General features: G+C 32.0%; 4 protein-coding genes and 1 pseudogene across 4 annotated transcripts; 1 reads left to right on the top strand and 4 right to left on the bottom strand.

Annotated features, from left to right (window-relative positions):
• Positions 1-11,490: 11,490 nt before the first annotated feature.
• LOC137838233 (uncharacterized) lies at positions 11,491-12,018 on the bottom strand. Its single transcript, XM_068647488.1, has one exon. The coding sequence runs from the start codon at positions 12,016-12,018 to the stop codon at positions 11,491-11,493; it is 528 nt and encodes a 175-aa protein (XP_068503589.1).
• Positions 12,019-17,730: 5,712 nt separating this feature from the next.
• LOC137836407 (WUSCHEL-related homeobox 11-like) lies at positions 17,731-20,373 on the bottom strand. Its single transcript, XM_068645131.1, has 3 exons — positions 19,680-20,373; positions 18,307-18,500; positions 17,731-17,964 (listed from the first exon to the last, which is right to left on the bottom strand). Exons 1-3 carry the CDS (start codon positions 20,284-20,286, stop codon positions 17,941-17,943), a joined length of 825 nt encoding a protein of 274 aa, XP_068501232.1. The 5' UTR covers positions 20,287-20,373; the 3' UTR covers positions 17,731-17,940.
• A 15,009-nt stretch (positions 20,374-35,382) lies between these two features.
• Positions 35,383-35,751, top strand: LOC137838234 (uncharacterized mitochondrial protein AtMg00810-like). Its single transcript, XM_068647489.1, has one exon. It carries the CDS (start codon positions 35,383-35,385, stop codon positions 35,749-35,751), a length of 369 nt encoding a protein of 122 aa, XP_068503590.1.
• A 2,740-nt stretch (positions 35,752-38,491) lies between these two features.
• Positions 38,492-40,348, bottom strand: LOC137836408 (peroxidase 44-like). The gene is made up of 2 exons (XM_068645132.1): positions 40,046-40,348; positions 38,492-39,314 (listed from the first exon to the last, which is right to left on the bottom strand). Exons 1-2 carry the CDS (start codon positions 40,247-40,249, stop codon positions 38,559-38,561), a joined length of 960 nt encoding a protein of 319 aa, XP_068501233.1. The 5' UTR covers positions 40,250-40,348; the 3' UTR covers positions 38,492-38,558.
• A 7,642-nt stretch (positions 40,349-47,990) lies between these two features.
• On the bottom strand, positions 47,991-49,869 carry LOC137838235 (uncharacterized; annotated as a pseudogene).
• Between the last annotated feature and the right edge of the window lie 22,220 nt (positions 49,870-72,089).

Consider the following 72,089-nt stretch of genomic DNA (forward strand, 5'->3'; position numbering starts at 1 on the left):
ACATAACTTACTATTCAATATATAAATAAAAATAATTTACAAAAGATTTAAAAAATAAAATATATAATGTAGACAAAATCGTGTCAAATGATACGACTTCCCACCACTTTTACATATGTTTATTGGTAAAAAAAAAATTATCCCAGATGATAAAAAAACCCTGAAAAGCACGAAATTTCAAAGGCACAAATTCAATCAGTTTCACATGTGTGGGCCCCACGCAATTTACGTGCAGATTTATTCTGTCACCCAATTGAAGTCAAATCAGAATGTAGGCCCAGATGATTCAATGCATCAAAATTGAAAGGAAAGCATGGACCTTGCCAAATGAATGAAAATTTACAAGTTTCTCTCTCTTGTCAATTTTGCATTCACTAATTCACGTGGGCCCCGCAAATTTCTCCAATGCAAAATTTGAGTCACAGTTAGCTTCAACAAAACAGCACTGCATCAATAAGGCAACAAGAAATTTCAGTTACGTTGTTTAATTGCAATTTGCTTCCAAATAATCAAATTAGCTACTGCTTCTAAATTTCGAATAGTGCAAGAAAATACTGCACTGGCTTCAATTGCTAAAATCTCCAATTTTACACTAAAATTGTTGAAAAATTGAACCACTAGGTCAAATAGCCAAATTATGCTTCACTAAAAATACTCCAAAGAGAATTCAACAATGCACCAAAACTGCGTGTTTCTAATTTGGATTCATGAAATTGGATCAAAATCACCAGCTGACCCCATTCCATGTATATTTTCAAATGCAACTTCATTTGATGAACACTAAAACACTCCACAGTTTGTATTTCTAGAAGCATCGGAAGTTTGTACCTTGATGCAAGTAAAGGTTTGGTATTGGATTGTTGCAAAATCTCGATGGATTCAGGTTCCTTTTTTCAACTCGTGTTTGAAACCTCTAGAATATATGCAATTTGAAACCTCTAGAATGTATGCAATGTATGCGATTGGTTGTTTAACATAATTAGGGTTTTAGGCTGTTTGAATGGGCAGTGTATATATTTGTTGGTCTGCCGGTTACTGTAGATGTAAAGGTTGATCCACTTAATGGTTAGTATTTATATATTTTTGTTATTCAAATGTCTAGAAGCATCATTCAATTTACAAACTACACCAAAATTGTATGATGAAATGATGATTTCAGCTGCTCAACAAAAATTGCACCACTTACTGATTCTACAATTCAATCTGCTTGCACCTGCAATTTCCGAACATCAAATAAGTACAGCACCGCCGAGTGTATCAGCTCACTGAAACTGTTGTAGCAGCAACAACGCCGCAGCGAAACCGTGAACGGTGAATCACACGGCGCTGGATACGATATCGAAGGACAAGTTGCGATGGCACCGTACACCCTAGCTGGCGTCAGAGAAGAAATAATTTGGTCCAACTATGGTCAACAGCACGACGACGGTCAACGATTCGCCGAAACTACTGCTTCCGTCGCCGTACACGAAGGTATAGTGAAAGAAACAACACCTTCACCGAAATCACGATGAAATCACCAGAACGAGAAAATGACGATTCGTGTTGAAATCACCGGAAACAAATCACAGGATCGACGTTGAACAATTCCGATCAGAATCTGAATCGAACAGTGATTCACCGTTTCAAGCATCGAATGAATCCAAATCCCTAGGCCTCAGTTCGTGTTTACTCGAATTGCTTCAAGGAAAAAAAATTGAATCGCAACCGATTCATAAAACGCGACAAATTGAGTGAGGAATCAAGAAAAATTGCAACATATATTCAAACAACACGCCAACAAAAACGTTATGCAAGTTGTGAAAAACAGATAAAAATACGAAGTGCTAATTGCAACACCTGAAACCTCTATTTCCTGAACCCTAATTTTCACCTTACAATTGACAAAAGAGAAAATGCATAAGAGATAAGAGATGAAGAAACTCTAATCTATTTTGATTTTTATTGATGACACAATCAAGAAAAATTGATGAATGGAGGATTATCCACCACTTTTAATTTGAAACTGAAATATAAGAATTAGTTATTATATTGACTAAATTAGATACTAATTTAGAAACTAAAAATTTATTAGTATCTTAATATGTGTTTTCTATTATTAATAAAATATTATAATATGTGTTTGCTATTGAAGTTTTAGCTACTAATATTTTAGATTATAAATTAGTTTTTAATACGTTAGTGACTAAAATCTTAGAAATTAACAGTTAGATACCAATTTATAATCTACTTTATAAATTTTTATTAATAATAGAAAATATTTTAAATATCAATAATTTTTTAGTTTATAAAATGATCTCTAATTTTAGTCATTATAGTAACTAATTATTTTGGTCTATAAAATTAGTTTCTATTTAATTATTTTCTTGTAGTATAATGTATGTAGCGTCCAACAATTGTGAATGATCACTCGAAAACTAGTGAGCTACAACTTGCATAAAACACAAATTAGAAAGTCATAAAATACAACTCATATATCATATTCAATATTAGTTATCATCGAAACACACAGGGATGGTCTAGTGGTCCTAAACAAGTTAGACTATTGAGTCTTAAAAATCTTGAAAAAGAAATAAGTTGTTATGCCTTAAAGAAAATATGCTCAGCTATTGGTAAAAGGAGCTTACTGTTATATCTCTTTCAAATTTTAGTAAGGATTTTTGTCTTAAATGTTCATAATTGTTGATGCACTTTGATTTTTATTGTGGTCACATGATGAGGGATAGGTTTTTTCGAGACAGAGTTTAGATTAAGAGTTATAAATGTTCATCCTTATATCCTTTGTTTGCTAAACTTATTAGTGATATCAAATAAGTTTTTGGGGATCGCTAAACTTATTACTATATGTTTGAATTCGTCTACAATTGAAACTCTAACTTTACTGAATTCTATTTATAATAAACTTACAAAATCGATGAATGATTTTGTGAAAAAGAATTCTCTTAATATTCCTTCTTCTATCTTACTAAGAAGGTTGTCTTTATTACAAGAATATGTTTCCTTTCACCATATTATTACCTTGGTTATTGTTTTTTTTTTAAGACTACTAATAATGATTGTCGTTTCATTTAAAGAAACTTTCCCCATGTTTCTCCTCCTTTGTCTCAAAATTTGCATTTTTTTTTCTCTAATCTCTATCTATTCAGTTTGAAGATTGCTATTGTAGGGTGTCAATTGTCCTTTGGCGTATATTAGGTTGGTCAAGTCACAACTAAATCGTGGTATTTGGATGTTATGCTCTTAAGTAGAAAAAATTGAACTTTAACTATCCAGTTATAACTTTTGACGTAATGGTAAGCGCTTAATTCAACAATTAGTATTTAAGCAAAATCACAAGTTTGATTCTATCGTGGGACAATTGTTTAAGGGAATATTGTTGTAGGTTACATAATTGAATAATTCAGAGGCTATGATTCCTAGTGAGATAGTTGTTGAATGGAGAGTGTTATAGAGTGCATCAATTGTCCCGTGACAGGCTAGGTCGATCAAGTTAGAATCAATTTGCAATAGTTGAGCTATTACAATCTTAAGTAGAAAAACTTACATCCTAAATATCATTAACTCTTGACCTAGTGGTAGATGTTTGATTCTCATCCTCTTTGGTGGCTCAATTTTGTAAATGGTTTCAAAATATTTTATAATTACCATATTAACCAGGTCACCTTAATTATCTTTATTATCTCAGTATTCCGAAAATAAAAAAACTCTATCAACTTTTATAACTTCTTTCCCTCGTTATTTTTTTTTACATAAGATTATTGAAGTTGCTTATCATAAAGATTTATAATATATGTAGAGGAGGTTTCTATTTATGATTTTTGAATTTATATATTCTTTTCATCCATGTTGATCTCTTCTACTCTTAAGATTATTAAAATAAATTGTTTTCCCTTTTAACTATTATATTAAATCTAGTATTCACAGTGCTGCTAGTTGATGTCCTCATAGTAACTTCCTGGAGTCATTTTAAACTTTTATTGTTGTATAATAAACTCTTAGTGCAATTATATCTTTGCTATCATTGTTGCTCTTAAAAGTGGGAAAAAACAAGTTGAAAGATTTTGTGGTTTGAATGTGCAAACATAGACTTCCTAATTATGGCTTAATACAAAGAGACAACAATAGTGTTTCTAAAGTTTGGTTTGCTTGATTCCACATTCTATCATGAGTTTTGTTCTTGTCCCATCATAATTTCCTAGATGTGCCTCAACCCATCAATTTTGATATTTTTTAAAACAGAGAAGACCAAATAATTCTTGGAAAACAAAAGAAAGGTGGGTGAAGAGACAGAATCTACAAGCTTCACAATTCACACAGAATAAACAAAGTGTTCCCAGCTGGATTTCAGAGTAGAGTTGTAACAATCTGGACTTAGACCCTTGAAATTAATCATGAGCTCCATTTAACATAAAATCATACATGCATGTTGGAAATCTGAACCTGTTTCCCAGTGAACAAAATCTATAATCCTCTTGCACATTATAATAATGACCTCAAAATATTTCCTCTAGAACACAGAATCTAACATGGGATGCAAGTGCATAAATTAATTGAGATGGCAGGCAAAAGATCTTGTGTATTCTCACATGGTGTTTATAAATTAGTGTGCCTCTAATGTTGTTTCTGAGAGTTTTATAATGTTCAAAAGAATCCAATAAATTTGTTACAAACATCCGTCTGATTAGCATTGGTTATATTGGTCGGTGTGGGGACCAGACATCAGAGTTGTTCTTTGGGTTTCGTTATATCTCTCCTTTCAGGTTCAGTCAGGAATCCACGTACTGCCCATGCACTTTCATCCAAATCTTGGATTTGCTGTCACTGTTTCATAAAAAATAACAAACCTTCTTCTATTCAATAACCAAATCTATCTCTCACTATCCACCTACATTCATTTCTCTAGGTTATGCAAAATAGGAATTGAGAGTAAATCATATCCATGTGCTTTCAACAATAGAGATATTGCAATCATATTTTTGTTGTTTAATTTAGTTTATATAGAAGATATATCGACTAGAGATTAAAATATTTCATTGTATATAAGTGGGTGTAAATCTCACTATTTTTTATTGAATACTATATTTAGGAATTATTTTATATTATTATATTTTTTTAATGAGTTAATATAAACATCTTTCAGCCATGTTAGTAATATAAATATGGTGTGTATGTATAATTTTTTGTGTATGAGTTTGAGTAGTTCTAATATTTTCTATTTGATATATTTTTGGTTGTTGATAAAAAATATTCATAATAGTAGAATGATCATCCAAATAAACTTTTAATATTTGTTATTAGGTAAATACTTTTAACCAATATTAATAATGGAATGAATCATCATGAGAATAAAGATGATGTTAGTACTACCTTTTGTTGGGAGGGCAATTTATTTCATTGTTTATAAAATAGTATTGTCAGCTATCTAATTTATAATTTTATTGTTATGCTCTATCAGCTATGTACACTAGTGCAGTAGTGAACAAGTCGAAATAGGGATTTTTTATTATTATCAATTTTTAATCTAACTAGTGCAGTAGTGAACAAGTCGAAATAGGGATTTTTTATTATTATCAATTTTTAATCTATTTTTTTAATTTAATCAAATAGCTAAATTTCAAATTAAAAACTTTGAACTAAATTGAACTAACCCATTTATTTTATTTTAAATACAATGTTTAATTTTTAGAGTTAATTACTATTTAATAAATATATGTGAGCTTGTTTCTTAAAATTTTATTTTAAGGCTTGCTTGTATTTTACTTGCAATATATTTATAAATATAAAAGTTATACAGAAAGAATCACAACACTTTCGTCTATTTCAAAATTATTCATTATAAAACCTCTAATACTTTTTTTTTGAAAAATGTTTTAAAATTTATGGTAACAAAACCTTATATTGTTATGTTTGGTTGACATTTAATAAAGAATAGAATCAAATGAGAGTTTAAAATACTTCCAATGATAGAGAATCTTCTATAAAACAAGACATTGAATTCTTAATAAGGTCATGGATGGCTAGGACTATAGAGGAAGAAAAAAAATTACAACAGAATGTTGTACTATTTTGGAGTGTAAATTATTAGGATGTTATTTTTTTTTAATTGTACAAATTATATAGATGCACATTTTTTTTTATAAAATTTTGTAGAGATATAAGTACACTAGACTTGGATTTCAAATTGTGCCTTGATTGGATGACAAAACCATGGAGAAATCTAGAAGAATTTTGTAAGGTAAAGAAGAGACAAATGAAGTATGAAGTCTCACATAACCTAAAATAGACTAAATGTAAGGTATTTGGACGCTACTCTCTCCCCTTTGAACATCCTCTTTTGCTTCATGGTAGTGAAATGACCAAACTTGCTAGAGGAGGTAGGCCATCTGTATATAAAATCCTTTGGCCCATGTGACACTCACCTTGAATTGAATGGAATTGAGTTGTTCTTATGAAATATGAAAGCATTCTTTTTATTCTTTGAGGCCACACAAAAGAATAATCTTCTCTAATTTAATAAATTTTAATCATTTGGCATTAAGAGTTAGGTTGGAGGTTTTCAAGAGATAAGTTTTTTTTTTCTTTCTTGGGTTCCATCATTTGACATCAAGAAACTAGGTTGGAGGTCTTCGAGATAAGTTATTTTTCTTTCTTTCTTGTTAGTTTTATGTCTTGTTCTTATTTCTTTTGAGTTCTACTAGTTTAGTGTATTTTCCTTATATGTTCTATGTCTTTTTTGTTCTTAATTGATTCATTCTTTTGTTACATTTTTTAAATCAAATGCATGTTTTATAGGAAATCTATACATGTTTGTCTTGAGTTTTCTTACTTAGTTTAAATTAGGTCCTATACATACCTAATCTAGTTTTTATTTTTCTAATCTCCTATGTGGTTTAGAACATGTTTATTTCAATTAAATATTTATCATACCATTAAAAGTATTTTTTTTTTTTTTGCAAATTTTCTAAACACAAAATCATGAAAACCATATCATACTTTGTCTTGCTCTTTCTAATTTGAGTTCTTCTTTTGCTATTAATCATTAACAAATTTATAAAAATTTGTATGTTCCATTTCATTTTCTTTCTTTCTTGAATTGATAAAAACAAAGACATTGTTTCATAGAACAAAGAAAAGAATTATAGTGCAAAATCTGAGGCATATAAGTTGGAAAAGAAAATAACTCTAGACAAAAATTATGCTCTTTAGTAAGTGGAAAATCTATTTTTAGTTCCAAATTGAAACTTTAGGTTGTGTTTTAATTTCTCTAATTCAACTTACATCTTATTTTGATTTTGTACTCATTCTAGAATTTTTTATTGGAACTCTCTTTGTTCTGACTACTTCCAAACTTACCTTTCATTGCTCCTCGTCATTATTGTTAAAATTTGTTGAGTTTTGTCATCATCTCTTTCACTTGAAAGTTGTCCAATTCTTAATTATACTTTTCTCATTTTTACTTATTCCTAATCTTGATTGAAAATTATTTGATCTCTCTATACATTCATGAGAAACTTACCTTTTTTATGGTAGCATATTAGATGTTGTTGGAGTAATAGGTAGAAGCTACACATTTGGTGACTTCAAGTGACAAGAGTAAGGCTTAAGAGAAGTGTAAAAACTTGATATGTATCAACTTTTGAACAATTATTTGTGTTTTAATTTTCAATTACGTATCAACTTTTTAATAATTATGTGTGTTTTAATTTTCAATGCAATGAATGAATGCTTATACCTTTATATATTATTTCATTTTATTAGTATTTTATTTTTTTTATTATGAAAATATATTATGTTTAGTTTAATTGTGCTAACTAGATTATAAAAAATTGGTGGTTAAATTCTATTTATTTAGAATTAAAATTATGTTAGATGAAACCAATATATTATATTTACAATTCTATTATAATACTGACAGTTAAAAACGTCACATTATACACTATGTAATAACGCTAAAATCCTTTTCAATGAATTAAATTGCGACAGCTATGACTGACACTACCTTACATATAAAAACTGACACTTTAAACAAAGTGTTAAAGTGGCAGGTGTTGCGGCAGGTAGCATAAGACCGCCACATTAAACTTTATGGCGGCTAGTTCTATGGCGGTTTGGGAAACCGCCACACGCGTATATTGTGGCATTTATAAACACCAATTTACACAAAAATAATCGTCACCCTATACAACATTTTTTATAGTGAAAAGATAAAGTTGGATCATTGAAAACTCGCCCATGACTCGCCCACTGAGTTTTTTTTTCTCGTAAAACTTGCTTAAGCGAGTAATATCTCACTTAAGTGAGATGTCACTTAGCCCTAGCCCAAGCCCAATTAGATTAAATAGAAGGCGTGAGGCATAACCCTAGACATCATTGGGGAAACCAAAGGAAGGAGACCTTAAAGGAGACAATCGTCAAGGAGAAACGCTTTGAATTTTTTTTTTCTTGTTGTCCATGCCCGTAATAGCCACCATGGGTGGCTAGTTTATTTCTTTGGGATTGGGAGTTATATGTTCAAACACTTATGTATGGAGGTGATATTTATCTATAATGTTCGTTTTATCTGAAAGCTTAAAATTATTCATGATTTTGATCCTTAGATTTGATTGAAAAGTACTTCTAAGTCTCTGACCTAAATGATAATGCTCAACGTATTTGAATGCTAGGAATAAGTTTGAAATATTAATCTTTTTATAACATTTATTCGTAATGATAAGAAGTTTTTATAAATATGCGAGGAATTGATATTTAGGAAACTCTCTTAAATAATTTTGTATGCGAGGAATCAATATGAATGATTTTTATGTGTTGTCAATGTCAAACAAGATGGAATGTTATATGTTTAAAACTACAGATGAGTGAGAAGGATTAATCTCATTCCCAATTTTCTTAATTGAATCTTTTACTCATTTATTATTTTTATTTAATTTTCACACAAATTTATGTCAGTATCTTTCAAATCAAATTATTTTACATATTTTTATACTTAGTGAATGCTACTATTAGGATTTGAAATAATTGTTCCTTGTGAGTTCGATATTCGTACTTAGGGACGAATTATTACTTTTGACTCAGTACACTTGTCATAAAGAGTCATTACTAGTGTCTTAATCCTTGCTTAGAGGGTTCTATTATGTAGAGTTCCCACTAGAGTGATATTAATTAGAAGATAGGTTAATGTAAGAACAACTATGTGTCCTCTTTGCTAATCAAGGGAAGAACTAGTCCAACTTTTGTTTGAGGAGTGTAAGATAACAAATCTTATGCGGAATAATTGTTCTAGATGGATAAACATTTTTTTTTTGTTCAACGTAAGGATCTAATTTTTCATTTTGAAAATTTTCATTTGATTCATGCTAATAAAAAACAAAACCTGCTCTGGAAAGGTCTTTGGGTTGCAGTGATTGAAAGTATATAGGATCATAGCAATAGAGTTATCTCCAAACAAGGGAAGGTTGATATGGAAGAAGTTTTCCATATGGCTCAACTTAATACTTGGTTATGCATGAAATCTAAGTTACATATTTTAATTTTTCTCATTCTGAATGGTTTCTGAATCCTTATCTGTGTCTCAGAACTTGTACATAGGTACAATTTTGTTTACAAGGTCTGTGGTTATCATGTATATCATTTACTGTGATGCTTCCTCTGTTTTGTGGAATATTCGTGTTGAAGCTTGTTCTATGCTATTTGGCTAAGGAAGGTTTGTATGTACTTGTTTTGTAGGCGTACATTGATACAGAGTAGAAACACAACAAATTTTTATCTTCTAGTTTCTCTATCTGCAAAGAAACATCTTGTTGTATAACTTTAATTTTCTGTGAGGTATTCCTTTTCTGAAGGTTGGTTCACAATGTTGGAAGGGCTGGGTACCACTTCATTCTATTTCTCCATCTTGGGTGTAGTTATGCTTTGGAAATCTATTTTTTGGTTTCCTAAGCATATTTTCATTTTTGTTTATTAGTTGTGAAGAGACACTGTCATAATTTGTCTTGTGTAATAATGTTGCAGTATTCCTAAAATTCTCCATATTTTTTTATTGATAAAAAACATATAGTAATAATATAATTTCTTCTCAAAATTCATCCCAAATATTTATCGTTCAATGTTAGTTGCAAGCTTCATAATTTCGTTACGAAATTCATAAAAATTTATAATGAATTCAATGTCACTATAAGATTTCATTACAAATTAATTATTTTTTAACAGCAAAAAATTAATTAAATAAATAAGAGTACTCCAACCCTTATACAGAAGATGGACAAACTAACTAAACTTTCTACATGTACCCACACAACCAAAGAGTGCTCTCTGAAAACTAACAAAATAAGACAATGACATGAGCCAACCACAATACTAAGGACTCACTAACCAAACCCATACAATCCCTTGCGTTTTATAACATTAGACAACTTAAATACTAGAAAAGCATTATTGCACCCTACTACTAAGAATTAAAAGTTTCACTGCTCTTTCTGCACATCTTAACGATCATTCCTATTCCAAGATATGGCCATTACATGGCTCTCTTCCATTCACGCTTGCTTTTAAGTAGCCTATAAAGTGCTTCCCTCCTTCAAATTTAGGTTTTTAACATTGTTGTCATGCTTAGCACAAGTTTCCCGTGCATATTAGCTTCAATTTTCCCTGTACAGCTTTCACCATGCCCCAAAAAAGAGCATTCTGCATAGTCCTTGTCCTGCACCCCTAATCTACAAACAAGCCACATTTTACATTGATATTGCACTAGTCTTGAATACATTTGCACGTTTATACCTTCTCAACTAGAACTAAGACCGAGTTTACCATAACTCAAAGGATATGTGCATAGTCTAATGTGTTATCTGTAACATTGTTTCAGATAAGGAGTTCACAACATTTTTAGACATATCTTTGGGCATTGTACCCAATCAAAGTAAGAAAAATGTGGTTTAGGTATTTTCTAGAGCATATACCCTACCTTGCTTGAAAATTACCCCTTATGATTCTAGATTGTTCATACATTTGATATCCATATGATGTAGTTAACTCTAGGAGCTTAAGGTCACTCGAAGAATTTAGGATACGAAGGGAATTCCAATGGAAGAATGGATTCCGATTTGTATTGTGTTAAGAAGAAGAATTCAAGAATTACAATTGAAGTTTTTTTCTATGTTTTTTCTCTTCTCATAATAGCCTTATATAGCTATCTATAAAGCTTTCTACCAACAGGAAAACAGAAAAACAGAACACTGTAACTATCAAACTAAACATAAAAACAGAACACTCTAACTGTCAAACCAACTTTGTCATGTTACAAACCCTTTCCCTTCAAAGAATCCTTGTCCTCAAGGATGAAAATCTGGAAATCTTTGCTTGAAATCATAAAAGAATTCTCAGGTATCATCTTCAGGCAATTGGTGCTTCCATTTGACAAGGACTTTAGTCACAACTCTATTTTTTCTTTTAACTGTCATGTGATCCATAATTAATTATAGTTCTCGTATTTGCACTTCAGTTTTTTGGAATTGAAATCGCAGTCACCGCATCCCTCACATGTTGTTTGAGTTGCGAAACATGAAACACATTATGAATTTTAGATTGGGAAGGAAGTTGTAGCTTGTATGTCACTGCTCCCATCTTGTTGTCAATTGGAAAATGACCAAAGTTTTTTGGTGCGAGCTTAGCATTCTGCTGAGAAGCTACCGAAGTTTGGCGATAAGGATGCAACTTGGCATAAACCATGTCACCAATTTCAAATGTTCTATCACTCCTGTGTTTGTTCGCTTGTTGCGCCATCCTGTTTTGCGCCCTTTGCATGTGAAACTTATTCAATTTCAATGTTTCTTCTCTCTTTTGCAAGCTTCTATCAACTAATTCAATTCTTGATTCACCTGGCAAATAAGGAAGATAAAGGGGTGGTTGTTGGCCATATACCACTTCATAAGGACTGGACCTAATAGTATTGTGGTATGTAGTATTATGCCACCATTCAGCCAAGGATAACCATTTATACCACTCGTGAGGAACATCTGAACCCATGCATCGCAAAAATGTCTCTAAACATCTATTAACAATCTATGTTTGGCCATCCGTTTGTGGATGATATGCAGTAGACAATTGAACCTTCACACCTTGAAAAATTAAATTCTTCTAGAATTGACTCACAAAAATTGCATATCTATCACTAGTAATAGAGTCAGGAAATTCATGCAATTTAAACACATTATCAAGAAACGATTGGGCTACTTCAGCAGCAGAATAAGGATGACTTAAATACATAAAGTGGGTTGATTTGCTCAACCTATCCACAATCACATAAATGACATTTTTACCATTTGAAGAAGGCAGTCCTTCTATAAAATCCATTGTAATATGCTCTCAAATTCTTCCAGGTATAGGTAAAGGTTGCAACAGTCCTAGAGATGCAGCTACATCATATTTGCATTGTTGACAGATTTCACACCGCATAACAAAAGATTTGACATCTTTTGTCATTCCTTTCCAATAAAAGACAGCTTGCAGTTCTTTTAGAGTAGCATCTCTACCTGAATGGCCACCCAAAGCAAAAGAATGAAACCAAAGAAGAATATCCCTTCTCAACTCAATATCTTTGCCCACCACTAATCAACCTTTTCTACACAGAATACCTTGGTGCCATGTATAATATCTATGAGTGGCTGCCATAGATTGGATATCCTGTATAAGTTGTTGTAAGAATATGTCTTGCTGCCATGACAATATAATTTTTTCCATTAAGCCAGTGTTAGGAGTAAGGAAAGTGATAACCATGTTTTCCACTATATCCTTCCTGGATAAAGCATCTACAACTACATTTGTATGACCCTGTTTGAATTCAATAGAGAAATCAAACTCCATGAGTTTGACCAACCATTTCTGCTGGAAAGGTGTGGTGAATCGTTGACTCAATATGTACTAAAGACTTCTATGATCCGTTTTTATAATGAAGTGAGAAGAAAGCAAATAATGTCTCCACTTTTGTACTGCAAAACTAAGGCTAACAATTCTTTTTCATAAGTGGAAAGAGATTGTTGCTGTAAATTCAAGGCACGGCTAATGAAGGTTATAGGATAGTGTTCATGCATTAAAACAACCCCAATACCTGTACCTGAAGCATCCACCTCAACAAAAAATGGTTTAGAAAAAATTGGTAAAGCAAGAACATGTGCACTTACCAAACTAGCTTTTAGATCTTGAAAGGCAGCTTTAGCTTCTACCGACCAACATAAACTATTCTTCTTTAACATATTTTTCAAGGGTCTAGCAACAGTTTCATACCCTTTCACAAATCTTCTGTAATAACTTTCTAGCCCAAAGAATCCACACAATTGTTTAATTGTTTTGGGCATTGGCCATTGTTGTACAACCATAATCATTTTTGGATTAGTGACTACTCCTTGCTTAGAAATAATGTGACCCAAGTATTCTACTTGTTCCACTCCAAAATAGCATTTAGATATTTTTGCAAATAAAGATTGTTGCCGCGTAGTCATCAACACTTGTTCTAGATGAATCACATGATCTTTCAATGTGGCACTGTAAATCAAGATATCATAAAAAAATACTAACAAAAATTTTCTTAGGAATTTGCTAAATACCTCATTCATTAACCCTTGAAATGTTGTTGTAGCATTGGTGAGGCCAAATGGCATAACCAAATATTCAAAATGTCCAGCATGAGTCTTGAAGGTTGTTTTATGGACATCAGTTACCTGATTGTAACCAACTCGGAGATTAATTTTTTAAAAGAGAGTTGATCGTTGTAGCTCATATAGGAGGTCATCCACAAGAGGTATACGAAATTTTTCCTTTACAGTTTGTTTGTTAAGGTCCCTATAGTTAACACATTATCTCCATGTACCATCCTTCTTGCCCACCAAAACGACTGAACTCGCATAAGAACTACTGCTGATTTGAATAACCCCACTCTTAAGATACTCTTGAACCAATCTGTTAATAATATCTTTTTGTTGTGTAGCATATCTAGATGGTCTTTTGTTTACTGGAAGCGCATCATGGACTAAGGGAATGCGATGGTCAAGCACAACTTTGTTTGGTGGCAAGGTGGTTAGCTCTAAAAAGATATCTTGGAATTGCAGCAACAATTCAGCAATTTGTGTAATCTCTAGACTGGAAGAAGCATGAGTTGTTAAAGAACGCAACAATGTAACATCTTGTGCAACACATACATGAAGCATAGATATATGAACCCCTAAATCAATTATTCTCTCCCGTTGTTTTCTTCGTACAGTTTTTAGTCCTTCTTTAGAAGACCCACGCAGTACAAACTTCCTTCCTTTAACCAAAAGCTGCATAATCAACTTTTCCAAGTTCCAAGTAATATCACCCAAGGTGATTAACCATTATATGCCTAGGACTAGATCACAACAACCCAAAGGAAGTAATAACATATCAAAAGTAAAAGCAGTCCCTTGAATGGTCCAAGAAAGTTGTTTTACCATAGAGTTTATAGTGACCTTTGCCCCATCTGCAACCACCACGTTCAAGGGCGAAATTTCTTCAAGTAAGCAACCCATTTTTGTAGCCAATTGGGCATTACGAAAATTGTGAGTGTTGCCACTGTCAATAACGTGTGGATTGGTTGAAATACCTCGTTACTCTCATAGTTTTAAAATTTGCAACACTCGTAAGAGCATGAACAGAAATGTGAGTGTCCAGTGACTGTGCAGGATCTGTGAGAAAATTGGGAGGTGAATCCTCCTCCTCCAAATCTGATGACCAATCATCATTGACTTCTAACACATGAATTTCTAACTTTTTGTGGGTTAGAACATGTGCAGCCGTAAAAGGTTTATCACAGAAATAACAAAGACCCTTAGATCTTCTTTCACTCATAAAAGCATGTGTGAGGCTTTTGTAGGGTTGCGGATTGAGTTGGGTTCAAGTTTTGGTAGATGTAAAATCCCCTTTGTTGGAAGAAGGAAGAGATAGGAGTGGCTTGGGTACAACACTGTTCTTGGGAAACTTTAAGAATTGTTTAGGTGGAGAGGTAGAGGTTGCCGCAGATTCATATAACTTTGCCAGCAGTGCTGCTTTCAAAACAGTGGTCGGCTGGAACATTCGAACCATCATCTGAATGTCATGTTTTAACCCACTCAAGAAACAACTAATTTTATATTCTTCGGATAGGTGTAATTTAGAAACCACTAATTCAAATTTTTCTTGATATTCAACAACCAATCTGGTCTGTTGCAAGCGTATTAGATCTGCCATTGGGTCATCGTAAATACATCTGAATCGTTTTGTCAACACTGCCTTAAATTATGTCCAAACAGGGAGGTTGTCCAGGGAAAAAGATTTCACCATATATGTGTGCCATTGTAAAGCTTTGCCTTCAAGATTAACAACGACAAGCTTTGTTTTGACCTCCTCAGGCGTATCGTCAATGGCAAAGTAAGTTTTGCAACGGTAAATCCACTTCTTCATGTCATCACAATTAAAGCGGAGAAATTCGATTCGGGCCAATCTTGTTCCACACGAATAAATGGAAGAACTGAAGTGTGGTTGCGCTGACTAGAAATCTGGGCCAGCAAGATGAGTCTTGCAAACATTCTTGAACACGTTCTGCCACAACAGAGTCCAGCGTTTGTCTCATGGAGGTCATTATCTCCACGAATCTTGCTTCCAATCTTGCTTCAAGACGGTCTTCCTATTCATGTAACGCGGCTTGACACGTGTTGCTTCTGCCATACTCTTGATAGGAAGGTGCCCAACTAATACCACTGATGTGGTTAATTTTAGGAGCTTAAGGTCATTAGAAGAATTTAGGAAATGAAGGGAATTCCAATGGAAGAATGGATTCCAATTTGTATTTAGTTAAGAGGAAGAATTCAAGAATTACAATTGAAGTTTTTTTCTATGTTTTTTCTCTTCTCATAACAACCTTATATAACTATCTATACAGCTCCCTACCAACAGGAAAACAAACAAAAAAACAGAACATTGTAACTGTTAAAATAAAGAGAAAAACAAAACACTCTAATTGTCAAACCAACTTTGTTCTATAACACCATACTGCTTTCCAAATTGCATTTTGTTTTTCAGTCAAATCTATTAGGTGAAAATGTTGGAAGTTCAGGATTAGATTTTCTTGATGCATAAATTGTACACCTATCCAATTATCACACATAAGCCCAATATTATAGGATACTCTACATTCAATAAACATATGTGTTGCAGTTTCATGTTCCTCCTGACACAGTTCAAGCAGAGAATTAGGTAAATCTACCCCCTATGGATAAGGTTACTCTTAAGGTTTGTTTGCTTTTGTGGATGTACTGTCATAGACAAAGAAGTGAGGGGATATCAGCTATTTGGATCCAGGGTTTTGTGGAGAAGAGAAGAAGTGGATATACCAGTGAACAGTAAATATCATCTCCCCTCAAAATGAAGAAATATAGAGGGAAAGTCGCGTCAGCATGTGTCATTTCCGAATTTACCCTCATTTATTATACTGTTATAGTATTTTTATTTTCCATTACTGTAAGGTCTTTTAATATTAAAAATTAGTATTTTATTTATTTATATAAGATGTGGTTTATTTTCTATTTTTCTAATATATGTTTAATATTTTAAGAAATACTTAATTTTTTGTTTTTATTTAATTTGTTCTTGTGTTTATATTAATATATTTTTGTGTATAATTATTATTTTTATGAGTTATAATTTATTTAATTATAGTTTTTTATGAAATTATTTTTTATTGTTAATTACCTTATATTTTTTTGTTGTAGTATTTTTTATTTTTCATTATTACAGGGTTTTTAATATTAAAAAATAATATTTTTATTTATTTATATAAGATGTGATTTATTTTTTAATTTTATAATACATGTTTAATATTTTAAGAAATTACATGAAGTCCTGTTTTTATTTAATTTGTTGAATACATATTTTCTTTTAATTATACATATTTACATTTAATACCTATTTATTTTTTCTAATTATAATTTTTAAATTTATGAATATGTTTTGAAAAAAAAACTCATTTCATTATTAAAAATTTTAATAGGTAAGGATAAATTTGTAAATTAACATTTTACACCTCTTAAAAAAATCAAAATTCCCTCACAACCATCACGTCATTTACACAAACTCTTATAAGCTTTCTTCAAACTTTCGTTCCACATCCTCATACATCCACTCTGTCAAATCCTCACACGTTCTTTCCGTAACCCAAACACACCCTTAGTGGGAATTCTATCTCTAAACACTTTCCAACCATTTTGTTGGAATTACTTTTGATTCCCACAGTAGGTTACACCATCTGTCTCTAAGTTTTCTTCGCTCCCTCATTCCTACTCCTCTTCGTGTTCCTTATCAAGGACAATTGTTTGAATCTGCTATTTTTAGTAATGTGATTTTAGTGATGTACAAACTGAAACGTATATAGTATATAAGTGAAGAATATTTTTTTTATTCTAATCGAATTAGAGAAAAACCAATATAGCATCATTGTTAATCACTAATTCTCCAAGAAATCAATATTTTCGGTTTTATTGTTAACATTCACTTGCAAGTTTAAAAGAGTTTGTGTTAAGAAAAAATAATGTGAAGTTTAAAAAGAAAGAGATAAAAATGTCTTGAGTGAGTCACTTTTGTTCTGAATTATTTATTTATTTTTTAAAATTTCACTACATTAATCATCATTCATATTGATGTGCATTCTAAAGATTGCTTTCAACAATATATAAAATTATAGAACTATATCTGTTTGACCTAAAACCAGGAAAAGAAAGTATATATAATTGTTAAATAGATATACATATGGACTTCTCTAATCACATAGTAGATCTCTAATATTTGAACCACATATAAAAGATTACGGGAATGGTAAAAAGAAAAAAAGAAAAAAGAACACAATTTATAGGAGAAACATCTAACACAAGCTTCGATTGCTCCAATGCTATTAACTTGATCCATTCATACTTGTGTTTGCTTTGAAACCTGTAACCAAAATTCAATAGTCTTAATCACAAAAATATATGATTGATTGTGGAGAGAAAATAGCTTCCCAAAATTATATTTCACAGAGAAAACAACAATAAATATATACTAGAGGAATCACATGTTGGTCTTTATTAAAATTTTAGAAAGGATAATAATTAACCACAATTATTTACAATCAATAGAAAGGATTAAAGTCAAAATCATAGTTAAATTAAGTAGATAATGGTTGTATTTTGTTTTGTAAATAGTGGTGGTAGTGATAACATAAACATTGCATCAATAATGAAGTTTGCTCACAAAAGAAGTTGTGGGTGAGGAAAAGAATAGCAAAGTTCTAACCACAAAGTAGCTTTCACCATGCTGCAATCCCAGCATCAAGAAACCAAACTCATTGGTGGGAAGTGACATTCCAGAGGAATGAACTAACATTACATCTTCACCAAACGCTGTTTTGATGTCCATTGGCCCCCTTGGAACTTCTGTTGGAACCCCATTGATGAACACCGTGATGACTCCTGAATTTCCCCCAAATCCTATATCCCAAAAATCAACAAAACAAAAAAAATTATAACATCAAATATGCATGTTTTTTTTTCTTTTGAAAATAACCCATCCACCATTGCAATTCATCAAAGCAAAATAAGAAAGATACATATGTTTATGCCACAAAGGAAAATAGAAATGGTAGTAGTAATGTAAAGGAAGGCAAGGTTATCCCATTAAAAAATCATAATTACTTTGTGCAGTCAAGAGAAAGAAAGAAAAATAAGTAGTAAACAAAAGATACAGTGGCTACATAGATATATATAAAAAAGTACTGTTGTACATAATGTTGTATGAATTACTATATATATATAATGTAATACATTAAAGAAATATATCATAACATAATGTAGTGAGGGCGACACAACAGACTGAACATTACTCGTACATTAGCCATGATGTTTCTTTAGCAACCGCCTATTTAATGAAGGGTATATTGTATAGTAAAGAACATGAAGAACATCATTGATTCCTTTCAAGGATTATATATAGAAGAAGGAAGTGAGAGATTTAATCGATTTGGAGCAAGGTAAATCGAAATGTCTAGGGTTTGGAAATCGTTGTGAAGAAACCCAGGGGAAAAATGAGGAAGAAAGAAAGAGGGAGGAACAGAAACTGCAACACGAAAGCGACCTCATGATTTTCCGGAACGTACAATTTTCATGCAATTCAATCGAAGGAACTGTCAAATCAGGAAAAAGATGACCACTTTCTCCAATGGTCCCCCCCACAAAACCTAATCAGGGGAAAAAGAAGAATTTTTGCATACGCAAAAATGCAATAAACTAATAAAACACTTGAATAGAAGCTTTAGAATCTAGCACCCATTTTTTTTGCCTAAACCTGGCCTTAAAAAAGTGGCTTTGTCGTGACACCACCGTTGAGGACTTATGTGGAGAAAACATTGCACATAATAACGAAACAAGAGAAAAAAAAAAACAGATTTTGTTTTTCTTGAACTCAAAAACACAACACAAATCCGAAGTATTTTCATCATTGTATCGTCACACGTTTAAACAAGGTCCCTTTTAGTTCCTGTTAATGCATTTTTACCTGATCTAGCAAAAAATGAATGAAATTAATAGAATGAACCATGAACTGAACACTGAACACTAAACACTAAACACTACACAACAACAAGGAAGCAAATTAGTGATGCCATGAATTACCAGAGTGATAGTTCAAATTGGAAGGTCCAAGAGGGTACAAAACTGATGATGATGCAGCTGAAGTATGATGATCAATTCCTGGAAAACCCATTTGAGTAGACGGTGAGAAGAAATCATCCAAGCTTTCTTCACCACTACCAGTGCCGCCGGCAGCGCAGGAGGAGGAAGAACCAGGTACATAAGAGGGGTTGAGGAAAGAGGAATTAGCAGTAGCAAAAGCCATGTTTGCAACAAGAGCAGGGTTGTTTGGATGGTGGTGTTGATATGGATTAGTACTTGCACCGCCGCCTTGGCTAAGGGTGGCCTGAATCTGGCGTTGGCGGCGGCGGGAGCGAGAGCGGCGGTTCTGGAACCAATAGAAGACGTTGGCATCACCAACGGTGCCAAATTTCTCAAGCAGCTTTCTTATTCTGACGGTTTCATCTTTTGGGGGGTTAACCATGCCACTGTTGAAGATGGACTCGAGAATAAGGATTTGTTCTGGCTTGGGAGTCCATCTTGACCTCACGGGTTCACTTCTCTCGGAGGCTTGTGGGTTTGGAGTATTGGGTTCCTGTTGTTGTTGGTGGTGGTGGTGGTGCTGCTGTTGCCCCTGCTCATCTTCCATTCCAATGCAGAAGAAATAAAGAAAATGTCTGTGAAGGTGATGATGAAACCTAGGTAAAATAATATAAAGAGATATGTATAAAGTACATGGAATACAGTAACAGTGCTTTTGGAGTTTGGAAGGTTTATATAAAGAGGTGGAGAATGTTCAACACTTAAATTACCTCACTGCCCTTCGTGCCTTCCTTCATATGCCTTACCATTAAAGCCATGTCAAAACCTCCACCATATTCTAGATTCTCATCCCATTCGGTATGAACTCATAATAAACCTATTTTTCTATATTTCCAACTCACTAAACTTCTCTCTGCTGCAGTTAACATAAATCCTTCACTATGTTGATGTTCCTTTATTTCTAGAAAGAAAAATATATGGATAATCTATATTAATCAAAATATTCGTGTATGTTCCCAATTATATGTAAAAATGTCTACTTATCATATCATTCTTTTCATTTTTTATGTCCTCTAAACGAGAAGAAAAAATATACAATTTTTTTTATAACGAATATTATATATAATCATCAAATTATATAATAAAATTATATAAAAAAATATTATTTTCACAATTTCACTTACAATCCGTAATTTCTAGTGCATAAATATTAAAAAATAACGATTATTTTTACTTAAAACGACGATTTTCAACGCACTTTATATTCAACATTTAAGAAGACGACTATTGATTATTTAACTGTATTCTTAAATGTAGTTTATAAAGACGACTACGCATTTTAAATGCTTCAAAATGTTTATAAAAAGGATATATAATACATTTAAAAATATGATTATATATAATACACTTATTGATTACTTTAATTCTATAATAATTTAAGCATGATGGTGAGAACATTATACTTCCTGAGCTAGTTAACTAATAATTAAACGACTACTTAAAAATAGTAATCTTTGTTTATTTATTTAATAACACTTAGACGTTAATACAATTGTTTCAAAATCATTTTTTTTAAGGTTAGAAATGCTATTACTATAGAAAAGGTAACGAATAATTCCTCAAAGCAAAAATCCGTCACTTAATTATTAATGATAAGAAAAAAAACTATTTTAACATCTTCCATCTATTTAACGACTATATATAATAATAAAATATTAAATTAAGCTATTTAATTAAAATATTTTATTAAATTATTAAATAAAAATTAATAAAAATAGTTGTTAAATGAGAGTATAAAGTTTGAAGGGTGTAAAACTATCATTCCTGTAATGAAAATCGTCATTTTTGGTTCAAGAAAAAAAAAAGATAGTCACCATATTTGAAAAGGTTGATATATCCTTTTTAAGTTTGCTTGACATAATTTAATTATCAAGAACATGAGATTTTTTTCACACGTACAAATTGAACAAATATTAGAAGGTTTAACTTTGTTATTTCATTTTATTGAAATTTAAATCAATGCAAAAGACAATATAAAAATAAGCATCTTCAACAACCAAACAAATATTCATAAATTTGACATCTAGTTGAATTATAAAATAGAAAACATCATTTACGAGTTATTACAAGCCCTTTCACATTCTGAATTTAATGAACCTTTAATTTCTAATCTAAAACTATAATAATGTTATATGGTAAGAACATTCGTTCTATATTACCATAAAAAGATTACTATGAAAACTTTTTATGCCTAAACTTTATTTATAATCAATGAAAACAGAAAGAAGAAAGAAAGTCATACCCATAATCTCTGTAAATTCGAATATAAATTTCTGTTGGTGAATTTTTTTTTAATAAAAAACTGAATATTAATATATTAAATATCAATAACTTCAATATATAAGAGTTTTATCAAATTATTCATAATTCAAATAGTATAATACATGCATATTTTTAACAGCTTCCATTCTCTCAATTAGATTATATAATTCATTTTATCATGTTTTTCTTTCCTGTGGAAATTTTTTATTAAAAAAATATATCACAACTCTATTAAATTAAACTTGCACTGAAATAAACATGTCAATATATAAGTTTTTAAGTATAAGGTGCCATTATTTTAATATTTTGAGTGGTTAGGTGGACTATATAACTTTAGTAAAAGTGACACGGATTGAGGTAGACGTCATAACATTAATTATTGTAATATTAATTATAAAAATAAACTGAAATTGCATGTACTTTTTTTTTTCAGAAAAAAATTGCATGGACTTAAATATTCACAACAAATTAGATATCCAAACTCGTGGCATTATCATGGCGATAGGGATAAAGGTCGGTTATTCAATTATGGACACATGTTGGAACCATTTGTGTTCATGCCAAGAAATTTTTCAAGAAAGATAATGGGAATGAATCTCACTATTGAAATTCAAATATTATCAGAAATTTTATCAAGGAGACAAACAAATTTTGCTGTTCATAAATTAATCAGAATATCATTTTTCATGATAGGACCATGAGTTGTATTCCACAATGTGTATCTACTTTTGTTCTAAATGAGCTACAAGATCTTATTTTCTCTGAAAAAATTCACTTTATGGAGTAATATGTTGAGACAAAATGATGACGATGTTAATTGTATTTCTTGAAACCGATGAACTTTGCTTCAAGACTTTACTTGTTTGAGAAATCTAACATTTAATGGTTTCATGGCTCCCTAAGGCCATCATCACCAATCACTTGTATAAAGGTTATTTTAGAAAATTTATGTGAACAGAAATATTTATGAAATAATATTTTAAGCATTAACACATAAGATTTATGTACTTTCTACAACATTAAAAATCACTTTAATAATTTTAATAGAATTTTATATATTTGACTATGTGTGTGATTTATAAAATTTAAATAAAAAAATTATGAATGTTCTAACAGAATTCTGAAATTCCTATGTAAAAATATAAAATAGTGACTATCTTGGAAGAAAAATAAATAATGGAAGAAAGTAAGTTTCTATTTTATTAACATATAGGTGGTCTGCTAGTAATGAATCTCTTATATATATATATATATATATATATATATATATATATATATATATATATATATATATTAATTAGTTGGTTTTGAAATATTATATTGGATTATGCCTCCTAAGAGCTTGAGGTGTTTGGTGGAATACTTAATTATATTTTTTTTACATATATATGATAAATTTATTTATAAAGAAGCTTATATTATGTTATGTAATGCAGAAAAAAATAATATTTTAAAGACACTGATTAATTTTAAATTGGGATTTAGAGAAAAAATACACTAAAAAATTTATTAAATAAAATTAATTTTAAAAAATAATTTAAAAATAATAATTAAATATTATATTAATTAAATTAAATATTATATAATAAACTAAAAAAATATTAATATTTTAAAATATTGATTATTAATACAAAAATTAAATTAACATCTAATTCACTTTAACTACCAATTATTTTATTATTTATTTAACTGGTTTATAGACTTTAATGGATAAGTGAAAGACTAAATAGTAGACGAAGATATGAGGTTCTGAAAATTCAATCTCCTCAAGACTCACTAAGCAACTATAGATAAGAGATTTAGTGAGATTTCGATCACTTATTGCCGATAAAAAAATTGTTAACTGTTATTAGAAGTAACAAAATAACATTACGAAAGTTATTTGGTTGAAGAACAGTGTCATGAAGAAAATGAATTCTCTTCCCTTTTTTAATTTTGGAAACTTATTTTGAATTAAACTCTTATTTTTGTTATACGTGTTAGAGTATTTTGTTTGAAGGAAGTCTTGGGTATGAAGTCAAGACCAATTAGGTTGAACTGATTAGAGACCATGTTCAATGAGTGATGTTAATCATTGTGTCTCTTTTATAATTTTTATTTAAAGAAATCATTGCACTTGTAATTGTGTGCAACCAGACATAATAAAAATATAATAGTTGTCCGTGTGAATGTAGGTTGCAGTTGGCAATCGAAACACGTTAAATCTTGTGTTGTTTATTTTCTGCAGTTGATTTGTGTGTTGCTTTCGCGTGTATTTTTTCCTACAATGAAGATGGTATAGGATTAATGTTTTAATAGATTTTTTGAGAATTTTACATGTAGATGGATTTCTTAAAAACTCTTTGAATGATGAGGATTCTCTTATAAACATGAGACATAACTGAGAGGGATACACTTGAAGACTCAAACTTTTTATATGTTGATAAGATAAGTGACAGCAGGACCCCATATCAGTGGTTTTGATGGGTTTATTTTCTGGACCCCATTCCTGTTTGTCCTATGCATAACTGGGAATGAATGCATCATTGATCTCACACTCACTGCTTTGGTATTTTGATTCGATTTGATCTTTTCTAAACACCACTTGCATAGATAGAAGTTAAAATTTAGCAATCTCAAAGGTTGCAATAGTGATAATGGTAAAAGAAAAAGGCACACATGCATGGCAAGGTGGGTTAATAATCCAAATGTGGACAAAGGAAGAGGGGAAGTAGGTAGGATTTTGGCAAGCAAGTGCATGTGATGATATGCATGGAAACGCGAGTCGCAGTGAAGAAGAAAGATAAAACAATTGAATACATTCCAAAGGGCTGCTCTTCAAACCCTGCAATAATTTATTAATGGTGACGCTATCTGCCTCTGCCTCTCTGCGCACTCTTTATAATAAACCACAACTTCGCTTAAAACTCCAACGCTTTCACACCATCATCGTTTTCTTCCCTCATTTTCTCCAATGCAAACTTCTTTCTTACTGTTTCTTACTTTCTCTCTTTTTTTTTCTTCAAAACTCAAAGACAACACTGTTTCTTCCCTGCTATTTCTTCTTTCTTAATCCTCGTCAATGGCGTTGCTTACACTTTTTACTAACAACACATGCTTTTAAAATGATTAGTCTAAATCATTTTCCTCATGTAGTAAACCAAGACCTTATATTGTTTTATTCGACTTCATAAATTATTGTCATCACTAACTCATAATTATTAGATGTTAATTCATTTTAAAAAATAATAATTAATCACTGTTTATTTATAAATTATAAATTATTAGTATTTGAAATAGTTTTTATTATTTGTAAAAATTTATAATATATAATTAGATATCATATTTTTAATAACTATAAAAAATATTTGTTTTTTTTATAGATAATTATTTTAGTTTCTTATTAAGATCACTATAAGAAAATCATGCAATAGAAACTAAATGTAGACACAAAAAATAATTAGACTAAAGTAGAAACCATTGTAGGGATTAAAAAAAATTGGTTTCTAAATTAGTTTTTATTATTATTAAATGGTTATTAAATTGGTATCTAATAATCAACCAAGGTGTTTGCTACCAAATTTAGAATCTAAATAATTGGTAGTTAAGAGCTTGGTTTTGTTAGATGTCAATTTAAAAACCATTTAACAATAATAGAAACAAATTTAAAAACTATTTAACAATAATAGAAACTAAAAAGAATTTAGTATCTAAAATAGTTTCTAATTTAATTACTATAACAACTAATTATTTTTTGTTTCTAAAATTAATTTTTATTTCATAATTTTTTTTAGTTATAAAAACTAATTTTTTAGTTACTTTTAATATGCTTTAGAGACTAATTTTTAGTCAATAAAAATAATAAAATTGAAACATTTTTTTTCTAGTTATCATATTATTAGAGATTTAAAATTTCAATCACGATTATCCGGTGAAAGTGTTTTAGAGTATATTATGATATTTATTTTCTCTCGTGTTTGTCTCATTCTCTCCTTTAACTTTAATATATTTTTTCTTATTAACAGTTTATTGATTCATTGTTTACTGATCCATTGTTTTTAATTTTGCATTGGTCCAAATGGGTGAAGGAATTCCAAATTAAGAATACATTTTCTATAGGTTCATGGTGATGAAGGTGAGTTATTAAACCTCATTCTCTATGATCAGCTGAATCATTTCCAATTATATTTTGATCAAATGTGTTACACAATCTACAATCTGTTCTGATCCAGGTATTTTGGTCTGTTACAAGTCTAGAAAATCTAAAACCAAAATTTTTTAGTATATTTATTAAAGGGGAGCATAAACATATTTAGTATAAAACCAGTTCTATGGCTTTGGGTGGTGGTTCACTGTGATGAGACTGTGGCTGGTGGTTCACAGTAGGGGCAGTAATATTCCCAGCGTGTGATGAAAGAAAACAAGCTTAATAGTTCTGTAGATCATGTTCATACTGTTCGCAACAGGAGAGAAATATGTCCTCATGAGAAAAAAAAAAATAGAGATGATAGGAATATCATTCACTCCGTAAAGTTGACGTGAGGGCACACCAGGAATAGCTCTGTCGCTACGTAGACAATGGCGTGAAACTGGTCGGCATCGAAATAGATCCACACAACTCTCAGAACGTTGTCATTTGATGATTCGAGACCGTCGGAAACGCCGGTGTAAGGTCCTTTGCCGTGAGGATCGAAGGCGAAACTCTCCAGTCCAACACCACCGTCAATTAGAACAACCTTCCACGTCTGAATATGGGCTATATATTTTACATCGATTAGATGGTTTAACCGATGTAACATGAATCATTCTGAGTAAATAAAATAAAATATTACAGCGATTGTTACTAAGAACCGATGTAATATATTCTTTTTTACCCTATATATTACAACGATTGTTCTCGTTCTATTATGTCATTACACATCTGTAATGTTAAATATGTGTTACTGTGAGAAGATATCCATATATCATGAATCTTAATTGTGTAATGCTCTAGTTAATAGTAATTGTGTGCTATAACTATAACTGTATATGATTATGATGCTCTACTAATATTAATTGTATATGATTATCTCTTAAGTGGACTTAAACAAAAAAAAATGTACTGATGATATGGTATTACCATGGTGATTATTCCATGCAGCAATTATTTACTCTATTCTGAATTTTCAAATTCAAATTTATCACTGCCAATTAAGATTTTAGTTACCATTAGTTAAAATTTTGATAATTGATATTGTATATCAATTTAAAAACTATTTTATAAATTTTTATTAATAATAAAAATGATTTTAAATATTAATAGCTTTTTAGTTTATAAAATAATATTTAATTAGTACTAATTATTTTTATTTTTAAATTAATTTATTTAATAATTTCTTTTAGTATCATTCTTCACAAAATGTTTTTCTTCCTAATGACCAAAGTGGTGTTAGAGGTTCAACTGGTTATGATCCTTGGTTATACAAAGTTCTCTCATCCACCATTGCCAAGTGGCCATACAGCTCAAGAGGGAGCCACTCAAAGTGAAATAGGCTGCTTCTTCCTGCACCTCCATACCTTCTTCTCTCATCTCCATAGATTTTTGTATTTCCAAAACTATCCCTCTGTAATATTCCGAATTACATAATCCGAAAGTCATTTTTTAAATTTGTAATTAGCTTCCGGATTATATAATCCAGAAGTCTTTTTTCAAATGCATGATTAATTTACGGATTACATAATCCGGAAATCTTTTTTAACTTCTGGATTATGTAATCCAGAAATCTTTTTTTAAATACGTTTTCGGATTACATAATCCGGAAGTTATTCTATGGGGGTGGCACAAGAAGGATAAAAATGTATTTTCATGTTGTGTATGGAGGTGTCAGAAGAAGATATGGAGGTGCACGAAGAAACAGTCAGTGAAATAATGTATGGTAGCCCAAGTGAATCTGTTAAGCCCATGGGCTTCATGGTTCTCCAGCTAACTAGTCCAAGTAAGTGTGAGAAGGGAGAGAACCATTCATATTCATATGCTAACAAGTAATCTAGATTTGGGTTTATGGAGGCTAAGTCCATCTCACTCCTAATCTTTTTCCTCATTTTGTACAATCTAAACTTTATTTTATTTTTATAAAAATAATTTTTTTTTATTCTCTATGTGCAATTAAATATTTTAATTAAACTAAATAAATAACTATATTGTTTTTATTTTATGAAAAACAAACCTACATTTTTCGGCTAATTAGTTTCTAAACTCTTGTATTTACTTGTTTGCTTTAGTAACTAAAGTTAAATACTTTAGTAACGTTTGAGTGAGGATGCATATCATTAGAAAAGGGATGTTGTAATGAAGAGTTGAGAATTGTGAGAGTGATTACTTTATTATTTTACAACCTCTCTATAAGGTGTAATCAACTCTTTATATGCATAATATTTATTTATTACTACATAAGTTTATTCAAAGTAGTAAAATCAGATTTTTTTGCATGTTTAGCTGCAAAGCTCATCAATGAAAGTTTTTGGGATGCTATGAATTTATAGAGTGATGACTAATTAAATCAATAAAAATATAAATTATTATATTTGTATAAATATTGACGTTCACGAACATAACACTTAAATTTGAAGAATTAACACAAAGTGCATCTGCACAAGAATTCCTCCATCAAATGAGTTAGATGTCTAGTGTCATGTAGCTATAACTAAGAATAGGAGGATACATGGTCTTGGAATGGAATCAACTTAATGTGACTCATCTTTTTTCTTAAATGGATAGATACAAAATCAAGAGCTTAATGAACTTAGAAAATATTTGGAAGTAGCTAAGAAAGAGAAAGAGATGAGCTTCAAATCAAAATTAAAAATATTGAGATTTTTTTGAGAAAAACAATGCAATCATTTAATAATGGATGAATAACATTACATTAATCGTGTGATGCTCTAGTTTTTGCATGTTTAGCTACAAAGCTTTGTTTTCTTGATCAATATTTTGTTGGAAAAGAAAGTTTTTGGGATGGTTTGAATTTCTAAAGTAATATGTGTCTAATTTGTTCATAAACATTTAGGTAAAAGGTATTCACTAGAGTGATTATTAATAAAAATTTATAAAATACTCTCTAAATTGGTATCTAACCATTTAGCTACCAATATTTTGACTACCTACTACTTTATATTCTAAATTAGTCTCTATTAATCTTTCAGAGACCAATTCAAAATCTAAAATATTAGTCGTTAAAACTTAAGTAGCTAATTTAGAAACTATTTTATAAATTTTTATTAATAATAGAAATCATTTTAAATATAAATATTTTTTTAATATCTAATTTAATTAATATAACAACTAATTATTTTTTGTCTCAAAATTTACTTACTATTTAATGATTTTCTTATAATACTAGTCACGCACTTTTTTCCCCTCAACCATAACACTTCCCTAATAGATAAAAAAAATTACTTTCAAATTCTTATATATTAAAAAATATCTTCAAGATTAAGAAATCCAAAATATATTCTTAAAAAAATATATTACAAATTATAGAATCTTTTAAGGTATTTTCTTAATTCTATAATTCATAATATGTTTATTAAAAAATATATTCCAAATTATAAAATCTTTAAAGTATTTCTACATCCGAAAACAATTTTTAGATTCCACAACCTAAAATATATTTTTATGAAATTAAATGGTCTTTTCGTTTGATCCTGACCCATAGAGGTGACAGAAGAAATTATGAAGTTGCACCAAGAAACTCCAAAAATATAAAAGATAAAGTCTTAAATAGACAAAAAAAGAAAAGAAAAGAAAAGGCAATGAGTGATGCACCCATTGTATTATAAATGCAACAAGAATAAGCTCTCTCATCCACTCCAAATGTTCAACATCACTGAAATTGGCAAAAATAGATGAACAAACAGATCAAATCAAATTGAAAACATGTATCCACAAAATCAATTAGCTGCAACATAATCACATAGCAGAAGAGACTCCAAAACAAATGGATAAAAACAAAAAATTCTACCCACAAGCAGCTGCAACAAACATTTTGAGGGTGGCATATCCCAGGAGAATCAAAACGTGAGAGATGAGATGCTATGTAACATGAATACAAGAGAATACAACCACCAAATTCTATTACAGCGAATAATGGAAAACTAGAAAAAACAAAAAGCTGCAGGAAAAACCAATAACCTGTTCAAATGCAGTAAAAAGACAAAAAAAAGCTGCACTCACACACGTACAAAACGGAAATGCAATTGCAACAAATGGGCACGCAGTTTTTATTACAAACAATTGCATCCTTAACATAAGCAAAATTATGAAACTGTGCTGAAAAGTAGCAGCTGCAAATGGAGTAGCAGAACTCACGCCCATGCACTCATAAACTTAAAACCAAAATGAAGTAAACAAAAGAGAGAGAGAAAAACATGGTTCCGGCTTAGAAGTATTTGACTTGAGAAGAAGATGGCCTAGCTACTTTCATCAGTCGTGAAAGGTTGAGACATTCTTCTTAAATGACGTGTTTGTGTTGGACTCATACGATACTTGTTCGACACTCATAGGATATGTATCGGTGAAGAATGTACGAACCCTAATCTGGGATATTTACGGTTCTAACATAATTTTAAAAATAAAAATATATTAATTTTTTAAAAACTCAAACTTATTGTATAAATTTTTATTATGATTATAAAAAAAGAACAAATCATTTTGAACCAATCGTAAAAAATATTGTTTTGTTCCAAAAAAATATGAAACATACTTGTGCATATAAATCTTTATTATCGATTTATATAATTTATAATTATATAATATATAGATTTGTGTTCTTGTGTACTACGATTATACGTATTTTTATGTTTGTGTCCATTTCGTATCAATATCTGTGCCAATGTCTATATTACATAGGTGGTGAGACAACCCATAAAGAGATCACACTTGCTAGTGAACCAAAAAAAAAAAACAGCTCCAACACCTCCAAATGCTAAACCAAACCCCTACCGTTGCTCCTACTATACAACATGAAGTGGATATTGGCCAACCATAATATGATGCAAACTGCAGCCAAATAACAAGAGCAACAAGGGAAAAAGATCAACACATTGAAGAGCAGAGTACACATTATTAGCCAACACAACCCTTCCTTTGCGCCACTGATCCATGACAAGAAGAAACTGAACAACAGTGTCGCGTATGACAACACCTTTGTCTTCACTTCAGGGTGTCAAAACTGGGCTTTTGGGGTTTTTGGGCCTCTGTTGGGCTTTTTTCCCTTTCCAGTTTTTCTATTATGTTTCTGTTGTTTGCACCCTTGTATTTAAGATCCCTTTTAGGGTTTTCTGTAACTGATGTGGTTTTACCACTCAATAATATTTTGTCCAGTTCTCTCATCTTCCATGTTCGCTTTCTCCTCTTACGATTCTATTCTTCACCAAAGATTCAACATTCTCTATTGCTTCTGTAAATATTACAGAGCCTTGCTGGTTTTTCTAAGATGGTATCAGAGCTCTTCACCGTGAAGAGCTCTGTTGCACGCTCTGAATTCGTTCCTTCGTTCTATCAAGATTTGTTCTCTTTCGTTTTCTTTATTTTACATTTTTTTGTTTTTCCTTTTTGACAGTTTTTTCTTTTTCCGCAGTTTGTGATTTCGTGCTTTAATGGCTGCTAAAAACCCTAATCAGAGTGGAACTTCAATTTCTAATCAAAGCAAGAACGTTGCTCATGGAGAAAATCCTACCCCCAGTTTCTTGTATCTACATCCCAGTGAAAATCTCACGACTCCTCTTGTGTCTCCTGTTCTTGATTCAACCAATTATCTTTCTTGGATCCGCTCGGTCATCACTGCATTAAGAACAAAGTCGAGTTCATCAATGGTACCACTACCCGACCTCCTGAGACCGATCCTTCTTTCTCATCCTAGACGCGTTGCAACAACATGGTGGTATCCTGGCTTGTGCATTCGGTCTCTGTTCATATGCGTCAGAGCATCCTATGGATGGATAAAACACTAGACATTTGGAATGATCTCAAGACTCGTTTCTCACAAGGGGATTTATCTCGTATCTTTGATCTTCAGATGAACGTCTCCTCTCTCAATCAAGGTGATCTTTCTGTTTCTGACTTTTTCACTAAACTTAGGATAATCTGGGATGAATTGAATAATTTTAGGCCTGATCCTGTATGTTCTTGCAATGTGCCTTCTATTACTGCTCAAAGAAAAAGAGAGGATCAGACAATGCAATTTTTACGTGGCCTTAATGATCAATATAACAATATAAAAGTTCATGTTCTTCTAATGGAACCTGTCCCTGATGTTACCAAAAAATTTCTCTAGTTGTTCAACATGAACGTCGGTTTAATAGTAATGTTCTTGTTGCTAATATTAGAAATGTTTCCCCTGTCACTCACACCAATAACACTACCTATTCGTTTTGTGGTAAATTTGGTCACACAGAAAATGTTTGCTTTAAGAAAAATGGTTTTCCTAACCAAGATAACAAAGGACCAAAATTTTGCAATGGTAAAAGGTTTTGTACTTACTGCAATAGAACTGGTCATACTATTGATATTTGCTACAAGAAACATGGGTATCCTCCTGGATATAAATCCTAGTATGGTAAGACTCCTCAATTCAACAACATCACCACTGCCATACAAGAAGAAAGTTCTGAAAATCAAGATAAGGATAAACAGAATAGTGGAGGAGATTTTCGCATCACTCTACATCAATATAAGATTCTCTCAGACCTTTTGAAAAATGTAAGCAGTTCCAACAATCAAGTGCAAGTGAACTAGGTTGGTTCCATCTCTGCTAATCATCAGGATCAGATTTCAGCCATCACAGGTAATATCCAGAAACTCAAAAATTCTATTTTTAATGAATACACTTGGATACTAGATTATGGAGGCACAAACCATGTTTGCTTCTCTCTGTCTAACTTTACATCATATAATCATATTAAACCTATTACTATTAACCTTCCCAATGAGAATTGTGTTATTTCTTCTTGTTCTGGCACAGTTTTCCTTAATGAAAAATTCATTCTTAAAAATGTTTTATATGTACCAGAATTTACTTTTAATCTTATTTCCATATCCCAATTGACTGCATCTCTTAAATGTGAACTTATTTTTCCCCTACTGAGTGTTTGATACAGAACTCCATGACCAAAGACAAGATTGGAACAATTGATATTGTTGATGATTTATATGTTCTCAATAAGATTAATGGCAGTATTCTGAGTTGTACTGCAAGACACAATAATATTTGGCACCTCAGATTGGGACATCCTTTAGAAGAAAAGTTAAAAATTCTACAAAACTATTATCCTAACGTTCACATTGACAAAAGTTATATTTGTGATGCATATCATCAAGCAAAACAAAGAAAAATTCCTTTCTTTCCTAGTAATACTCAAACTGCTCATGCGTTTGAATTGCTGCATATTGATATTTGGAGGCCCTGTTTTGTTGTATCAATGCTTGGTTTTAAATACTTTCTTACTATAGTTGATGATTTTACTATATATACTTGGCTCTTTCCCATGCATAATAAATCTGAAGTCAGGGCTAGTATTATTAGTTTTGTTGCATATGCTGAAAATCATTTTTCTATTAAAGTCAAAACCATATTCGCACTGATAATGTTATTGAATTTTTTATGCATGATTACTTTGCCTCTAAAGGGATTATCCACCAAACCACTTGTGTTGAGACACCTGAGCAAAATGACATTGTTGAAAGAAAGCACAACACAGTTTAAATGTAACACGGGTTCTCCTTTTTCAGTCTAAACTTCCTGCTATTTTTTGGTGCTTTGTTGTACAACATGTTGTTTTCCTCATTAATTGTATGCCTACTCCGCTGCTTAATAATGACGCTCCCTATGAAAAACTGCATAAAAAGCTTTGTGATATCTCTTCTATTCGTGTTTTTGGATATTTGTGTTATTCTTCAACTATCATTGCTCATAGAAAAAAACTGGACAATCATGTTGTTCCAGATGTTTTCCTTGGTTTTAAATCAAACACAAAAGGTTTTTTGTTTTTAAATCTTAATAACCATGATGTGTCAAGAAATGTTATCTTTTATGAAAACTGTTTTCCTTATCATTCAAAACTCATTCAAGGTAATGATTCAAACAACTTTTCTTTACATGTACCTCAAAACTATGCCCAGACTCATGATGATTTCTACATGCACATTAGAAATATGAATGATACTAACAGTCCCTTTGATAATACTCTTGAGATTGATACTAATGTTGAGCAAAGTGAGACTATAGCTGTCTCCCTTAGAAGATCTACCCGCAACAGAAGGCCCCTTGCTTACCTTCGAGATTTTGATGTACCCAATCTCAACAACAATATTGTAAGTACTAAACATTCCATTCATTCCTTTTTAAATTATAATTCCTTATCCAAGTATTTCAAAAATACAATAATGTTAATTACTTATGCTGAGGAACCCCGAAATTATGAAGAAATTGTCTTGCACCCATCTTGGATCCAAGCTATGAAGGATGAACTGGAGGCACTCCAAAATAATGACACATGGTCCCTAACCAGCCTTCCTTCTGGAAAAACAACAATTGGGTGTAAATGGGTCTATAAAGTCAAGCATCATGCAGATGGCTCTATTGAACGATACAAAGTCCGCTTATTAGCAAAAGGGTACAACCAAATTGAAGGACTGGACTTCTTAAATACCTTTGCTCCTGTAGCAAAGCTGACCATTCTACGATTTCTCCTAGCTCTAGCAGCAGCTCAAAATTGGGCACTCAAGCAACTAGATGTAAATAATGCCTTCCTACATGGAGATCTAGATGAAGATGTTTACATGCAATTGTCTCCAGGCTTTCCAACCTCTTCTCCCAATCTTGTTTGTCGCCTCAAGAAATCTCTTTACGGGCTCAAACAAGCAGGTAGGAAATGGTATGCTAAACTCTCAAGCTTTTTACTTTCACATAATTACAAAATTTCCACTACTGACCATTCTTTATTTCTGCAACATGATGGCAAACACACCACGACACTGTTGGTCTATGTGGATGACATCATTCTCACTAGGACTAATCCTGTGGAGATTTCTACCATCACCAGTTTCTTACACAATATTTTTCATATTAAAAATCTTGGTGATTTAACTTATTTTCTTGGTATTGAAGTGACTCGTAATACCACTGGCATTCACTTGAGTCAACGAAAGTACATTATGGACCTGCTCAAAGATGCTGGCATGTGCTCCTACTCCCACACCAATGCTTCACAATACTAAACTCTCAGCCACAAAAGGCATTTCCCTTATAGACGACTGATAGGACGTCTCATTTATCTTACCAACACCCGACCTGACATCCCCGTCTCTATAAATCACCTCATTCAATTCATCTCACACCCAACCAATGAGCATCACCAGGCAGCAATGCGCATTCTTCGCTGCCTTAAAAGAACTCCGGGCATAGGTATATTCTCACACAATAAATCTCTTATTCAATTAAAGGCATATATTGATTCTGATTGGGCTACATGCCCTAAAACTCGCAAATCCATAACTGGTTTTTCTGTATATTTAGGGGAGTCTCTTATATCTTGGAAGTCCAAGAAGCAACAAACCATATCCAGAAGCTCATCCGAGGTAGAATATCGTGCCCTTCCTGCAACCACTTGTGAGATTCAATGGATAACATACCTGCTGCATTATTTACACATTCAACATCAGCAACCAGCCCTTCTCTATTGTGATAACCAAGTTGCTATCCAGATTGCGCACAATCAGGTCTTCCACGAATGAACCAAACACATAGAGATCGACTGCCATGTTGTTAGGGATAAACTCAACACAGGCCTTCTCAAACTTCTCCCTATTCCTTCCTCATTACTAGCTGCAGACTTCTTCACCCAGCCTCTACCTACTACTCAATTCAACATTCTGTTTTCCAAGCTAGGAATGAAAGATATTTATTCCTAGCTTGAGGGGGGCTGTCAAAACTGGGCTTTTGGGGTTTTTGGGCCTCTGTTGGGCTTTTTTCCCTTTCCAGTTTTTCTATTATGTTTCTGTTGTTTGCACCCTTGTATTTAAGATCCCTTTTAGGGTTTTCTGTAACTGATGTGGTTTTACTACTCAATAATATTTTGTCCAGTTCTCTCATCTTTCATGTTCGCTTTCTCCTCTTATGATTTTGTTCTTCACCAAAGATTCAACATTCTCTATTGCTTCTGTAAATATTACATAGCCTTGCTGGTTTTTCTAAAACAGGGTTTATGAGTCCACTAAGAAGGTCGTGCATATCAAAGGCCTTCGCAAACTCGTTCTCATCATTTACTGCTCGCAGTCTCTCCTCTTTGTTATTTTTTCATTTTTTTCAGTTTTTTTTTTCTTGGTGTTGAACATTTATTACAAATAAAAACATGCACCTACACACAAAGTTCTATATAAAATACTGATGTTAGAGGACTATTTTAGCAAGTTACTCTGTTTTTCTGTTTTAATGTATATAGTTAGAACAATTAGTAGTTAGTTAGTTATAAATATAAATAAGGATGTTATGATGTGAGTTGTTATTTTTTGTCAGATTTTTTTTTGTAAACTTTTGTATCTTCCTCCTAGTTTATTACATTCGAAATCCATTCAATTTTTTTGGCATTCCATATTCTTCTAATTCTTCGTGTTTCGTAAGTTAAATAATACTTTATATAATTTTTTTATCTTTTTTTTCCTATTTTTTCAACTTTTCCTTCAATACTCTCATTTATTCACTTCTTTTTCTTTCTCCTCCTTAAGAACAAACGGATAGAATGTGTTTATCTCACGGAGGTTAAACAAAAGAGGAAAAAGGTTAGGTTTTTGGCAAGAGTGAAAAATGCAAGAGAACTAGAGCAGAAAGTGGACCAAATCAGAATTAGAAACAGTACAATGTATGTAAGTCACCCAATTTAAAAATATTAATTTAGAAATGTTAAATATCAATTTAAAATTTATTTTATAATTTTTTTATTAATAATAAAAATAATTTTTTAATTTATAAAATAATATCTAATTTAGTTAGTATAATAATTAATTCTTTTAATCTTTAAAATTAATTTTATTTAGTAAGTTTTTTATAATACTTAATTGTTATTTTTTAAATCCATTAAATACATTCAGAGTCTCAACTTGTGTTATTTTTACTATTTTGTTATTTTTAGAATTGTTATAGATTAACATATCTTGACTGATACTATCTTTAATTATTCTCGTGATTAACTTGTGTAGATTTAACAACACTGATAAAGTTCATCCCATGATCAACACTTTTGGTGACAACTAATACGTACTTTCTTGTAGTGAAACAACTTAAAATTAACATAACATCACTTTCTTAATTTTATACATTAATTATCTTCACTATAACTTAATTTTTAAAATTTTAATACCATATATAATGTCACAATAAATCTCTCATGTTCATCTCTTGAATACACATTTTTAAACTTTAATTCATTGATATAAATATCAAATCCCTTTAACGAAAATTTAGCTGTAAAAAGATTCTATTTTAGACTTCCTAAAATCCTAAAACAAAACTACCTACAAAAATAGTTAATGCTGTCCAGACAAACATATAAACATCTCAATTTAATAACGTGTGGGACACTCAATCTCATCTTAACTATTTTGATCAAATCTATAAATATCCATAAAGTTATACATTTTTGTTGGTTTAGCTATGTTAGATTTCTAAAACACAAATTACATTATCAAATGTTTTTATTCTTTTTTTTTCTCCAAAAGAAAAAAAAACTAGGTTCATTTTTAATTTATACTAAAAAAAATCATTAAATGAAAATCAATTTAAAAAAAATATTTACACTACAAGAAAATCATGAAATATAAAATAATTTTAGAAATAAAAAATAATTAGTTGTTATAGTGACTAAATTAGATACCATTTTAAAAATTAAAAAAAAATTTTAAATTAGTTTCTATTATTGTAAAATAGTTTATAAATTGGTATCTAATTAGTTACCAATGTTTTAACTACCAATTATTTAGATTCTAAATTTGGTAGCAAAAACTTTGGTTGCTAATTAGATACCAATTTAGAAACTATTTAACAATAATATAAACTAATTTAGAAACCAATTTTTTTTTAGTCTCTAATTTAGTAATTATAACAACTAATTATTTTTTGTTTAAAATTGGTTTCTATTTCATAATTTTCTTATAGGATTAATATTAGATACTATTTTAGAAACTAAACATATTATTGGTATTTAGATTACTTTCTATTGATAATTAGTTTTTAAATTGATATGTGATTAATTAACAAGAATTTAACTACCAACTTTATAATATAAAACATTAGATAGTAATTTAAAAATTATTTATTAATAATATAAACTACTTTATATACTAAATTTTTTTTTAGTTTTTAAAATAATATCTAATTTAATCAATATACTAACTAATTATTTTTAATCTTTAAAATTATTTTTATTTAATAATTTTATTGTAATATTAATTAATACTTAAAACTAAAAGATAACAAAAATAACTTTCAAATATGCTCTTATTCATCCTGCATGGGCATTTCCTTTAATATAATGCAAGAGTTGATTCTACAAAGGAATATTAAATGCCCTACAATTCTTTCTAATGTCACCATCAGTTGAATCCAAAACACCAATGCTCCCCAGCTTTATCATGGCCTTTGCAAACTTCTCTTGGAAGAAACTATCATTTGCTGCAAAATTCTGCACCATGTTTCTTGACAGTGGGTCCAAAGCCAATTGCTGATCAATGTGAAGAACCCCTCTTCTTAGAATCATTTGGTGGTAAAATTGATTGTCAAATAAAAAGGATGTGTTTTGGTCCAAAAACGCAAGAGGGTCACTGTTAGGTCTCTTTTTGAACTCACAAATTTGCACCAGTGTTTGTTCCAATGCAGGGTCCATTGAGGGATCACCATTTCCTTCAAGCCTGTTTTGAAACATACTGCAATGGGCAAAACCAACGGTGTGTCCTCCCAAAAGGGTCACCATGTCCTCCAATGTCAACCCTTTTGCGGTGAAAAATGGAAGAGCATCTGACACAGAGAGTGACGGCGATGGAAGGTTGACCAGTGCAGGATCAGACAAGAGACCATCTTTCCTTCCTGTGGGGATGCTGTACCACTTCCCTCCTGCCAGTTCCACTGAATCTCTTGTGGCTAGTGCTAAGATGTCTGCACATGAAACTGTTGAAGGGCACTCTTGTTCCAACCACGTTTTTGCATCATCAATGATCTCAAATCCACGAGCAGTTAGGTTCGGCCCTGCCTTCTTCTCCGATGTTCTGGTTCTTGTCGGATCTATTAGTACAGAACCATCACAGCCCTAAAACCAAAATGTTTAGAATTATTTCAGTTATGATACATTGACAATTAACAGAGAATTATCCCATATTACAACAGCAGTTAAAAGTAGGAAAAAAAAATCTTTTACTAGATTATTGATTTATATTAAGAAATAGAGAAAAATAATCTACACTAAAAGTAAAAGAAAAAATAATTTTGTAATAAAATATTGACTGATTTTAAGGGATGGAGAACTTTTGAAATAATTGAGTTATTTTGCCTAAAAGTCTTAAACTAATGCTTATCATCTTGGTTTTCTAACTAATTTATAATCTATAACTAATTTTGAGTTATTCTGCTTTAGTTTATTTCGTTTATTTTATTCTTTGTTAGATTAAAAAAAGAAAACCTTTTCAACTGGGTTTCTAGAAATATCTGTTTTTTCCATCAAAATATCACATGTCTTTGTTATCCCTAACTCTAATGATATTTTTTATCAAGAAAAAGAACGAATAAATGGAACAGGATGGTCAAACCCTACTTGCAATCATGGTGACATCACTCACATCATCAAGAATTTATCACAACTTATATGCGAATTCAGAACTTTTTCTGACTGAAATTTTAAATTCCAATTTCACAGTCCAAGTGGGTGAAAGCATGGTTGTGACATAACATCAAACACAAAGAAATTATAACCTAATTCATGATTTCTTCAATAAAAGCATGTGCGATTGAGAAGTATATGCAATGAGAATAGTTTGGTCTTACTCTCACAAAGCAATCATGGAAGTGCAAACGAAGCAAGCCTCCAACAATGGATTCATCTTTGCTGAAATGGCTTTCCACAACTTCACGTACAATTCTCTCTGCTCTTGGACAAGTTGAGGTGTAGAAGCCAACGCGTAGCTCAGCGAATGTGAACGGAAGGACGAAGATGAAGACTAGGATTGTAGTGATCATCATTTTAGGCATTGCACTAACTTGAGTCTCTTGCAAATGCTGTTATATATACATCAATAACTTGGTGGGATAAATTTGAATGGAGCTTTGAAATTCTTCCTTGGTTTTCTGTTTTCTTTTTCTGGGAAAAATTGTTTGGAAAATTTATGGAGATGATGCATTCCACTACTCCATTTCTTGGCAGCATGCTCGAAAGGTAACGGTTGCGTAAACATTGTTCATTTTCCATGTAAGAACAATATTTAATACTATAATAATGACAACTTGCTACGTTTATTCCATTCAACAGACCGTAAAACACGTTATGTAGTACTTAAAGCAATTTTACATTGGTATTTGCATAGAAAAAAGATGGTGTTTTAAACCAAGTGTTGAAAATTATCACTGTATAATGTTAACCTATCTCTAAACACTGTTGTAAAATTAATTGGTTTAAAATTAGAGTTAATGGATTCTCAACTATTTAACCGATTATCAGTTAAAGATAAGGAAAATATTTAAGTTCATCTCAGCTTCTGCTTCCAGCTGTTGCTCTCAGTTTTGTTTCAAAAGATTTCTGGTACTAAGCAGGGTAGTTGTTTTCTGTTTTGAAAAAGCTTTTAGGTTTATCTGATAAAGAAAATTCACTCATAAGGAGTATAGTAATATTTACAAGCTTCTCTTTTTGGTGATTTTTCGTTAGGTATTAGATCTATTTTCTGTTTTACTTTTAGGCATCTAATCTATTTTTATACACGGGTTTGAGAATTCCTTGAATATTTCTTTTTTATTTATTGTCTATAAAAAAAATCATTTAAAGATGTCTTTAGTCCTTGTATTTTTATTTATAACTACATTCGAATTTCCTGTACATTTACATAAATAAATGTGGTTGTTAAACTTTAAAAAAAATATTGATTTGGTTAATTACCTTTTTTCTTTTTAATAATGAAGTTTCATATCAGGCATCCTATACATGAAAAAATATTATTAAAAAAAAAAAATAAGTATGAAAGACTGTGCCAAAACTCATACATAAGAAAGAATTATAAATTTTGATCAATCAAAAGATAGGTTTTTAGCAGCTTTCAAGAAAGAAGAGCCTATAGATGAAGATCCTAGAAAAACCAATGACTCTTATGTCTTATTAACAGATATCTTAAAACATTTTCTAGGATATTCAGATCTCCTAGTAGTTTTAACTTCATCATCTTCATTATCACTAAGAGGTTATCTTATATATCAACTTCATCATTCAAATACTTAGCCACAATTTCACATTCTTTCATGAACAAAGCAACACTTGAAGAGAGGATCGCATTAGACTCTAGAGCAACATCTGCATTAGGCACAATAGTCAAAAGAGAAGACTTCTAAGCAACAACATCAAACCCCAAAACAACATCTAGAGAAAAATCTGTCAGACCATGAATTTTTTTTTTTCAAATCCAACTCAACTTGGATAGCGCAATTGGACCTTGCCACTGTGTTTTCTAAAATCTGAAAAGGATTAAAAACAATTTTGTAACTGATTAAAGACAAATTTAGATGAATTTAGAAAGGACCATATCCTTTTGTGTTTTTAAAATTTGAAAACAGAACTTAAAAAAATTATCAGAATTAAGAGTTTAAACATGCTTGACCGAATATGTAAAACTAAAACATATGTCGTTTTTTTACTTTTATGTAAAGTTTGTTTGAAATCAGATTAAATTATTAGTTTATACTATAAATAAAACGGGTCAATGTGTTAGAGATTAAAAAAATATTTTAAAATGAAATAGAATTTAATGTATATAGAGATTTAATAAAAACAAAAGTTACTTTATCTTTGCTTTCTAACGTAAAAAGATTAAGTTTTAAGAGAGAAAGAAAGTAGGTTTGCATGAGGAATGATAAAAGAATAATAAATATTTTCATATAATTTAAAATGCATTGTGGTGAAAAACGTTCTTTTAGAAAAAAAAAAAAAAAGAAATTGGTGTTTATTTTCATAAAGTTTACTATTAAATTTTAAATTTGTAAATAGATGTTTAGAAAATGAATTTTTCATATGCTAGAAATTAAATTATATTTTCCAAACTAAGAATTTAAAATATAGGAAATTTGAATAGATTTATGAAAATAATATTTAAAAATAAACAAATAAAATCTAAATAATTCAGATTACTACCTTTCAAATCCCTAAAATGTTGTGATTTTTCATCCAAAACTCCACAAAATCAAATCTCTTTCTCTTTATTTTACTATTTTGAAAATCTTAAAACGCATGAATAATAACATATATTTTTTTTCTCATGGTTTTGTTTCAAATTGCTTTTAGTCAACTTACCATGCATCAAAACCTCGATATACATAAAATCAAAATTTAAGTATACATTTTTGTTAGTTCACATTCTTTGTATATTCCTTTTATTTTAGTTAGTAGCGGTTGCATTCTAAATAATATTAGTCTTAACTAGAAGTGACTACATTATAAAAGATACTCAGTTTTAGTCAGGAATGGATATGTTCCAAAAAATACTTAGTCTTAACTAGGAGTAGTTGTGGTTCAATTAATACTTAATCTTGTCCTCCCATTCCATACTGAAAGCTTTTTTCTTATCTTCGATATCACCAGCTCCCAAAAGGAACACCTAGATGGTTATCACGGATAGGTAGGCCTAAGTAGGTGAAGGGTAAAACCATTAGGTTAAAGTGGAGTATTTCATAGTACATTTTCATCGCATTCCTGTCTACTCCAATTGCACCTATTTTACTCTTGTGGAAGTTTACTCTAAGGCCGAGCTTAATTCAAAACATCTTAACATAGCCTTAATCGACATGATATTTTGCACATTTGATTCACATACGAAAAGGGTGTCATCAACAAATTGGAGTAAATTCACATCTACTTTTTTTATCCCCAACTTTTATTCCAGAAAACAGGTTTTTTCTTGTTGCTTGTTTTACTAGCCCAGCCAAACCTTGTGAAACAATAAAAAAAAAACAAAAAACGTGTCATTGGGGCCTCTTGTTTAAGGCCCTCTAGACGGTTTGAACTCTTTTGTCGGGTTGTCGTTTACCAAGACCGAGATAGTAGAAGATTCAAGGCATGCTCTATCCAATGTATCCATTTTCCACAAAACCCTAATCTTCCCATCATGTAGAATAAGAACTCCTAACTCACCAAGTCATACACCTTTTCAAATTCAAGCTTCACAATCACCCCACTTTTCCTCCTTTTTAAATCATCCATAACCTCGTTCACTACAAGGACACTGTCTAATAATCCTCTATTAGATAAAAAAAAAAAGCTGATTGTGACACATCTATCACCTTCTCAATAACTTTTTCAATCCTTCTAGATAACACTTTGGCCAGAATCTTGTATAAGCATCCTACAAGTGAGATAGGTATATACTCTTCAAGAGATTGAGGATTCTCAGATTTTGGGAAAGGTGTTATGAATGAAGCATTACAGCCCTGCGAAATCTTCCCCTCATTGTGAAATTGTTTTACTTCTCCACACACACCCTTTTCTAGTAGATCCCAATGCTTTTTAATAAAACTGAAAGATATTCCATTTGGGCAAGGGCTTTTGCTACTATCACAATTCCGAATAGCGTTCTCAATTTCTTTTCTTCAAAAGGTTCAGTCAGCAGTAGGTTATATGTATCTATTATGGCCTTAAATTCAACATTATCCAACCTGACGCCTATATCCTCGACAGTCAACATCTTATTTTTCTTGAACTCTTTAACCATCTCCTTCACCGTGTTTGGCTCTTCCACCCAGGTACCAGAGTTATGATAATGTACTCCTTTGATATCATTCCTAATCCTCCTCCATTTAATTGACGCATGAAAGTATTTAGAATTGGAACCCCCCTGTTTGAACCATAGTGCCCTTGACTAGTGTTGTATATTGATATCATGTAGATGGCTCAAATGTTCTCTTCGTTCCCTGATCTTATTTTCATTTAGGTCGTCTACATCATCCCTCATATCAAATTGTTGTATTTTATTCAAGATATCAAGTTTGATCTTGTTTGTATACCCAAAAATGTCTTTGTTCCATCCTTTCATATCACTCTTTAGCATTTCATATTCTCTTTTAACACTTTGATTTTGTTTCCCTAACCAAGTAACCTTCCCATTTGCTTTTAACAAAGCTGTCAAACTCCTTATCTTCCTTCCAAATATTAAGAAATCTGAATGGTTTTGGTCCCCAATCCGCCACATTTGATCTTAGCAGCAATGCACAGTGATCATATATCTGTCTACTTAGAACAAATTGCTTACTACCCGACCAATGTTGCAACCATTCAAAGGAGGTTAAAAAGTTGTCAAGCCTACTCTTAATCTTACCATTAGGTTTATACCAGGTATATTTTCTACTAATACAGGGTATATCAACCACTTTCACACTATCAATGAAATTATTAAAACCTTACATTTCTCTCTTATTACTAGTGACACAATTTATCCCCTTTTGTTCCCTTCGCTTCTTATAGAATTGAAATCCCCCAATATGTACCATGAATTACAAGCTTCCATTTGTCTGACATCTTTTAATTCTTCCCACTTTTTCATTATCACTTGCGGATTACATGAAGAATACACATTTACAATAACAACAGGAATATTATTCTCCTTGAATAGCCTCATAAACACTATGAACCATCTATTCATGATATGATTAGTACACTGAAAATATTTTTTGTGCCATATTGTTAGAATCCCACCTTTCCCAATAATTGGTTCGCTGTAAAAAAATCAATATCATTACCCCTAAACCCTTTCATATTTTAAAATCCTATCACTTGTTTCGAGTTCTTCTAGGCTTACCAATATTTTTCCTTCATCCCCATATGTGGCACCTATTTGTTTACCCAATTCCCATAAGTTCATCGTTTCTAGACTCTCATGTTTTAACCAAAATAAATGGTTACAATTGTTTATAGCCATGTCAGAAATAGAATGATTGATTTGAGATAGAGTTAACCTTAGTTGCTTACGTTCTTCCTGTTTACTGATTTTGCTTTATTCACCCTCCCAAAAGACTCTTCTTTCCGCTAGGGCACTTGAATTAATGGGCACCAATTCTTCACCTTCCTTCAGCTGGTTTCCTGTTCCTTCCAAAAACGGTTGAGAACCCAGCTTACTTTACTCATCAAATGGAAGATATGTGTCTTTTACTCTATAAGATCTCAACCCTGTAAGAGATTGTTGAATATCTCGCATTTGATTTTCCTTACTAAGAAGGTTTGTGGTTTGAAGAGTGCGTTTGGCATAAATTAATTCGATAGGTGCAGAATGACGTGGATGAGATGAGGTAATGAAATTGGTGGATGCGGGAATGCAACCTGCAGATCGGTTTTGGTCCTGCGAGAAGGTTTTTTGGTTCATTTGATTACCAGTTTAGAGGTGGCTCTACGTAGAACTGTGCTCCACGGTGGTAAGAGTAGGATGCATAGGCAATGGGTTGGCCTCCCTATGGGTGTTGTATAAAGAGAATCCTCCACCATCGTGATTGACTGTAGTGAAGTTGCCACCCCTGCGGTGTCTTCTCCTGCCGAAGATGAAGCATGATAGAGAGGAACTTCTTCACCTTGCTCTTCCATTATCGACGCGCACGGTAGCTGACTTCGTGTCTCCTCCGCGACCACCAGTGGTTGGAAATGATGTATGGTGGCTTCAACATACCCAACATTCCTTGCCTCTTCCGTTTCACCCAACGCATTCCACCTTTCCACGATAAGAGGGCATCCAAGAGGCCCATACCATTGCGGCTCCTCCACCATAAAATCAACTGGTTTTGTTTTTGATTTGGGTTTGTCCTCTAAACAATGTGTTCCACCTAAGATAGATTGGGCTTCAAAGTCATTTTTAATTTTACACCTCCCTTTCGTAGCCGCATGGGTTATTTGATTCATTTCACATTGGACCTTTTCTGAAGGCCCAACCCCCATTTCCTCGTCAACCCTACTTAAAGTTGTTGGCATTAATGACATTAGGTTTTCTTTTTTTGTGAAAGTGTTGATATTGGGCGCAAAGAAAGCTCCTAAGGCTTTGTTGGATTAGGGAGTGGAAATGAGGGAGTGGATTTGAGATGATTTGAAGAGAAAGTGTAAAAAAAGTTAGGGTGTTTGGATTAAGGTAAAGAGAGGAGAAAGTGTAGGGAAAGTTTATAAAAGTTTGTGAGTGATGTGATGGATGTGATTGAAATTGTATTTTTTTTAATTGATAAATATGTAACTTTACACATTTGCCCTTATATTTAAAAATTGATAAAAAATTATTTTGATTGATTATTTGTGAATTACATTTTTTTTAAATTAAAATTATTTTTTTGACAATTGAAACATTATTTTCGATACCGTGTTCGAGCTAACTTCGGAAAATTATAAATTATATAAATTTTTTGGATCATATTTATGATTGATAAACATTATTGAGAACAAAGTTGTAATTGTGAATTAATTATTTTTCAATTATAGTTGTATGTAATTAAAATATTATTTCCGGTATGGAACAAATTATTTCTGATAATTTGTTGGATGTATAATTCGATAAAGGATTATTTTTTTAAGAAATAAATATTAATGTGTATTAATGCAGTATTTTAGTTTATTAAAGCAAAATTCATTGATAAATTTTGTGCATAATAATAATGATTCAGAAAATCATATGAATGATACAATGAAATATGTTTCATTCAAAATAGTCATGGAAGTCCTTAATTTGTTTAGGGATTCGTGTCATAAATAAGATTACAGATTCGAAAAGAAAAACACATGCATAATAAAATACAACCAAATTTTTACGTAGTTTAGGGATTTGTAGTCATTATCTTGACTAGCTTTCTCATTCTTTGCTCAAGAGGCAGGCCAAAGAGTTGTTTTACCGCATTAGGATGACCACACAAGAAGTCGTAACAGTTATCCAACAAATCTTCATCTTGTATGTTCATCTCCATTAACATTTCCCAAATATCAGATTCAGAGTACTGGAAAGTCGATGTACGACGAAGTGTGCGCGTGTGTTCACGAAATATGGAGTTTCGTTCTTCTTCTGCAACAACATGGCGTTTGTTATATTGCAGATTTTCTTCCGTAGCATTAGCCACTCGTTGTGATGACAAAGCGACAACCTCAGATGAAATGGCTTGTCGCTCAGCAATATGACATAACCTATCTGACTGATCACTACCCCTCCCAAGGATATCAGTTAATCCTTCAAACCTTGTGTTAAGCCTTTCCAGTTGCAGATCAATGACGTTCACCATAGGGGCTTTTCTTTTTGAGCCTCTAGAAGAAGAAGTACCACCTGATGGCTGGGATGACTGAGGTGGCACCAATGGGGGTGTCAAATTAGGGCCAGGGCTGTATGAATCAACATTAGGATCAACTGAGCGAGGATTTTCACATTGAGTAGCATCCAATCCTGGCTCCTCTGGGATGTCCTCCATATTGTGATCATTAAGATCTACATTAAAATGATGAGACTGAGTTCGACTTGAGGACTGCAATGCTGTTCTTCCACCGTGGCCAGTAGCACGATCAAGCCCCCATAAGTCTTCCATCAACTTGTAGTGCCTGATGGGATTAACACGCCATTTTGCGGCCGAGGGCTTTGCCTGTTCATTAATGAAAAGAAATACACTCATAATCATAATTAGTGGCTAATGTATGCGATAAGTGAACATCAAGTTGAATACGTTACCTTTATCAACGAATCCCACACTTCATCCTCGGCCTCGAAAATTTTCGTGCTTAGATTCCAAGCAAAACCACTCAGTCCACTAAATAAATCATGGATCTCACGCCATTTGTCCTTAAGGCTTTTCTGCCTGTTCTTCACATTATTTTTTGTAATCCCTACCAATCCAGTCTGATGTAAGGATTTAACAATGTTTGTGTAACCCTGCGTCGTCCAACTACCATCAATGCGGTTACCCATAGATGCCTCATCGATCATGGCATTCAACAATCGGAAATCCATGTCGGTAGTCCATTTTTTGTGTTCACGGACAGCTGCAGATGACTCTGAAGCAATACCCTTCCCGTGATCCATGATAAAACCTAATAAAAAAGGTTAAACTTTTGCAATAACATAAATAGTTTCATACGTAAATATTAATAAAGGTGGAATGTCAACATTAAACCATGAAATTGTTCTTACAACAATATAAATATAAGTTCACGGATGTTACATAAAATTAATTATTACAATAACCTGTCCACATTTCATTCGCTATAGTATCCCTAATTTGTGACCCGAGCCTGTAGTCATCCTCACGAGTTTGCGAGTGTGACACATCTATATCTCCTTGCATCAACTCACGGTCAACTTCTTCCAACAAAGAGTCATCATTATCCACCCCGCGAAGAAAGTTATGAAGAATACAACATGCTAAAACAATATCGGTCATAGTGTCCACAGAGTAATGAGGCTCTGTTCCGCTAGCGATAATTGGAAATCGCTTTTTGAGGACACCAAATGTTCTTTCGATAACATTTCTTAGTGAGGAATGACGATGATTAAATAACTCATGGGCATTTTGTGGACCTCTTCGGGAATACTCTTTTAGATGGTATCGAACTCCGCGATATGGAGTTATAACTTGGGTTTTGAGCATAACCTGCATCTCCAAGGTAGTATTTGCCTACAACCATCCATTAATAATTGTTAATTATAAGTGATGTGACCAAATGAATATTTATTGCACTTGAAAACACACTCAACTAACCTTCCGGAATGACCAATGAATCCTCTCGTACAAACGCATCCTTCAATATCCTGGAATCAGAGGCTGTTCCTTCCCACCCGGCAAGAACATATGTGAATTTCATGTCAAAATCACAAGCAGCAAATACGTTTTGCGTTGGCCAGTCTTTTCTTCCACTAAAACGAGGAGCATCAACTCGAGGGACTTTAACACGGACGTGAGTGCCGTCGATGGCACCCAAACAATCCTAATACACAACAACTTCACATTTATAAATAACTTGCATTGCATACAACATGAATTAAATATTTAACTATTGTTTCTCATATTCATACCTTAAAGTATGGGAAAAATCGATTGTTGTTTAAGATATGAGGTTCAACCTCAGTCCCAGCTGGTTGAATTAAGAACTCTCCATGCAACATCAATATTGCCTTCAAAACATTATGAAAGTGACGAGACACTGTTTCCCCGGACCGATGAAAGAAGAACGAAACACTTCGATTCTTAACGTTATGACCAATGATGTGTAAAAATTTAGCCACTTGTTCTTCAACTGTAGATCGAAATGCATCTTTAACCATATCCGTTCCTCTTATTCGTTGACATAAATTAATAAATGCTTCCGGACTCGTGCGAATAATGTCACGACATCTTTCAGTATGGACCAAGTACGACATCAATTCTTGTCGACGACGCTCTTTTTGTGGAATAAACTCCAGTATAGGATTATTTGTCTCGGTTAACACACGCAATACGTTCAATCCATATCCAATCATGCAAAGAATTGTCATTGCTGCTACTTGTGTCCGCAAATTGATTTGCTCTTGTATTTGTGAAACTAGTGTGAAATCAACACCAACTACATCGGGATTCATGTCATTCATGCTAGACATCTCGACATTTTCGAAATACATAGACCAATGGTTATCGTTATCCATGGTCACAAATCCTTGACAATCATATAAGTTTAACTATTAGGTCTAAAGAACCACATTTTAGATAAATAATAATACTCAATTTTGTTTTACTTTTAAAAAAAATTAAAATATTATATATAAACTCTATAAAGTATTATAGTTATAGTTGTATTACAAATTCAAAATAATATTTATAATTTTTTTTTAATTGATTTTAGAAAAAAATAAATATTATATATAAACTTTGTAAAGTGGTATAGTTATAGTTGTATTATAAATTCAGAATAATATTTATAAAATTCTTTTACTTGATTTTAGAAAAAATAAAATCTTATATATAGACTATCTATAAAGTAATATTTTAAAATATTTAAATACTTTGTATACTTATCATTATTTTATAAATTCGTTATAAAATTCTTTTACTTGATTTTAGAAAAAATAAAATCTTATATGTAGACTATCTATAAAGTAATATTTTAAAATATTTAAATACTTTGTATATTTATAATTATTTTATAAATTCAGAATAATATTTATAAAATTCTTTTACTTGATTTTAGAAAAAATAAAATCTTATATGTAAACTATCTATAAAGTAATATTTTAAAATATTTAAATACTTTATATACTTATAATTATTTTATAAATTCAAAATAAAATTTATAAAGTCTTTTAGTTGATTTTGGAAAAAAATAAATATTATATGTAAACTATCTATAAAGTAGTATTTTAAAATATTTTGTATACTTATAATTATTTTAAAGCCTATTCAAAATAATATTTATAAAGTTTTTTACTTGATTTTAGGAAAATTTAAATATTTAAATATTTTGTATACTTATAATTATTTTATAAATTTAAACTGATATTTATAAATTTTTTTACTTTATTTTAGAAAAAAAATAAATATCAGAAATAATTTAAATATTAATAAGTTTGTTTTAACTACTAGAAAACTCATTCAAACTTTCATTAATGCTAATTAATTCTCATCAATATACTCATCAATGTGATTAAGAAAAACCTTTGAAAACTGAAAAGGCAACAACATTCTATTAATTCTATTAACATAAATAAAATAAATTACAAATTCCTTCACTCCACATTTCATTCTCAGATTTTATTCTCCAAATTCAGAATCTATGTATGAAACTTACCTCCAGAAACCTAGCGAAAACGATGCCACCGCGAACCACCAACGACCACCGAGCACCACCAGCGGAACCACCACCCACCACCAGCAGCGAAACCGTCCACGTCCAACGACCACCAACAACGCCGCCTACGGACAACCGCTCACTTCCAACGGTTGTGAACCTCCGACAACCGCGCACATCCACTGCGTACCTCCGACGAGCACCTCCGACCGCTTCTAAGGGTACTCCCTCAACTCAAAACAAATAACCCACCTCCACTCCTCTTCCATATTTATCATCCCTCTCATTTATTCATCACCCACACACTTGAATTTATCCACCAAACAATGTACGAATCCCTGTTTGTTTGTGCTGTGTTTATGCAGGGAATCTCATGCGTGAGAATGGAGAGAATATTGGAGTTGTGTGTTTATGCAGGGAATCTCATGCGTGAGAATGGAGAGAATATTGGAGCTGCATTGGCACGGGCATAGGCATGGCTCATAGGTTAGGTGAACCATGGGTAATTTGGTAAAATGAGAAACTTTCACTCCAAATCTTCTCATTTCATCAGGGAAACTTTTTACCCATTCATCACTTTTCTTCGCCCCCTAATCCTCTCTAACTCCCAAATACAAACACCAAATTCATTTCCTTTTCAATCCGGGTGAACAGTAATCACCTGGATACAAAAACAACATTATTGTTAGCTACTATATATGTATAGAAAACCCATCCATATTTACATTTTTATCACATTAAAAAATATATATACTTTTATAAATAACTAGCGGGAACACACGCACTGACGTGCCTGTGTATCCGCATTTTTTATTTATGTTTCTTTAGTATTTTTTTAATTTTTCAAAAACAATTTTTCTTAATAACATTAAAATGAGAAGTTAAAGAGTATACAGTTAAAAAGTAGTGTGTATCTGCATTTTTTATTTCTCTTTCTTTAGTATTTCTTTATTCTTCAAAAACAATTTCTCTTAATAACATTAAAATGAGAAGTTAAAGAGTATACAGTTAAAGAGTAGGTTAATAAAATAGTGAAGAGCGGTAATTAAAAATTACATATGGTAAAGAGAATGAATGAATTTTCAAAATTTAAAATTCAAAATTACTATTTGAATTCAAAACCGTCTCCCAAGATAGAAAATAATTAAATAGAATTTGAGTTTCATATTTTTTTTATAATTTTTAATATTTTATTAATTATGGGTAAAAATATATGTATTTGGTAATAGTTAAAATTTATTTAAAACTACAAACTCAACCGAAAAAAATAATTAAATAGAATTTGAGTTTCATATTTTTTTTAATAATTTTTAATATTTTATCAATTATAGGAATTAAACCAATATTTTTTCATTAGGTCTATAAACAACCAATAATATATGACAATCATTACAATACATATGACACCATTAAACAATAAACCAAAAATTCATCCTCAATTGTTTCAAAAATATTATATACAAAAGAAGAAAATGCAATAAAATTTGCTTCTCTTTTCTTCACCTTGGACCCTTGGACTTGTATAGAGACTCGTTTAAATTATTCCCATCTTTCGCACCCAAATCTAATGTTCCTTCGTGTTAGAACCTTACGATTGGGGGAGTGAGCATGACAACGAAACTCAGTTTTTCCTTCTCTGATTCCTCTATTTTGCTATGAATATTAACTCTCTACAATTAACAAATAAAAAACAAACAAAATATTAGTATAACATGTAAAACATAGATTTAAGAACACGATGACATACCTTCTCTACATAATGCTCTCTGGTGAGAGAACATATTTTGAAGGTGGTCTCTAAAATCATAACTTTATGAAAAGTTAAGATGATTTCAAAAATCAAAACCTAAAAGAAGAAAAATAGAGGAAGAGCAAAGATAAAGAAATGGTGAAGACAGAAAACTTAAAAATCAAATTGGAAGTAACTTTTCCGTAAAATATGAGGAAATGAGAATATAGTTTTTAATGCTATGTATGATTTCATTTAAATCCATAAAATTGTTACCAAAAAGGGTCTTATGATGACTTTCATCATGTACCTTTGTCTCCTCTTGTTGAGTCCTTCTTAGTGTTTTACAAATTGAATGCATATAAGAGAATTACTTATTGTTGTGATGAAGCGCACAACTTTTTTGAGTCTTTTCGTTCTCTCTTCAATTACAATTTCATGAAACAAATGTTAAATTAGGATTTCAGAAAGATTAATCAAAGAAATGAAAGTATGATTTTACATGAAAGTGAAAAGGAAAGAGAAAAGAAAGTGAGAAGTATGGTAAAAAAAAGAATGTGTTATGTGTAGTGGAGAGAGAAAGTGGGAAGTAGGTACCTGTATAGGAGAGAGAAAGGAAGTAGGTGAGTTATGTGTAGTGGAGAATCATAAAATCTGTTTCTTAAATCAATTTTAAAATTCTACAATTTTATAAAAAAAGAATATCAGTTTAAATCAGAAAAGTAACGTACCAAATCTCCACTCTCCTGCTAAAGTGGTCAAAATATTACAAATATCTTTAATTTTTTATTTAATACAATAAATTATTAAGTAAAGATAAAATGGAAAAAAAAATTAAGAGCAGTTAAGAGGAGAATAAGAAATGACACAATGACCATAATACAATAATAAAATTAAATATTAATATAAGAATAAAATAGGAAAAAAATTAAGAACAGTTAAGAGGGGAATCCCCTTTAAATATAGGTATAGATTAATCAAAAATTAAAAATATAATATAATTTAATATATATCATTTTGTAAATATAGTATTAAAAAATTACGTAATTTTTTAAAAGTAATTAATTACTTTAAAATAAAAAAGTATTCCATTATTTATTTTTTAAATAAATAAATAAATTATTTTCATTTTTAGATTAAATTATAAATAAAATATATTATTAAATTAGAAATATATATTTTTTATTATAAGTAGTTTTTTTATATTATAAGTAGTTGTTTCAATTTAAAGAATGATTATTAAAAATAACATGGTCAAAATTTAATAAAATAAAATAAAATTATTTACTTATGTTACAAAATTAAATTAACACACGAATATGTGTGTGATATTTTAATAGGCCATTTTACGTTTTTTAAAAAATAAATATTGTTATTTTATTTTATTAAATTTTTTATTATATAAAAATAAGATAATTAAATATATTATTTATCTATATTATATTTGAAGTTATATCGTAATAAAAAGATTATGTTATAGAATCAAACATTCTAAATCTTTAAAGCTTAATTGTACATAGAAGCTTAATTGTACATTATTTGTGAGTATTTTTTTAAGTTTTTCTTTCTTTTATTCAATGTATTTTAATTTTATTTTATATTTTATACTGATTTTAAAGTACTTTCAAAGAAAATAAAAAATAATTTGCATACATCAAATGAAAAATTATTATTATATATTGTTGAAGTTCTGAATTTAGTTGAACTTGTTACAAACTTTTTTATTTCTAGGGTGAATCCTATAATTTCTTGCAGTTTAATTATGTTACTTTATTATTTCTTTATCCTTTGTTTGGTTGGGGAGTGAAAAGTTGAGAGTGTGTGAATTGGGAGTGTGAATATTTTAGAAGAAAGTATGAAGAAAGTTGAATATGTTTAGATTGTGGTATGTTAGAGTGAATGTATGAGGAAAATGGATTGATATACGTGAGTGATGTGATAGTTGTAAGATTATTTTAAATTATTTTTAATGTTATAAATTGTAAGATTATAAATTTATCCTTGTATATAAAAAATAGAAAAATGAAATATTAATTAATTTAAAGGATATTTTAGTTAATTAAAATAATTTGTATTATATTAATTTGTATTATATATAAATATATATCAAGTATAAGTTTATCCTTGTGTATAAAAAAAAGGAAAGACATAATTATTAATTTTGTGCATATTTTAGTTAATTAAAATAATTGAAAGTTTTAATTATAAATAGAAAAGTAATATAAAATTCAAATAAATAATTAAATAAAATATAAATATAAATATAATTTTGTTATTTTTAATTTTATTAATTGAAATTAATTTTTTTAGTTAAATTAATGTTTTTAGATAATTTTAGTATTATTAATGATTTTTTAAATTATGCTATGTTATATATATAATTATTATTAATTATGATTTCCTTTACTATTATTAACACAAATTAATATATTTTAAAAAATAATTTTGTATTTAGAAAATATGATGAACATTAAGTAGTCGCAAAAATATATAAAGTCCATACATTTGATGTGGAGAGAGATAAAAACATGTTAATTTGTTCGTAATTTTGAAATTATGTAAAACTTAAGAACATAATAATGTTAATTAGAAAAAGAAAACAAATAACAATTTAATCCTTCTTGTGGAGACCTTCAAATGTGTTTCTAGAAGACACATCTTATTCCGTTTTTTGACAATGATTGCATATCTTTCATCGACAACGTCTTCAATGCACCATTTGAAAAAATTACAGCCTAGAACAATGCTACTTATAATTTGTTTTGAAGAAAAGAATAAAACTTAACAATGAATAAGTTTAAAATAACATTGTTAAGTTTGCATCAAACCTAATTGAATAAAATTTACCTTGTACATGGGACAACCTCAAAATCGTTTTCCAGCATTTTTTTCAGTTGTTGTTGTTCTGAGAACAACAAACTGTCCACAATCACAAATAGGAGCAACGAAGGCACTTGTGCTCCCAGCAGCATGGGTAAAAGTACCACGTGTTTTCAACCCACAACCAAAACAACTAGAGGATGATGTTGTGTCATGCACAGTCATTGAAGGGAACCTAATCAATGATCTTGATTCTCCAATTTAGGTAATGGACCCCAAATTTATAATTAATCATAATAGAAATCAAATGTTAAAGAAGTTGCATTGTAAACAATATCATTGTCTAAATAACTACCATGAAAACCACCATAAAAGCTTAATATTAAATAACAATTTCTCAATGTCGAAGGTGAAAAATAACAATGTTCAACATGAAAAATAGAAACAAAAAATAAGAATGACAATAATATAATGATAAGACAATCAATGGCCTTGAGGACGTTGAATGTTATTCAGGGTATCCTCAATTCGCTCCATCCTTTGATCAACCCTATCAATACGGGTATTAATGTTCCTCATACTTTGTTGTCTGTCTTGCATCTCCGCCAAAATTTGGGTTAACATTCGGTTTGATTGGGGATTGCGGGCTCAGGTTGACCACATTGAACATCTTCTTGTGGTAATTGATCCTCTTCATCATCTTCTTCGTGTGCCTGGTGAGGCCTACCAAGCTGTCATACACCATTGACCTGGAATATATTTAATTTTGTCATACTTTTTTTTCCAAAATAATGATTCCATCCTAGCATTATTGCTTGCTCATTTGACAAGTCGAAGCTATACACCTGCAAGATTTGTGTTATCAAAATTCCATACGGCAGAGGCATGTTGTTATCCTGACATTTGATCATGTGTTGCATGATGTAATGAAGCGAATTGATCATATATTATTTTTGATGCACCACAACATGAAAATATATTCATTCAATAGTTGTGCGAAGTTGCACCACGAGGGCACAAGATATGCACTCATGTGTAATGTAATAGCTAGTCATTCATTTTCAGACTACTGGCATTTCTGAAATTTTGACCTTGAACATCTTCACGAGCGATAATGCTAGTGCTCGTCAAAATTAACTTCCTCAAGGATCGTCCCAGGGGTTAACTTAACACCATCATACATGAGACTGACAATGTTCATCCAATCCAATTGATTAATGTGTATTCGCTTTCCGCAAATCTCAATGGCAATGTGACCAATAGGTGTGATCTTTAGATTTGTATAAAACACCCAGATCAAGTCCTCATAATACGAAAGCTTCAATTCCAAGGAAAGACTGTAAACCTTGGAAATTCAAAAAGGTTTTGGAATTCCAAACCCTAGAGCAGCAAAAATGGGGAATGCATAGCTTTTGGTGATAAGACTGGTCTTCCGTGAAACATATTTTTAAACATCATCATTTGACGTTTTGTACTAAAGTATCTTGAATAATAAAGAACTTCTTCAATCCCTGTTGTTGAGGGAGGAAGAGCAACATGGTCTTCTACTGGAGCTTTACCCTTACGGGTTCTGTGGCATTTCTGGGATGATGATGCCATGTGTAATGCAATTACTACAATATATAAAAAAATGAAATGTTCATGACATCAAATATGAAACTCAATTTTAAGTAAACGAAAGTTATGATAATATCATAAACAAAATAGTAGAAGTTATTAAACACAATAGTACAACTTCATAAACAAAATATTACATTACCAATGAAAAGACAATACTATAAGTCCTCCACTAGAATACTAAAAGTTCTGATCATAATTCTCCAATAACAAATTACACAACAAATTACACAACATAATTCGATCCCCCAACTATATCATGACATTGTTCAGTGTGAACCAAGTACTCCATCAATTCTTGTCTGTGACGCTCTTTTTGTGGTTCGAACTCAGTCATAGAGTTGTTTCTAGTACACACCATATGTAACAAATTCAATCCAGAAGCAACCATACAAAGCATCATCACTGATGCACCTTCAATATTTTTTTCAATTTGTTGTTGTATTTGTGAAATTAAATTCATGTTCGCCGCAACAAGATCGTCATAAATTGCAACCGTTTTCTCAAAATGTACCATCTTTGCCTCGTCATAATCCTTGCCTAATTCATAATGTTATCCATGTAATTTTTAACTTTCATCCAGAACCATGATTACAGGTAAGTATCAATAGAACATACCAAATGCCAGTTACCGTTTCAATGTAAAACTACACCAAGATAGTAACCCTACAACCTAATTTTAATTACTGATAAATATTTTAATAAAAAAATTTATTGTAAATGACTCTATCTTTTTATTACTGTAATATAACAAAAATGATATAAATATATATACAAAAATTAAATTTTGAATATTATAATTTAATCAAAGAACAAATAGATATAATCAAACAAAATTAAAAATTACATAAAATTAAATAACAATAATTCATAAAACCATGTACAAATATTCATGTAATTAGATTATTTTATTGAGGTATTAAAAGTTCTAATATATTCTCTTAACTTTTTTTGTTTTTTTTTAATTACTACAAAAATTATTTATAATCTTTTTAATTATAAGATTAATAATTTATGTAAAATGTAAGAAATAAACTATATTTATTTCATAACATTATGCTATGTCTTTGTAAAATGTAAAAACAAATAAAAATATAACATTAAAAATTTATATTTCCATTCTGTAAAAAATATTTAATTTTAAATACAAAAATCTATTTTTTTTATAAAGAATTTAATATTCAAAAAAATAATAACTATCTACACATATTATTAAAAATTCTAATTTCTTCTCTAAACTTTTTCTGCTTTTTATAATTACTACAACATTTTTTATAATTTTTTAATTATAAGATTAATAATTTATGTAAAATGTGAGAAATAAACTATATCTATTTCATAACGTTATGCTATCTCTAAGTAAAATGTAATATATATATATATATATATATATATAACATTAAAAATTTATATTTCCATTCTGTAAAAATATTAATTTTAAATAAAAAAAATCTATCTTTTATAAAGAATTTAATGTTAAAAAAATAATAACTATCTACACATATTATTAAAAATTCTAATTTCTTATCTAAACTTTTACTGTTTTTTTAATTATTAAAACATTTTTATAATTTTTTTAATTATAAGAGTAATAATTTATGTAAAATGTGAGAAATAACTATATCTATTTCATAACATTATGCCATGTCTATGTAAAATGTAAAAAAAAAATAATATAACATTAAAATTTTCTATTTCCATTCTGTAAAAATATTAATTTTAAATAAAAAATATATTTTTTTATAAAGAATTTAATTTTCAAAAAATAATAACTATCTACGCATATTATTAAAAATTCTAATTTCTTCTCTAAAATTTTTCTACTTTTTTTTAATTAATACAACATTTTTTATAATCTTTTTAATAATAATATTTTAAAAAAACATATTCAACTCTATATTTTCAATTCATGTCACAAAAAAAATAAATATTAATATTTCATCAAAGTTTTTTCCTTCCAATATACAATTACATAAACAACTTAACACAATAATTAATTTAATAATATAATTATTGAGTTTCTCCTAAACATTAACATCTAAAACTACAAAGTAATTAACATGAATAACTACTTTTAAATAATTTAAACAAATTAAATTCAAAAAACAATAAACATCCAAACATAATTTAAACATAAATAAAACATACATTTCTAAAAGAACCACACATACCTCAAGAGAGTAGAACAAAATGACAACACAATGCAATTGTTAGCAAGATCAAACTATGTCTGAAAAAAAATCATTAAAAATAAACACAAAAATAAAAAAATAAAAAAAATGGAAAAACCATGAACATAACCGATTATCAGTTGCCTTAAAAAAGACCACATAATCGATTATCCAAAGATTTAAGAGGCATAATCGGTTTTTTCTTGCCAGTTAAAAATCCAACATAATCGATTATGTTCCAGGATAATCGATTAAGTTCATATTTGCACAACCCCCATAATCGAATATGCTCAGACAAAAATAACAGATAATGGATTATGTCACGAGCATAATCGATTATCCACTATTTTTTAACTACATAATCGATTATGTAGTGCATTGTTATTCAATGATAATCGGTTATGCATGAAAGTAAAGTCGCAGAAACCTAACTTGAGATCAAAGATGAACAACAAAACTCACTCTCCTACCACTATGCTTACTCACGAGCCTCTCCAAGCCCCCTAAACCAATGCAAAACATTGTAGGGTGATTTGAATTTGTTGTGTGCTTTCTTAACTTCGCACAACCATCTTATATACGTGGTGCATGACCATTATGATGCATCTACTCTCTCACCAACTCAATTATGCATTCAAACTCACATTCAAATTGGTCAAACAGATTCCCTGAACCAAAGTCAGAAATCTCATTGCCATTGTTGCACTAGTGCTGCTGCTGCCATGCAAATCTCGTGTAATGGCAGTGTGTAAGTCCAAAATGTTCAACAAAAAACAAGGGCACCATGGTCTTTGCACAAATCATACGTGGCTTTCATCTCAACCTACTCTCCTTTCTCTTCACTTATAAGAGCAACCTAAATATCTCCATCTAATAATGCTGGTGCAACTTACCAGAGACTGATGGATTACATCTTCAAGGGGATGCTGGGTCGAAACGTCGAGGTTTATGTAGACAAAATTGTGGTTAAATCTTACTCATGCTCACATCATATCCAAGATTTCAAAGAAGTATTTAAAGTTCTTTGAGACCATGGTATGCGCTTAACCCCCGACAAGTGTGCATTCAAGGTGGAAAAAGGAAAGAAGCAAATCCAGAGAGAATGCAGGGCCATCACTAGAATGCGAAGTCCTAAAAAATGTGAAGGAAATTCAAAGGCTGATCGACCGACTTGCGCTCTTTCCAGATTTGTGCCAAAGTTGTTAGATTAGAGGCCTTAAAAAAAGGGGGAGGGGGGTGAATTGTTTTTGAAAGATTTTCACAAGTATTGCAGGTAGAGTGAAAAGACTATGAAGAATTAATCAATTAGAAAACTGTTCAGCCCAAGAAGAAACTATTTTTAACCGGTTGTTTTTGCAAAACAATCAGTTTGTTTATACCAGAAGTGTTGAAAATCAAACCTAAAGCAGTTTAAAGAGTATAAGGATAGAGAGATTCACATAAGATGTTTATACTGGTTCACTCTTAACCAAGAGCTACATCTAGTCCTCAACTAACAACTGATAATTCACTATGTAATCAAACCTAGATTACACAGCACACACCAAGAGTGATGATCTTGAACCCCTTAAGAACACACGTCATTATTTGGCAAAACACACAGTTTTCAGAACAACCCTCTGAAACTGCACAACACCAAGTCACATAGAAATACAATGTTCAAAAAAAGAAAGGAAAAAAATACACTTGGGTAATCTGAAGATTAAGTTCAGATACAACACCCAATCCTATTCCGCACTTGAGATGATCCAAAATCTCTTTGAAATATTGAAAAATGTTTTTGATTGATCTCTCTTTCTTAGTTAATGCTTGGGAGCGTAAAACAACCTTTTTATACTCCAATCAAATGGTTAAAGCATTTAAGTCAAGAACCAAAAACTGTTGATTCAAAGTTCATAGGTCCTCGTCAGATTCGTAAGAGAAATAGAATTTGTTGCATATAGGTTATTCTTCCTCCTCTATTAGCCACATTATCATATGTTTTGTGTATCTCAACTAAGGAATGTTTACATTATTCCAATCATGTCATATCATCTAAGTCAATGCAAGTAAAAGAAGAACTCTCTCTTGAGATGAACCAACTGAAATTTTAAATTCTCTAAAGTAATATCTTGGTAGAAACATCGTTATAGCCAAAGTATTATGAAATCTCATATGTTGTGATACCAGTTGATGAATAAAATAGAATATAAGAAAATCATATCCTAATCTTTATTGTTAAGATAATTTTGGATGACGAAAATTTTGTTGTTAGGGATAATTGTAAGACCAGTAACCTTCCCACCATCTTCTTTTTCTTTCTTTTTTCTTTTTTCTCCCTTCTCTCTCTCTCTCTCTCTATATATATATATATATCATTATAAGTTCAATTTCTCTCTCATAAATTATCTATTTCAAAATTTGATCACACTCTGCCGTAGCCGAGCAGTCAGGCTACGCTTCTACCTGATCAGATTTTCAAATAAAGTAAGTTCATTATTACTCTAAATATTCTTTATTCTCTGTTTTTCCTTAGGATTTATCCATCAATCCTGATGGAGACAGTTGGGAAAAGTGTTCCTCTCAACTAGTTTTACCATATATACTGAATTTTAATGATGTTTGATAACATGTTTTAGGTACCTAGATTTTGGAGTAGTTTCCCTGTTGGAGTTGAAGTTTCCACTAGAATAAAGAATTTCATGTAAGGAAAGCTACCTTTAACTTTCATTAGTACGTTAAACTATAAGATCTGAATATGGAGGTACGTGGTCCCAAGTTTTAATTTCTTTGTAGGGATGTTAGTTAATGAAATTGTTTGATTTTATGTTGTGTAAATATGTATAAATATTAGATTTGATGGTTTTGGAAGTTAATATTATTTTTTATGTTAAAATGTTCCTGAATGTTATGAATTTTTAAATGTTATGTGATTGACTTATATGTATTATACGTGAGTGATGAAAATTAATGTCATATAATTGGGATAAGGTATGGATTAGTGTTTGATGGTACATTATATATGAAAAGCCTATGTTTAAGAGAGATCCTCTTGTTAGAATTAAAGGCCTTAAACAAGAGGGGAGGTGAAATGTTTAATGAAAGATTTTTGAAAATTCTGGACAAGAATAAAGATTAATGCAGAATCATAAAAGAAGCAATCAGACCAGCCAAAAACCAAAACTATTTTAAATTGATTCCATAAAATCAATCGGTTGTTTATGCAAATCAACCGATTGTTTTTATCAGCACTTTACGAAAGCACTAGACTTACCTTTCTTTTCGAACCATATCTTACGTTTCAGGCAATCTTTCTTATAGTGTCCAATTTTCTTACAAAAATGACACACATCCTTCTTTTTCTTTGTGGATTTTGGCAGATGACTCATTAAACTTTAACGATCCTTTATTGCCCTTTGATTCTTCTTTTCTGGTTTCTTCTTAACTCTTAACTTACCCACAAGATTGACCAAGTGATTTCCTTGCTTCTTGAGTCTGCTTCTCTTGAATAAGTAAACTTTGCAATTTTGTCACATTCCATTTATCTTTAATAGTGTTGTAATTTATTTGGAATGGACCATACCGAGGAGGCAAGGATTCATGATGAATTGTACAAGGAAATTTTCATTCACTTCCAATACCTTGGATTTCAAATCTTGCTGCTATGTTTTCATATCAGTGAGTGCTCATGCATTGTACGACCACCATCAAACTTCATGGTAGTTAACGTACCCATTAATCCCAATTGACTTATCAGCCGTATCAAATCAAGACACACTTCCACATATTCCAAAAATTTCTTAGCATCGTCACTTTTAGGAATGTTGACTTAATGCTCTCAGTTATTGTCATTCGCATCAACATTAAACTTAATCTATTTGATTTTTCCCTCTTATGGAAAGATCTTGTTCAGCACTGCTTTTCAGTAATAGCAGCGGGCTATCAGTTAAGAGTGTCAAATCAAGATCCATAACACCTAAGTGAAACTGAACTTGTTCAGACCATTCAGAAAATTAAGCTCATTGAACTTCACAATAGATGAGGCTTGCGAATGAAGAGAGCATATCAAATGCTGCAGAACATATAATGTTCACAGTTAATGCTTTGAGTTATGAACATAAACATATAATACAATTCATATAACATTCATACAGAAAATAAATGTACATTGAAGTTCTCCTTTGGGTGATCCAACAATGCATTTCAATAAACATAATTGATGCTAATAAATATAATATATTCTTACGTAAATGATAATTAGATATACTTCAATTAGACATGTTTGCAATCTTTGGATATACTAAACATATAATCAATTAACTACTATCTTGTTCATGATTATAAAATAATCAACCTTTGGGTGCCTACATTTTATAATCAATGAACAATTCATACCCATTACAAAATATAAACATGTATGAATCACATGTCATCGCATTAATATCACATAATCATGGGTAATTGAATTTTATTTAATTTTACATTTATCAAAACATTCTAATTTGGCCACTTTGGTGACTAACAAATTATTCGTAATGTACACCCAATTTAATGAAGGACAATGTTCTTCATTGTGGAGTTGTTTGTTTACTTCATTCCACTACCATGATTTTGAGAAAACTATACTAACTATAACAAAATTTTCATAGTTTGACTCCAATTTCATGTAATTGTTCGTAATAACAAAGTACAATTCGTTATGTTCACTTTTAGGATTGTACTTTAATCTTTAGTGCTATTATATATACTCGTTCATATTATACTATTGAAGAACATTTTATTACTTTTATATCTATGCAATCAAATAATTCTTGAATCATCATAAAGAAGAATAATCTACTTTTCAAATGCAATAATTATTAATTTGACGAACCCTTAAAGACATTAAGCGCGGAAATATATAATTGATAAATTATCAATTTTCTCATCAACAAAATTAGGGTTATCAATTAGTGTAAATAATGACAAAAATAATGGAAATCATACGTTCTTAAACCTGACTCTGATGCCACATGTAGAATTTCTTTAATCTATTTGATCTTAGAACTTATGATTTTCACAATCTCATTAACATAAATATGTGTACCTTGATCCATGAAGATTTGTTCTTCAATATGATAAAAGATGATCACAAAACTGGTTTTCTCCTTCTTGACCCTTTTTCACTTTTACAAGACTTTCTAATGGAGAGGAAAATGTCTCACGTACTTAGTAAAAGGATGACCAATTTCTTCTCTTAAAAAACTATCATCAGCACATTCCATCAATGTGCCTAAATATAGAAACAAAACTCAAAAAAAAAAATACCTTTTCAAATTTCAAATTTGAAAAGTAACTACCTTTCAAATTTCAAAACTAACTAATATTTTATTTTTATTTTATGATTTATTTTTAAATCACATATGTCACGTAGGACATATATGCATATTTTACACAAATCACTTGAAAAGCTCAAGGATGTAGAAAACCACAGGAAAATCTTTACAAAACGGTTTGCATGTGTTTGATATAAGCTCGTTGAAGTTGAATCGAACAATCATGATCATTATAAAGGTTCACATGCATATTGTTTGTGAGAGAGCTATTGATTTTGGGCAATCTCAAGTATGTTGTTCCTTGGAATATCGGTGAACGTTTTCCATTGAGCAATTGTGTTTTCACTACAAAAATCATATGTAATGGCGGTTATATATGGCATTTATTAAAAACCACCACAATTAACTGTATAATATGACAACTTTATAGGCGCCATAATGTTCCTTTGAAATGTGGCATGTAAAACTGCCATAATTAGTCTTCGAAATAAAACTTCTCCCGCTTCTCGTTCCCCCGTATAATTCCCAAATAATTCCCTAAAACCTTTGAACTCCTTCTTCTCTTCGAAAACCTCTCTTTCTCTCTGCTACTCACTGTCTTCTCCCTACTGCTCTTTGCCTCCTCTCTTCTCTCTGCCTTCTCTCTTCTCTCTACCACATCCACCATCTTCTCTCTGCAGTTCACCGTCTTCTCTCTGCCACTCACCATTTCTCTCTGCCACATCCACGTCGACATCGTTCGAGGTGGAGTTTTTCGAAACAAACCCGTTTTCTCGCTCTTGTTTCACTCTCCACTCTCCATCATCTCTGCAAGCACTCGTTCGCTTCCTACATTTCCCACAATTCCTCAAATATTTGATTTCCCAAAACCCTATTCTCATCTTCATCCCCTGATTCTCCCAAATTCGAAAATCCTTTAAAAACATATTCCCAAAATCCTTTGTTTATTTGTCTTTTCCAATCTCCAAATTTCTTCTTTAATTAACCTAGCCATCACCTGCATCTTCACAGAGTAAACCCTAACGATGCTTCTCCAAATTCGCTTTTGGGTCTCTAAGGTCGCCGCCACTCCTTCAACCTATGGGCTCACAGTCCAAAAAGTTCTGGCTAGTAATTGGAACATTCTAGATGAAAACGATGATGATTGGAAGAGTCATTTCGCCGCTGTAGCCCAATCTATTAATTTGATTAAACGCAGCTTACAGGTAAATACCCTATTTCTCTTGAATTAAACATGTTTTTTTTATCATTGCTTACTAACTTATTAAGTTAGTTACTTAATTGGTCTTCCTTCGTCACCACCATGTGGATCCAAGCCTCTTTTATTTCTCTTTCACAACTGCATTGTTTGCTTTTGCTTTTTATTTTTTTTCTTCTTCGTCTAATTGAAGTTTTGTTTGTGGATCTGTTTTACAACGAGCGCTTTTCTAAATCGAAAGGATTTGATTGTTAGGGTATGGTATGGGAGAGGAAAGATCGTGATAAAGAGGATCACGTTCTCGAAGCCGGAGTTATGATTTTCTCCAGCACTAGAAAACTCTACGATTTCACCAGGTCCAAGTACACGATTCGTCTATCGATCTTTTTTTTTTTTTGTGGATGTTAAATGCTACGCTCTACAATTTCACTGTCAAGTTTATGGCATCGATGTTGAATGTTGTTTTTGTTGTAGCTATTTGTAACGATATTATTATTAGCACACGTTTTATAAGATTTGAAGAACCGTTCCTGTGTAGTTAATAATTAATTTAATTAGCACTAACTCACTTCGTTAGGTTAGACACGAGTGACCCTTTCATTCAAACGCAGAAGGTTTAGAATTTGAAGACGATTATGTTCGGTGCTTACTCGTACAGTTAATAACAATAACAGTAATGTCTATATAGATAGTGCTATTTTGGATTCAATTAAGTGACGGTGTTATTGGGTTACATTCTCTATAAGCATAATTTTTAACAATGTTGGGTTTTTTTGAAGATTATAATTAATATTATTATAGTAATAAAAGCGCTTGCATAGCTGTGTGTAGTTAAGTAGAGTGATTTTTCTTCAAAGATGCAGTGGGTTTGAAGATTAGAATAGTTGAGCTAGATGAAAAAATAGGGGTGCCGAGTAATCTTATCAAGTACTGCAGAAGGGGTCCACCAGAAACCTAATTGTGCTACAAGAAACTGTAAGTTGTTTATCAGTGAGATAAAGAAACCACTTGGATCGTATTGGGAGTTGAATGAGCTCGTGTGTTTTGTAGATTTGAGGTTAGATTCGTTTTGTGTTGTTGAACTTGAGGTAAATGGTGTGATTCTTTCCTCAGAAATTGTCATTCTTATTTTAATCTCTACGTTATTTGTAAGACTGATTATTATTTGTGTGAATTTCTGGGATTGATTTAAGAGAATTTGGGATGATTGTCTGTTAAAAAAAGTAGTTAGTTACTAATTAGTACTAATTGTTCTTTGCTTTAGTGGCTTTAGTGTAATTGTTTCAATTTCCAAATTTTTATCTTGTGTTTGTTAGAGCATGATCCTGTGTGTTGTGGTGGCAGTGTGAAAAATTGAAGGTGAGGTTGGATATGTATCATTCGAGCTAGATAAGGAAGACCTTTGGAATGATTCGTGTGCGCAGGTAAAATATATCTTTATTATACGTATGATTGTAATTTTAGGTATGCATCATTTTTTTCCTCAATGGAGTTTGATTTTTATAAACAAATATCTTAGAATAATATTCTGTTTTATTTGAGTATTTTTTTTCTAAAAAATTAGGCAGATTTTTACTTGTTTTATATATATGTGTCTAATCTGTTTTATTTTAAAAATAAATAGTTTCATTTTTCTTTTGAACCACTCTATACCTACGAAGTTTCTTAGAGTCCAACAAACTTAATATGGCTTGCTTATTATATGCCATAAATCTATATTTAAATAAAAAAAATTATTCTAGAAAAGTTGTCTTTATCGTTAGATTATTCCAACTTGTTAATGTCGATGTGAAGGGAAAAAATTGATAAAAAATAAGCATTATTTTAGGACAGAGCATATGTTTATTGTTTTTCATATCCTTAAAAATGAGACACTATTTAAAGTTTAATGTGTGCTATGTTTTAGAGTATGGGAAGTTTTGCTCTTGCGTCAATTCACTCTTCGCTTCCAGGTAATTCTTTTATTTACCATTTCATATTTCAATATCCAGATTATAATTCAAAGGAAACAATTATCTAATTAATTTCCAACTGTTTTTGGAGAGAAGGTTAGTTGATTTCTATTGTCTTCCTATTTCCAAATTAAATTCAAACCCTGATATAAATTTATTAATTGAAATGTAAAATGATGTAATTAATCATATATTAAACTAATTTCATCTTTTAGTTAAAAACACAATATATTTAAAGCTTAGAAGTAAATGCATTGGAACAAGAGTTACTTGAGCATATTGTGGAATCGGTGGGCCTCGCTTCATCTTATCCTAGGCATGTATTCGCCTTTTTTTTATAGACTTGCATACAAAAGGGTGTGATGGTTAATAATTTGACCCGTATGTTCCTTTGATTTGTTACAACCATCTATTAATTAATGAGGTACAAATTTTATATTTAAAATTTTATTCTAATTTTCATTTTTCTAAAAAAAATTGTTAGATAATTGTAAATATATTTTAACTTATTTCAGCATCGGATGTGGAAGTGATGCTCCATCACCAAACCAGAATATAAGATCAAGTGGAGGCTAGACAAATTAGGATTTGAGTTTTAGTTGTAATATGTTTAGAAAGTGAAACAATTTATATTTACAATTTAATTTACTTGTTATTTGGATTTGATCCTGCCTGTTGACCAGAACGCTGGAGCTTTGCCTCGTCAAACTTGGATCGACGTGTGCGCGTGTCAGCCTCCGTCACCGCGATTCACCTCAAGAACCTGCAAAAGAACAGAACGGCGCCGCTGCGGCCGATCACGCTCCGACGCCCAAGTCAGCGACTGAACCACCAATTACTAAGAGTAAACTCAAGAACTCTCAAGGAACCGTGCAATGTTCTCTCTCAGTATACTCAAGACTCGCAAGCGTAAAGAAGACAATCTGAACGTGCGTACCTCAGAAGTTCGTTGGAAACTCTTATATACCTGGACACTTTCTCTCTCCTGGCAGTTACACATCTGGACACGTGGCTCGCATCCAGCTGTACACGTGCCATCATCTGGAGCATCCTTGACTTGGGCGCTACTTCTGACTCTTCTTTGGCTAAGTTACTTATGCATGATACTACTCAGTGCATAGTTAACTTGGAGCGTGATCTCTTCTGGATGGCGAGTTCGGGTGCCTTCGTACGCACCTTCCCTGTGGTCTCGCCGGCCGCCTTCATGATCTGCACCACCTTCATCTTCGGCGATGTGCTTGTCTCGGCGATCTCTAATTACTTGGTCGCCTGGGTTTACATCTGGCGACTTCATCTTCAACCCGGTGACCGCCGGTTCTGGAGTGCTGGAGATCGGAGCACGCCAACTTAATAACTGGCGACTACACGAGCCCCCCGACTTCCTTCCCTTCTGCCAACCAGGCGTCCCATCAACACGCCTATACAATAGCTGATGCCACGTCATCACTCCGACTACCAGGGCGGTACACAAGCCCCCCAGTCTTAAGCGAAGACTTGTCCAGCGAAAAGACTAAAGGAGTCACGTCAATACCGATCTACGTGGCGCTGGCGCAGAATTCCAAGCGGTTGTACTTTCTGCTTTCCTGACGCTCCACCAAACACTCCTCCAATCGCTCGACACGTGGCTTCATCAACGGTTACCTTTAATTGTCGTTTGCGCTTCCAAAACCCATTTGAAAAACCCTTAAACCCATTTCACTCCACTGTTCCATCACTTTCTTGCTTTCTCAAACGCTTCAAGCTTCTTCTGCAAAAGCTCACGACGCTCTTCACCTCCTGAATCCTCAACTTCCTTCATCGCTCTTCCGATCATAAAAAGGTACTCCCTTTACTTCTTCTGCTGATTTTTCCTGCATTTTAACCGATTCGCATCATCCATTAACTGTCTGGTGCATACGCTGTGGGCTGTTTCTTCTATTTCTCCTTTCTCGTAACTTAGGGCTTCGTCTTCGTTACAACGAACCTTCGTTCGTTCGTTTTTCACCCTTCTTTCACGATCGAGTCAGCCTCTGCGAACCCTGATCACCTTTTCTTTTCTTTTCCTTTGCAGTTTCCGCGATGGCTCGCTCAAAGATCACCCCAAATCCTCCTCCCTCGTCACGAAACCCTTCATCTCAAGCTCACAAACCCACCGCGAGCACTTGGTGCTTCTTCTTTCCCAGGCTGAGAGGCCTGCAACCTCCCCCCTAACCTGGCTCAGGCTACTCCACCTGTCGCCGGAGGAGCCTCCGTTCCTTCCCCGACTTCAAAAAATTATACCCATGGGCCACCCCGACCTTGTTGAAGGAAACCTCCTCAGTAAACTCTGCTGGGGCAGTTCTTCGATTGAAGAAAGGGGACGAGCCTCACCTGTCGTTCCACAAGGAGCATGACGACAAGGTGATGGTGCTACCTTGCCCCCCGACGTGCCAGTGTGCGCCGACGACAAAGGGAACAACGGCGGGTTGTTTCTGCTTCGTATACACCACCCTGTTCAAGAAGGTGAAACTTAGGTTTCCCTTCACTCGTTTTGAAAGGGAGCTACTTACCGAGCTCGACATCGCCGCCGCCCAGCTCCATCCCAACAGCTGGGCATTCGTGCGGCGTTCCAAATCATGTGCGCACATCTGGGACTGCCAGCGTCAGTGGACGTTTTTCTCTTCTTGTTTGAAGCTAAACCACCCGGGAGATCGCTGTGGGTGAGTCTGAACGGATTGCTGGAAGGTCGATCTTCTCTATCTTCCAGCAATCCTACAGGATTGGAAAGGCAAGTTTGTCCAGGTGCGCCCAAACGACAAGGACGCCTCGCTGCTCGACGCTTCCCCTTGTATTGGGTAAACAAGGGGAATAAGAGTCCAAGGGAAGCTTCAGGAGGCCAAGGAGCCCCGACAACATGGGAGCCTTGGACAAAGATCTGTGCCTCTTCTGGAAGAGCGTGGCAGATCTCAACATCACTTTCCTTACCACTGCGCTCATCTCCTTCGAGTTCTTCGAAGATCAACTCGAGACTCGCATAGGTTAGTGCTCAATGTTTAAGTCTTTGCCTTGTGCCATTCCTCTGTTAACTGTTGCTGGGGCGTCTTGTCTTGCCGTGCACAAGACTTTGGTTTTATTTTCTGCACCACTTATCTGCTTTTCTTGCATACTGACTTATGCGTTTTTTCTTTCTCTCTAAGCTGACCCATGTTCCTTTGCATTATGCAGACCTCATGTTGGGCAAGGGAAAGCTGGCTGAGTTGAGGGCACTCGCCCGAACCCATGGGTTGGCGTCGGGTTCCCAAACCGTGCCAAACTCAGTGGTGGAGATCGCCGCTGCACAGGGCAGATCGCCCCCAAAGGCCCAGCTCCTTCCGAGGCCCAGCCCGCCAATCAGCGCAAAAAGCTCATCCTCAGGAAACCAAAGAGGAAAACCCCTCAGGTGGTCCAAGGGACGAAGAAGACGATGAGGCGACTGAAGATGGCCTTATCACCAAGAGGAAGAGGGTGGCGCCTTCTTCACCATCTGCTCCACCTCCTTTCCAACATCAACACCACCTTCCACACCAGCTCCACCTCCAACACTGCTTCCTGCCCCAGCTCCCACCTCGCCAGTCCAAGCAGTTCCTCTGGCATCACTTCCTGTGGTTGAGGCCGCCGAGCCAACTTCATGGAGAACCCCCCAGCGCCTCCACGCCCTATGTATCAGCTGGAGGGGGTCCTCCTTCAAACGCTTCAACCGCAAGCTGCACCAGGCGGGGATGAAGGTCTCTCACCTATCATCATCACTGAATCCCCGACGTCGCCACCACGCCAAGAAGCACTCATTGAACAACCAACTCAAGAAGGTGGCGGCGAGAACCAACAACAAGCCCCCCCGGTGCCTCCACAAGCAAGCCTCTCTCTTGAGGTCAAAAGGGTGTGGGAGCCCTTCTCAGCAAAACTGAAGATGATGGCGGAGGATTTCCCCTCCATCATATCCAAAGCTGTGGAGAGTTCCACCAAGAAGCTCCAGGATGACATCTTCACACTCCGAGGAGAATCGCACCATAAGGATTGAGGCGGAGAGGTTATCCTGCAATCTAACGCTCGCCGAGATCGATCACTCCCGAGTGGAAGATGCTATGAGCACTGAGCTCCGGGTGGCACGCAAGGAGGCCACCGATCTACGCCATAAGGTGCAGCTCTTAGCTCAAGAGAAGATTGAGCTGGAGAGCAAGCTGGTACCCTATCGCGTCAAAGTGGCTGACCTGGAGGCGTTGATCAAAGCAGACGCCGCCAAGGTAAAGAACCTCGAGAAAAGGTCAGCCGATCGGGAGGTCTTCTTGGGGAAGGTTGAGAAGGA

This window comes from Phaseolus vulgaris, chromosome 4 (assembly GCF_000499845.2).
Source record: "Phaseolus vulgaris cultivar G19833 chromosome 4, P. vulgaris v2.0, whole genome shotgun sequence".
Classification (NCBI taxonomy): Eukaryota; Viridiplantae; Streptophyta; class Magnoliopsida; order Fabales; family Fabaceae; genus Phaseolus; species Phaseolus vulgaris.

Coding starts and splice junctions, on each gene's coding strand:
- LOC137838233 (XM_068647488.1), bottom strand. CDS start 12,018: ATGGGTTCAGATGTTCCTCACGAGTGGTATAAATGGTTATCCTTGGCT.
- LOC137836407 (XM_068645131.1), bottom strand. CDS start 20,286: ATGGAAGATGAGCAGGGGCAACAGCAGCACCACCACCACCACCAACAA. Junction 18,501..19,679: donor CAATTTGAACTATCACTCTG/GTAATTCATGGC, acceptor TTTGGGATATAG/GATTTGGGGGAAATTCAGGA. Junction 17,965..18,306: donor ATGGTGAAAGCTACTTTGTG/GTTAGAACTTTG, acceptor TTTTGGTTACAG/GTTTCAAAGCAAACACAAGT.
- LOC137838234 (XM_068647489.1), top strand. CDS start 35,383: ATGCGCATTCTTCGCTGCCTTAAAAGAACTCCGGGCATAGGTATATTC.
- LOC137836408 (XM_068645132.1), bottom strand. CDS start 40,249: ATGCCTAAAATGATGATCACTACAATCCTAGTCTTCATCTTCGTCCTT. Junction 39,315..40,045: donor TCCATGATTGCTTTGTGAGA/GTAAGACCAAAC, acceptor TTTTGGTTTTAG/GGCTGTGATGGTTCTGTACT.